The 66456-nt window shown below is 44.5% G+C and overlaps 4 protein-coding genes across 11 annotated transcripts; 1 reads left to right on the top strand and 3 right to left on the bottom strand.

Annotated features, from left to right (window-relative positions):
- The first annotated feature begins 16550 nt into the window (after positions 1 to 16550).
- LOC135507863 (cell growth regulator with EF hand domain protein 1-like) lies at positions 16551 to 31347 on the top strand. 3 transcript variants are annotated; one of them, XM_064927587.1, is made up of 6 exons: positions 16551 to 16919; positions 17375 to 17480; positions 17994 to 18065; positions 29500 to 29570; positions 29646 to 29779; positions 30100 to 31347. In XM_064927587.1, the coding sequence occupies exons 2-6, from the start codon at positions 17401 to 17403 to the stop codon at positions 30502 to 30504; spliced, it is 762 nt and encodes a 253-aa protein (XP_064783659.1). In that variant the 5' UTR covers positions 16551 to 16919; positions 17375 to 17400; the 3' UTR covers positions 30505 to 31347. The 3 variants fall into 3 exon arrangements, with proteins under 3 accessions (XP_064783659.1, XP_064783657.1, XP_064783658.1); XM_064927585.1 differs by having other exon boundaries at positions 16552 to 16896; XM_064927586.1 differs by having other exon boundaries at positions 16563 to 16896; positions 29646 to 29770.
- A 313-nt stretch (positions 31348 to 31660) lies between these two features.
- LOC135507861 (cathepsin B-like) lies at positions 31661 to 37025 on the bottom strand. Its single transcript, XM_064927583.1, has 9 exons — positions 36923 to 37025; positions 34069 to 34280; positions 33687 to 33801; positions 33497 to 33612; positions 33301 to 33386; positions 33050 to 33196; positions 32816 to 32932; positions 32579 to 32707; positions 31661 to 32491 (listed from the first exon to the last, which is right to left on the bottom strand). Exons 2-9 carry the CDS (start codon positions 34272 to 34274, stop codon positions 32418 to 32420), a joined length of 990 nt encoding a protein of 329 aa, XP_064783655.1. The 5' UTR covers positions 34275 to 34280; positions 36923 to 37025; the 3' UTR covers positions 31661 to 32417.
- Positions 37026 to 37858: 833 nt separating this feature from the next.
- Positions 37859 to 53741, bottom strand: LOC135507860 (XK-related protein 5-like). The gene is made up of 9 exons (XM_064927582.1): positions 53543 to 53741; positions 52454 to 52649; positions 42957 to 43123; positions 42677 to 42810; positions 42513 to 42591; positions 42166 to 42335; positions 41980 to 42091; positions 41455 to 41888; positions 37859 to 41151 (listed from the first exon to the last, which is right to left on the bottom strand). The coding sequence occupies exons 1-9, from the start codon at positions 53649 to 53651 to the stop codon at positions 40447 to 40449; spliced, it is 2106 nt and encodes a 701-aa protein (XP_064783654.1). The 5' UTR covers positions 53652 to 53741; the 3' UTR covers positions 37859 to 40446.
- Positions 53742 to 54459: 718 nt separating this feature from the next.
- Positions 54460 to 65268, bottom strand: LOC135507858 (protein eva-1 homolog A-like). Of its 6 annotated transcripts, none has more exons than XM_064927575.1 (6): positions 64653 to 65268; positions 63057 to 63568; positions 58111 to 58161; positions 57582 to 57921; positions 56395 to 56751; positions 54460 to 56276 (listed from the first exon to the last, which is right to left on the bottom strand). In XM_064927575.1, the coding sequence occupies exons 4-6, from the start codon at positions 57688 to 57690 to the stop codon at positions 56164 to 56166; spliced, it is 579 nt and encodes a 192-aa protein (XP_064783647.1). In that variant the 5' UTR covers positions 57691 to 57921; positions 58111 to 58161; positions 63057 to 63568; positions 64653 to 65268; the 3' UTR covers positions 54460 to 56163. The 6 variants fall into 6 exon arrangements, with proteins under 6 accessions (XP_064783647.1, XP_064783646.1, XP_064783651.1 ...); XM_064927574.1 differs by having other exon boundaries at positions 63057 to 63152; XM_064927579.1 differs by having other exon boundaries at positions 57582 to 57781; positions 63057 to 63152.
- Between the last annotated feature and the right edge of the window lie 1188 nt (positions 65269 to 66456).

Here is a 66456-nt window from a genome sequence, read left to right as displayed (position 1 = left end):
AGTCTGCATGGAGCAGCCAGAGCTGCCAGTCTGCATGGAGCAGCCAGAGCTGCCAGTCTGCATGGAGCAGCCAGAGCTGTCAGTCTGCATGGAGCAGCAAGAGCTGTCAGTCTGCATGGAGCAGCCAGAGCTGTCAGTCTGCAAGGAGCTGCCAGTCTGCAAGGAGCAGCCAGAGCTGCCAGTCTGCATGGAGCAGCCAGAGCTGCCAGTCTGCATGGAGCAGCCAGAGCTCTCAGTCTGCATGGAGCAGCCAGAGATGTCAGTCTGCATGGAGCAGCCAGAGCTGTCAGTCTGCATGGAGTAGCCAGAGCTGTCAGTCTGCAAGGAGCTGCCAGTCTGCAAGGAGCAGCCAGAGCTGCCAGTCTGCATGGAGCAGACTCTTCCAGATCTGCCAGTCAGCCAGACTCTTCCAGATCTGCCAGTCAGCCAGACTCTTCCAGATCCGCCAGTCAGCCAGACTCTTCCAGATCCGCCAGTCAGCCAGACTCTTCCAGATCCGCCAGTCAGCCAGGATCTGCCAGAACCGCCAGCCAGCCAGGATCTGCCGGATCCAACTACCTGCCTGAGCTTCCTCTCAGTGCTGGGCTTCCTCTCAGTGCTGGGCTTCCTCTCAGTGCTGAGCTTCCTCTTAGTGCTGAGCTTCCTCTCAGTGCTGAGCTTCCCCTCAGTCCCGAGCTTCCCCTCAGTCCCGAGCTTCCCCTCAGTCCCGAGCTACCCCTCAGTCCCGAGCTACCCCTCAGTCCCGAGCTGCCCCTCAGTCCAGTGGGGTTCTGGGTGAGGACTACTAGGCCATGGTCGGCGGCGAGGTTGGACTATCTTAGGACGCGAGGAGGAGGGACTAAGACATTGATAGAGTGGGGTCCACGTCCCGCGCCGGAGCCGCCACCATGGACAGACGCCCACCCGGACCCTTCCCTATTGTTTTGATGTGCGTCCGGGAGTCCGCACCTTAGGGGGTTGGGGGTTTCCGTCACGCCCTGGTCGAAGTATATTGTGTTTGTCTGCATTTATTTGGTCAGACCAGGGTGTGACATGGGTTTTTTGTGGTGTGTTTTGTCTTGGGGGTGTATAGCATAGTCTATGGTTGCCTGAGGCGATGATTATCGTTGTCTCTGATTGGGAACCATATTTAGGCAACCATATTCTTTGAGTATTTCGTGGGTGATTGTTCCTGTTTCTGTTTGTTGTCACCAGATAGGCTGTATAGGTTTTCGCGTTCCGTTTGTTGTTTTGTATATTTAAGTTATTTCATGTCTAGTTCATTTTCATTAAAGAACATGAGTAACCACCACGCTGCATTTTGGTCCGCTTCTCCTTCAACAGACGAACGCCGTTACATATGCATGTCAATTAGAACGAGATGGCATTTTGGAAGATTTCATATTTTCCATTATAAATGTTTTGGCTCTCAAATGTGTTTTTATTATTTTTATTTTTTACAAACAAGGGCTCATATTGAGTGTATTTACATGTGTACATATGAACCATGCTCATTATATATATTTTAGAACGCTACTTTTTATGACATTTGTATCTAATTGTCGCATGCTATTTGCTAACTGCTCGCTAGCTTACTAATAGGCGGTAGTTAGTCTTCCATTTTGTCCTAACTAGCTATCTTTTTGCTTCTGAATCATAAAACATGGGACAAGATGTTAAAAACTGTCCATTGTGCAGATGAATTGCACTCACATGAGATTTGCCGTGATGTTGACAGAGTGGCATGGGAGGTTTATTTCTTAGACTGGGTTAAGATGTCAATTTTGGGACACATCCTCAGTAGTGTCCCTTCGAATCAGTGGGTGTTTCGGCCTTTAATCACTAAACACCCTCATCAAAGGTGGCCAGCTAAATGGTAATCAAGCCTTAGCTTGTGTCCTATGCCCAATTAAGATTTCCCACGGGACTATGCAAGGCAGGGGCGTCCTCTTCCCTGAGCCAGCGCTACAGCTGACCGCATACCTCATATGCCCTCCTCAAGTTGGAGGGATCTGAATTGGGTTCTCGGGTGGGGGTGGGGGGTCATGAAGTTATAGCCCAGCAAGGGTCCTTCCGTTTGATTCAGATCCACTGGCTGCCTCTTTCAGCTGCTTGAGAAACTGCTCTGACGGTCTGCCGCAGAGCCTGTCCATGGATTCCAAGTTCTTTCAGCAACCTGATGGTGGAAGAAGCCACGAATCCTCTGCATCCCACTTCAACTGGCCAGACTTTTGCATTCCAGCCACGCTGAGTTGTGTCTGCTGCCAACTCTGTGTAACGCAGTTTCTTACGCTCATAGGACTCTTCAACAGAGTTTTCCCACGGGACTGTGAGCTCTATGATGTACACAGCCTTTCGTGAAGGGGACCAGAGTACCATGTCTGGCCTAAGGTTGGTAGAAGCAATCTCAGGTGGAAAAATTAGTTGCTGGCCAATATCAACAAGCATCTTCCAGTCCCGGGCCATGGCTAGGTGTCCAGTTTCTGGTTTCGTAGAAGGATGCTTGGAGCTTTTTTGTCCCTCCCGTATGAATGTTGTTGTTTTGACGGGATTGCTTGTGAGAGGCTGGTCTTGCAACCTGTCATTATATGCCTGAGAGTCGCTGGAGCTGGGCAGAGGGGGCAGGTCGGGTCCTCGCCATACCATTGATGTAGGTTTTTTGGTGATGGAAGCACATCATAGACAGCTCTTATGATGAAGCTGATGTTGCTTGCCTCCATTTGCTAAAGCTCACTCCAGTTGATCTTTCTCCTCTCCAGGCCTTCCCACCGCGTCCATTGCCCTTGTTTAGCAAGAGAGACGGCCTTTGCACTTCTTGCAGTCTCCTCTGCAGACTCGGCCACCACCTGCGTTCAGATGTTGTTGCCTTATGGAATGTTGGTTTGCTTGCTGCCAGGCCAAAGCCTCCTCTTCCATGCTGGATATTCCCCACAATGTCTTGGTGTCTCAGGGCTGATGTTGCTTGCTGCACAGCCTTGTATGATGTCCATTTCCGTCCAGTTTGTAGGGGGGGGGGTGCAGCCTTGCTAATGGTCTGGTCTTTGGAGTCCTTCAATGTCATCTGAAGTCTTACTTTAGAGCACTTGTACTCCTCCGTTAGACTTGTAAGAGGTAGTTCAAGGACCCCTCTGCCATAGAGGCCGATGTTACTCAGGCATCGTGGGACACCCATTTCTTCACATATGAGGTAATGGTTCGCTCCATCTTCTCCACTGTTGTTATTGGGACCTCATAGACGGTGAGTGGCCACATTACCCGGGGGAGAAGTCCAAACTGTAGGCACCAAAGCTTGAGCTTCCCAGGCAGTAGGGTCTTGTTGATGTTCTCAAGACCGTCGCCGATGTCCTGCCTTACTTGCTGCACTTGATCTTTATCCCGGAGGCTTTCGTTGTACCATCTACCCAAGCTCTTGACGGGTTGCTCAGACACCGTTGGTATCGGGTCATCTCCAATGCAGAACCCCACATCTTTAAGCTGTCCCTTGACTATGGAGATGCTTCGAGATTTGCTTGGCTTGATTTTCATCCGGGCCCACTTGATGTTATCCTGCAGTTTTGCAAGTAGCCACCTGGTGCATGCTGCAGTGGTGGTCAGTGTAGTCATGTCATCGATGTATGCTCGGATAGGTGGGAGGCGGAGCCCTTCCTTAGTTCTCTCACCGCCGACCACCCATCTCGATGCCCTGATGATGACTTCCATGGCCATAGTGAAGGCCAGAGGTGAAATTGTACAGCCTGCCATTAAGTCAGGTGTTGTGAAACACAATTGCAAGTTCTTTACCAGTGTAGTGATGGGTTCTGGTATGTGGAAAATGTTGAAGGATTCCCAGAGAAGTTCATGGGGAACTGAGCCAAAGGCATTGGCCAGGTTGAGGAAGATGACATAGAGGTCTCTCTTGTCCTTCTTAGCTGTTTGGATCTGGCGCCAAATCATACTAGTATGTTTCAGGCAACCAGAGAAACCAGGAATGCCTGCTTTCTGTACAGATGTATCAATGTACTTGTTCCTTTACAGGTAAGTGGACAGCCTCTGTGCTATTACACTGAAAAAGATCTTCCCTTCGACGTTGAGAAGGGAGATTGGTCGGAATTGGCTGATGTCTGTCGCATCCTTCTCTTTTGGGATTAGCACACCACCAGCCCTTCACCATGCCTTTGGTATTATTTTCTTCTGCCACATTATCCTCATGAGCCTCCAAAGAAAGCATTTATATTTTAGAATGCTACTTTTTATGACATTTGTATCTAATTGTCACATGCTATTTGCTAACTAGCTTACTAATAGGCGGTAGTTAGCCTTCCATTTTGTCCTAACTAGCTATTGTTTTGCTTCTGTTATTGTTACATTTAATACACAAGCCGAAAAGGAATTTTAATGTATTTGAAAATGTATGAACGTTTGCTATTGGAAAAAATGTGAACAGATACTTTAATTGTATGATCTGAACGTGTAAAAAAACACCCAGAAAACATCAAAAATACATTATCTATAGAGCTAAAAAGTACAATGCCATGTCAAAACAAACTGACATTGATAAAGAAGTATGCTTTATCAATTTACCAGATTTTGCTATCCATTACTTTGAAAAAAATCAAGATGTCAATATTCTTGTAATGCTTTTTATATAACAAAAGATATATATAAAATTACAGCTCAATTTGAGCAGAATGTTGTATATGTGATTAACTAACATTTTTAAACGTTTGTTAATTGAACAGTCAATATTATGAGATTGAGAGAAATGTATAATAGAAAAGAAACCCAGCGTTGACCCTCTTGGTTTAATGGTCAAGACATTGGCTTCTCCCATTGGAGACCCAGATTGGGTACATGGTAGGCCATGAGATGCTACGCGAGCCAGTCCAAGAGGTGGCCTACCATGTACCTATTCAAGGGGTCTCACCTGAGCCTGCCCAAGTGGCTTACTCTGCAATGCCTACAGCACTCCTGACCAACAAGTGGTCCTAACATGGGGAGGCGCCCCACATATGCCAGCTTATCACTGTAAATGCCCACCAGGGTCGCACACCAGAAAGCCACAAAAGGGCCACTTTAGCCATTAGATTAGTCAGTAAAGTAAAGGACTGGATTGAGCTTTTACCAACATTAGGGACGGCTGTACAAAATCCCTCCTAGTGGAGCAGAATACCTCTGAGATGGACTTGATCAAGCAAGTGGATTTCACCTGTTGACTCTCATGCAATCACACACCTGTCACTAAATATCAGGAACGCCCTGATAGGCTCACCTATTAATAGAACAAAGTCTGATGGGCTAGCTCAACTTCAGAGAGAGATGGATGAAAATTAATCTCAATGAGCACATGTGAGGAAAAGAGAGCAGAAGCAAATGGATAATGGAGGAGAGAGGCAAGGGGATAATGGAGGAGAGAGAGCGGTGAGAGACATAGGAGAGCGAGAGGGCTATAGAGTGGTGAGAGAGAAGAGTTAAGCTTCAGTTATGTGGTGATGTCTCTGAATGGAATTCCACTGAATGGCTGAGTTGGTTTAGCTCAGCCTATCCAGTGAGCTGTGTGTGTGTCAAAAAGTGGAAAAGTGACAAGTTATTTTGGATCTGGGTTTAGCAGGCAGAGTGAAGTAGGCTGAGTTTATATCAGCAGCCTAATTCTGATTTTCACCAATCACATCAGATCTTTTTCATAGTGGATCTGATTGGTCAAAAAAAAAAAAGTGGGGAAAAAAGATCAGAACAGAGCTACCTGTCTAAATGCAGCCATTCACAGACATCAAGGACCAGTTTCAAACATTTAATAAATGAAGGCATGGATTACGTAACTGTTGTTCTCAGTCTCAGAATGTGATATGTAATCTTTAGTTTTCTTTTCACACATCAAACCCAACCAATAAACCTTGCATATTAAAGTCTAACCAAAACCAGTCACAGGAGGTGGTGCAGCCCAAGAGGCAAGAGTTTGTTCCTCAAACTCACAAGCCTCCATTACAACATGCCCCCTGGAACAACCATACCTCTGGTGTGCGTCACCTCCCTTGCGCACCTCAAACAGAAACAAAATGGGGTTAAATACAATACAAGTAACACAGTTAGTTAAAGAAATGTCTTGGGGCGTTAAAAAGGAAATTAGTCACACCTGATGTGTGTGTTTATGATGAGTAGAATTTCACCATTGTTCAAGTCTGTGAGGAAACCGTTCCACGAACTTCCCCATCACGCACACACAAACACATGGCAGCTTTCAAAGCACTTCTGTGATAAGGAGCTGAGATACACTTGTGCTTCTTAAGTAGGAGAAGGACACTCCTTTGTTCGCCTACTAAAAAATTGGCACTCTCCTCGACCACTTATCGGTTTCCGGGTCACGAAGCAGAGGAGGACGGAGGAACGAGGAGAGAACAGACTTTTGCCCAATTAGGATTATCCCTAGGAATTAGGCTAACAGCACTCAATTTTGACCCCAATGCAACCTGGGAGCAGGAAATTAGACAAAGATGGTTCTCTCCCCAAGGAGCCATTATGGGGTCAGGAGGTTACGTCTCCACAGAGTAACTGATGAGTCCTAGAGGACCCATCTTTCATAGAGGACCAATCTCTCATAGTAATGTGTGGGTTGACACAACCTGCAGTCCCCATGGTTATATCCGCAGGGTGGGCGGGTTTAGGGCACTGAAATATTGTGTGGGTAAAGAGCAGGTGGTTTGAATAAAGAAAAAACAATGCATTCAAAATCCATAATTGTATCATTCTTGTGCAGTTCATATCTGTAGGCTACATTGAGGTTTGTCTTTTACTATCTGACGTTAGTGTGTAGCCTTAGCTTAATTTTCAGATTTGTCCTGTTTTTCAATTTTTCAGATGTTAAATACATTTTCTAAACTTCATTTTTAAGCCCACATTATATTGTAATTATTTATTAAAAAGATCTGTCAGCTGTGCCCTCCTGAGTAGCGCAGTGGTCTAAGGCACTAGCTGTGCCACTAGAGATTCTAGGTTCGAGTCAAGGCTGTCGCAGCCGCCCGCGACCGGGAGACCCATGGGGCGTCTGGGTTAGGGGAGGGTTTGGCTGGCAGGGATGACCTCGTCCCATCACATACTAGCGACTCCAGTGGTGGGCCGTGTGCAGTGCACGCTGACACTGTCGCCAGGTGTATGGTGTTTCCTCCGACACATTCCTCCTACCAACTGGATACCACAAAATTGGGGAGAAAAAGGGGTAAAACAATAAATAAGAGTGTCCCCCTTATCCTCCCTAAGTGGTTCCTTCCAAGGTGCACCACGGAGCAGATATTCATGCAGACAGTATCATGAGTGGAGGAGGAGAGAGAGTGTTACGATTGACACGGAGCATTTGATTTGATTGTAGCTGCCAGTGATGGCCAGGACTAGCAGGTAGTAAGTTTGTAAATTAATTTCATCAAGCTATGTAGCCTATTGATTCCTTCTTGATGTATAAATACCACATACTGTACATGTTTTGATGTTTCTTTGTAATACTTGCCACCCAGCAATTTTATGAAGTTGGCATTAGCTAGCCAGCTAGATGGAAGAAGTTTGGAACCACCAAGATTCTTCCTAGAGCTGGCCGTCCAGCCAAACTGAGCAATCGAGGGAGAAGGGCCTTGGTTAGGGAGGTGACCAAAAACCTGATGGTCACTCTGACAGAGCTCCAGAGTTCCTCTGTGGAGATAGGAGAACCTTCCAAAGGGACAACCATCTCTGCAGCACTCCACCAATCAGGCCTTTATGGTAGAATAGCTAGGCGGAAGCCACTCCTCAGTAAAATGCACATGACAGCCCACTTGGAGTTTGCCAAAAGGCACCTAAAGGACTCTCAGAGAAAGAAGATTCTCTGGTCTGATGAAACCAACATTGAACTCTTTGGCCTGAATACCAAGCGTCACAGCTGGAGGAAACCTGGTAACAGCATCATGCTGTGGGGAAGTTCTTCAGCGGCAGGGACTGGGAGACTAGGCGGCAGGGTAGCCTAGTGGTTAGAGCGTTAGATTAGTAACCGAAAGGTTGCAAGTTCGAATCCCCAAGCTGACAAGGTACAAATCTGTCGTTCTGTTTCTAAAAGTTCTAAAAGTTTCTGTCGTTCTGCCCCTGAACAGACAGTTAACCCACTGTTCCTAGGCCGTCATTGAAAATAAGAATTTGTTCATAACTGACTTGCCTAGTAAAATAAAGGTAAAATTAAAAAAAGAATTGAGGGAAAGATGAACAGAGCAAAGTACAGAGAGATCCTTGATGAAAACCTCCAGAGCGCTCAGGACCTGTGAAGGGTCACCTTCCAACAGGACAACGACCCTAAGCACACAGCCAAGTCAATGCAGGAGTGGCTTCGGGACAAGTTTCTAAATGTCGTTGAGTGGCCCAGCCAGAGCCCGGACTTGAATCCTTTCGAACATCTCTGGAGAGACCTGTGCAGCAGTGCTACCCATCCAACCTGACAAAGCTTGAGAGGATCTGCAGAGAAGAATGGGAGATACTCCCCAAATACAGGTGTGCCAAGCTTGTAGTGTCATACCCAAGAAGACTCAAGGCTGTAATAGCTGTCAATTGTGCTTCAAAAAAGTACCAAGTAAAGGTTCTGAATACTTATGGAAATGTGATATTTTTTAAATATATTTTTTTAAACAACTGTTTTTGCTTTGTCATTATGGGGTATTGTGTGTAGAATGATGAGAGATTTTTTTTATTTTATAAATCTGTAACGTAACAAAATGTGGAAAAAGTAAAGGGTGCTGAATACTTTCCGAATGCACTGTATACGGTATATTTATAGTTTGGGTATAATTCATATATTTATGTTGTATTGTAATGTGTTAGGAAGCAGGTGTAGTTGGACAGTTTCGTATAAATGAACATGTAAAACAAAAACAAGAGAAGCGTCTGGACATGAGAACATAAACAGAGACAATAACGCATGCCGTGAAATGACAACGGAGTGCTATATTTAGGGGGAGTAATCAGGGAAGTGATAAGGTCCAGGTGTGCCTAATGATGAGGTGCAGGTGTGTGTAATAAAGGGTTGCCAGGTGTGCGTAGTGATGGATTGCCAGGACCGGTGGTTGGTAGACAGGCTACGCCCAGAGCTGGAGAGGGAGGGAGATAGAGAGGGAGGGAGGGGTAGAGGGGGGGAGAGAGGGGTAGAGGGGGGGAGAGAGGGGTAAAGAGAGAGGGGGAGAGGGAGGTGGAGATATTATATTATATATTATATTATATACCTTACTTGCTTTGGCAATGTTAACACATGTTTCCCATGCCAATAAAGCCCCTTGAATTGAATTGAATTGAGAGGGAGAGGGGGAAGAGAGGGGGCAAGTATATGCAGGGCGCATTTTTGAAAGAGACCTACTGTAGGTCCCAGTATGTCTGCCCTGTTAAAATAAAGGTTAATACAGAGACGGTTGTTGTATTTGCAGGAGTACGTGAATATATTAGGTGTGAGTTTACAATACAATTATTTAGCATCAGGCTACATAGATGGGTTGCCAACTGTCCCGTATTCGCCGGGATGTCCCTTATATTGGGGCTAAATTGGTTTGTCCCATACGGGATCTCCCTTGTCCTGTAGACGCTCCAATTCCTGCAAAGTCATTTCTGTTGTTTTTCGGTCGGTTTGGCATATCAAGGAAATATGGATAAACCTGCAAAAAAAGAAAAGACTGCGGCGTACAACAAACAATGGGAAGCAAAAAAAGACATGGGTTAAGCCCGTCAGTAGTGACACGACGAAAGCTTTCTTTCCTTTATGCCGTCGGGGATTCTCAATAGCCATAGAGGGGGAAAATGACCTAACTCGACATGCATCCACGGAAATGCACAAGAAGGCCCCGCTAGCTAAAAGTGCTAGTAATGTCGGTGCATTCTTCGTGGCGTGTCCTGTGGGAAATGATGATCTACCCCCTATGGAAGGTGAGACCGTGTATTTCCCCAGTGATGCCTCAAACAAGGGAAATAGATACGTGTGCGTGATGAAGTGCAGTGCAAGCTACTTTACTTTTATTAAGACGGTGATGAAACTGCAAATAGCATACATCAAGCTCTGATGAAATGTTTGGAAAAGCATGAACTTGATATTAGACACGTCACAGCCTATGCAGCATTAATGCCAATGTCAACTTTGGAAAACACCACTCCGTTTACCGGTTATTGAGCAGTGCCAACAATCGCATTCTGAAAGCTAATTGTCCAGCTCACATAACTCATAATGCCGTTTGCCTTTCCAATTGAATAATAATATGAATATACACTGTATATTCATTCATTCACACAACACCATACCCACACCGCCGTGGCACCGTTCACGCCACCTTTTTGTCCCTTATTTCGTAGTATGTCACGAAAACGATGTGCGCGCTTCCATGGGGCAGAAGTCAGCCTGCTGTGATTTTGGATGGCCAGATTGTGAGCAAGAATGACACTGCCATGTGGGGAATAAGTGGCTTCTTTCAGCATGTTTCATCATGTTATTGATACCGTGGCTCATTTTGAGGTGTTTTGGCTGATTTGGCTATATTTTTTTTATGTCAATGCAAAAATGGTTAAAATTCGCGAGCTGCTAACCAACAACTGTAGTGATGTACAGTACCAGTACTATTTTCTACATTGTAGAATAATAGTGAAGACATCAAAACTATGAAATAACACATATGGAATCATGTAGTAACCAAAAAAAATGGTAAACAAATCTAAATATATTTTAGATTCTTCAAAGTAGCCACTCTTTGCCTTGACAGCTTTGCACACTCTTGGCATTCTCTCAACCAGCTTCACCTGGAATGCTTTTCCAACAGTCTTGAAGGAGTTCCCACATATGCTGAGCACTTTTTGGCTGCTTTTATTTCAGTCTGCAGTCCAACTCATCCCAAACCATCTCAATTGTGTTGAGGTTGGGTGATTGTGGAGGCCAGGTCATCTGATGCAGCACTCCACCCCTCTCCTTCTTGGTCAAATAGCCCTTACACAGCCTGGAGGTGTGTTGGGTCATTGTCCTGTTGAAAAACAAATGATAGTCCCACTAAGCGCAAACCAGATTTGACGGCGTATCACTTCAGAATGATAGCCATGCTGGTTAAGTAGGTGTGTAGGTATGCCCAAACCTTTGACTGGTACTGTATTTGAAACAACAAGTGTGCACTCGTTTATTTTGCTCCATGGTTGCACGCATGTTGATTTTTGTTACTAAAGCGAGAACACAAGTATTGTGGACAGTGAAGGGTAAGACAGTTGAATGTTAATCAGGTTTAAGATTGAGTGAACGGCTAATATCATTAAAGAACAGAAATGATCCCAGATTTGACCTTTAGCTCAATTCAGGTAAGCATTGTGTGTGTGTGTGCGTGTGTGTGTATATTACTTCTCTGTGTGTTTGTCTGTTCAGAATACTCCATATTGCTACGATACTACTGATATTGTGCCATCTCTGTAATAGTATTTGAGATCCAGACTAGTGATGGGCATTCTGGCTCTTTTCAGTGAGTCTGCTCAGCACACCAAAAAGAGCCTGCTACTTTTGGCTCCCACATGACTCATGATTTTTTCAAATCAAACAGTTTGTGATAGTTTGACTATGATTGGTGTTAAAACAATTCTAATTAAATTATTACATGAAATCATACTCTACCTTAACCACAATGCATTGATTTGTTATGAAAAAGAATGCTATTAAACATTTACATTTAAAGTATAACATTTTTTTTTACCCCCTTTTTCTCCCCAATTTCATGGTATCCAATTGTTAGTAGTTACTGTCTTGTCTCATCGCTACAACTCCCGTACGGGCTCAAGAGAGACGAAGGTTGAGAGCCATGCATCCTCCGAAATACAACTCAACCAAGCCGCACTGCTTCTTAACACAGCACGCATCCAACCCAGAAGCCAGCCTCACTAATGTGTCGGAGGAAACACTGTGCACCTGGCGACCTGGTCATCGTGCACTGCGCCCGGCCCGCCACAGGAGTCACAAGTGCGCGATGAGACAAGGATATCCCTACCTTGCCAATTGTGCGTCGCCCCATGGACCTCCCGGTCGCGGCTGGCTGCGACAGAGCCTGGGCTCAAACCCAGAGTCTCTGGTGGCACAGCTAGCACTGCTCCACCCGGGAGGCCCAAAAGTATAACTTTTTAATGTATATAAACAAAGTGCATATAAATGTACCAATTCAAAATGAATAAAATCTTTACAACATAATAATAGAATATTGCACCATATCAAAGAAAAATAAATAACAATGTGAAAAACTGCATCATCCCACTTAAAATATTAAACTGGTCCTTCTTTTCTCCCTCTTCTTTATTGCCATGTTATAACCAGCAGCACAACAGCAATGCTGACCATATTTTTCTTTTATGAGAGATTTGCATTCAGAAACGCAAGCTGCCTCACTTGAGAGGCTGATGTGGTTTCTTCTCTCAGTAATTATCTGTGCCGTATTCGAGAAGACCCTCTGAGGGAACAGATGTGCCCACTATGCAAAGTCTCCTTGTCATGACTTTAGTAAGCCGTGGGTAGACAGAGGCCTTGTTCTTCCACCAGCTCAGAGGATCTGCAGGTCTTTGGAGGAGGGGTTCCTCGAAATAGGATTGGACCTCCATTATGGCATCTACTGAGGGATTCCTTCGTGCTGCATCCCCAGTTGCTCTCTCGTCAAACAGCAGACGTTTGTGGCACTACTGCTGGTGCTTCTGCTCCATCTGAACCCTCTTCTTCCTGTTGTTCTGGTGCCTGAGCCAGCTGACTGCTGGGGCTGTCCCTCCCTGCTGCTGAGGTTATTCTTTGAAGATCCTCATCAATCGCTCTGGCATCACTGAAGGCTAACTTCTTAAACCTGGGGTCGTGCAGCGTTTTCTGATAGCACGTGATTATATTCCATTCTGTGGAACTTAGGGTGTCTGTCACATGTTCTGTGGTTACATTTGAATTTGCTTCTCTCTGGCGGCTGGCTGTGATTCGCTGCAGACCCTTACACAAGAGTATCATTTTTGAGGCTGTCACATAGCTGAAAAGAGAGAACAGTAACTTATTAGTTCAGGTTCATGTTTTGTCTACTGATACTACATTCTCATCTACTGCTCATATACATATATACTTCTGGATTAAATAATGATGTAATAACTACTTACTGTACCTCCACTGATCTCCACAGTGACCTGCTCAAAGGGTTCCAGGACTCTGCACACCTCTTCCACCATCTCTCATTCCTCATGAAACAGAGCATCAACGGGTGCATTGACAATGGCCAGAGTAGAGATGATGGCTTCCTTTGACTCAAGAAACTGCTTTCAACATATAAAATGTTGAATTCCACCTTGTAGTGCAGTCTTGTTTAGGCCTCAGCTCAGGCATCCCCATCTGGCGTTGTGTGGACTTTAGTTTTTCAGCACCTACTGTGCTCCTGTGGAAGTATTCCACAGCTGATTTCACTTTATCCACAGTGGGCTTCATCACCTTCAGAGCATCTCTTACAATCAGGTTGATTGTGTGGGCAAGACATGGATGATGGGTCCATTTTAAAAATGCCATGGCTTTGGTTATGTTAGCTGCATTGTCGCTAACACAACAGACCTCTTTTCCATCTTCTTGCCATTCTCTGGCCACTCAACAGCTCCTCTGCCATGTTCTCTGGGGTGTGTCTGTCGCTGAACTCAAAGCAGTCCAGAAGACATTGAAAAATCGTCAATGAAGTGACATGGAGCCGACATGGTTACCCTTGATGTCTAGTGGTCAGTGATAAGGCAAACTGCAGTAGCTTTTTGGACTCTCTCCCGCACTGAAGCCTGTGTGCTCTCGTACAGTTGTGGAATAAGTGATTTTTAAAGGGTTTTCCTGAATTGTGTAAATTAGATTTAGACTATTGCTATCATTTCTGGAACCTCTGTCCTCAACAATGGAAAATGGCTGGAAATCAGTGGCAATCATTTTAGCCAATGCAATATCAATTTGGCCTTGTTTTTCTACATGCATAGACTTTGACATAAACTGGTCCATAGAAGACTTGACTGAGTGGATACATCTCCACTTGTGGAGGTGCTGGGTCCACCACTATCACTAGCAGGCCCGCTAGATTCTCGAAGCTCCACTACAGCTAGCTTCACATTTGGGTGCACAGTTTGCATATGCCGGTGTAGGTTGTGCGTAGAACCGGCTTTATATGAGATTTTGTTTTTGCAAATTCTACACTGTGCTCTAACATTGTCTACATTATTGAAAATGCATCCAAATGCTACTGTGCTTCCAACTCATTTTCCAGCTGTTGTTTTCAAAGCTGTCCTTTCTCTCCTCGGCTGCTAAGTGTGTGACTGTGAGTGAGTTGGCTCGGCCCTCCCTCATGCAGCTTTGGTTCATTGGTTGACACTGCGTGTCTGATTGACAGGAACAACAGGTGAGGCTGTTAGTCTGTTCAGACAGTCAGAACAAATGTGTGTACGCTTGAGCATTTAGGCCTAAAGTTCCCATCATTGAAGGCAATCATACAGGCCACACTGACCATCCCAGTTAGCAGCTGTGAGAGAGATTTGACTGAAGGGAGGGCCATCCATTTTTATTTCAGAGAGCTACGATTTTCTCCAGGTGTCCAGCATTAAAAATAACATACAGTCCCTTAAAACCAAACAAACTGATGTAATTTGGACATTTTTAGTGGAACATCTTTGGCCTTTTTTGGGGGTTGGCATATTCTCCCGTCCCTAAGCATCTTTTCTGTGCGTGAGAGAGGCATAGATAGAAAAAGCAAAGAGAGAACAAACTTTACCCATGTCAACTCAATTGAAGCATTCATTCGATCGATTTATGACATTACACTAGTGAGCGAGGGTATTTATTCTATCTATATATGACATTTTTCTGGTGAGCAAGGGTTTATTTAGCCTAGGGAAACAAGTAATGACAGAAGAGAAGCTGCATGTAGGCTATCTAATCCTAAAATGTGAACTTTATCACTGTAGCCTATAGTTGGGCGGTTGCGGATGGGTTATTGGAAATAGCCAGCGGGTGCTGAAGAAACAGCTGACCGCGCATCTCAAGCGTGCGCGTGTCTGTGCCCTTGCCTCAGTACATGTGTGTGCGTGTCAGCCTCTCCCCGACAACCAATCTGGCGCTCCAGCACAGGGATCATGCTGAGATTGGCTTCTGTTACCCAATCCTTTCATCTCTCTCCTACTCTCCATCCATCCATCCCTCTCACCATCCTTCCCTTTCTGCCTCACTTTCCCTGATTTGAGGCTGAGGCCCTCTGTTTGTTCTCTCCTTCCCTCTATCACATGTTCTTATTTCCTACCTCCCTCGCCGCCTCCCTCTCTCGTCCTCCTCTGTTTGCATTACCGTCCTTTGGCCCACCACAATTCACAGACGGAAAGAGAGGTCCAAAATAGGGAAAGTGTGTGTCAGACAAACTTTTTATTTCCATATCAAGTGAGAGACAACAGCACTGGGAGGAAATCTGCTAATAAGACAATATTGCCATCTAGTGGTGAAAACAAATCATTACAGTGGAACATTACAATAATGTGGTTAAACACACACGCAAACCTACACTGAGTATATCAAACATTAGGAACACCTTCCTAATATTGAGTCCCCTCACCCCTTTTGCCCTCAGAACAGCATTAATTTGTCGGGGAATGGATTATACAAGGTGTCAAAAGGGTTCCAAAAGGATGTTGACTCCAATGCTTCCCACTGTTGTCAAATTGGCATGATGTCCTTTGGGTGGTGGACCATTCTTGATATACTGTTGAGCATGAAAAACCCAGCAGCGTTGCCGTTTGTGACACAAACCGGTTTTGCTGGCACCTATCACCATACCCCGTTCAAAGGCACTTAAATATTTTGTCTTTCCCATTCACTTTCTGAATGGCACACACACACACAATCCATGTCTCAATGCTTAAATATCCTTATTTAACCCGTCTCCTTCCCTTAATCTACACTGATCGAAGTGGATTTGATGTAATTTTTTAAGTGACGTCAATAAGGGATCATAGCTTTCACCGGGATTCAGTTGGTTCATTCTATGCAATGGAGAGTGCAGGCGTTCTTAATGTTTTGTATACTCTGTATACGTCGCCCTTTGGTCTAATCATTGCTCCAACTCTATAACCAAGCAGCCACACCCTACTCCACCAAGCTTTTCCAATAGAGAGAGAGACAAGTGGACTACATTTTCCAAAACAATCCATTTGTTCCAAGGGGAAATTCGTAGCTGTGTAGTCAAAAGAAACATTATAAATTAAGGTGAATGTTGTCATGTCAGTTATAATGATGAAAATTAGGTATTGGACCAATGTAGTCTGCCAGTGAGAATGTGTGAGTGAGCTATTTTATAGCGGCTGCTGGCTGGCGAGGATGAGCGCCTTGCGGTGCACCATTTGCTCGGTAGCGGGGGACATCCATGCTCACAATTCATATAGAAGAGTGCAGTTCATGGGCTTATACGAGAAAGAGAGGCAGGGGGAAATTACACCACAGAACAGTAGCAGCGCAGCTGCACACACAATCTACCGTCGTTCCCTCCCGGTCTGAGTCGTGCCTAGTCAGCTGCAGCGACGTGGCATCGCCAGTATAGGGCGGAAAGAGAGCCCTTAAATTGAAATTGAGAGACCGCACTGAACATGACACGTCCTCTCCTCGCCCGGGGTTCCACGTGGACCCAGTCATTGACCAAAACAGATCCCGTGGGCCAGTTCGAATACTTTCAAAATACATCCTTCCCCCCGTATATCGTCCACCTCTGCTGTTACGTCAGATCAGTGAACACTTAAAGGAAGAAAAGAAGGATGTATTGTAATGATTCGACGGGTGACTCCTCTCGCCGCTGCGCAGTGCAGATATTACCGGGAGGGCTGAACTGTAGAATCTCCCGCTATGAAATCACAACCTCAATTTACAACACGGCGTTAGCATGCGTTTCTCTGTCTACTCGTCAAACGGGCCATCAGGTAGGATAAGGCAACATTGCAATGTAAGATTGCAACTATTTAAAACGATGCATCATAACTTATTTGACAGACGTTTTGAGTGAGAGATTGCTACGTTACTTTTGTAGCGTCAGATGGATACAATGTTGCAGCATTAGCATCACAGCTATCTATGTAGTAATAATGGAGATGTTTTAAAGCACCAGGCCTACTGTATGTTATGATGATACCGCTTAATAATTCAACGTTGGACACAAATGCCAAATCACTGCAACTGTAAAAATAGCCTACGCTCGTCTGCCCTTCCTACGGATGCAGAACTGATGGGCTGAAAGCATAAATTATTTCTCACAGCCTACGGTTATTGCCTTAGTTACATCTTCCAGAACATCATTCAGAAATGTTTGAATAACAAAATGAACGGCCTAAATGTTACAATATGCCTAAAATGTTTAATGTCGGAGCGGAATGACAGCCCCAGTTATTTTCGTACTTGCAGGTGCATCGTTAGAGACTGGCGCTGACATGTTGGTGACGGGGGTGCTTTCCCTGCTCCTACTCGCGCACCAGTGTGTTTCTGCGCCACAGGTGCCCGGGGACCAAAGGTGGGCCCTGACACACACACACACATCGAAGGTATAGGTTTTAGCCTCCAGTTTTTAATATGAACCTAGATGGATTTTCCAGCAGGTATAGGTTTCCTGTTGGCTTGGGTATATTTTGTCTTCCTTTCTTTTGTTGTTTATTTGGTGAGCCAGTCAGACAACATGATGTGTAGTGCTCCTGACAGCATTCAGCCATCAGCCAGCACTGAGGGACTAGCGTTGTGTAGGAGTGATGACACCTGAAGTAAAAAAAAAAAAAAAAAAATTAACTGAGGAAGTCATATAGGAATAACAGAGACAGGAAGTATGATGTTTAGGGAATTACATCACATCCTGTCCCTGGGTGGTAACAACAGAGGAGAAATAGGGATCAGAGTTCCGAGTGAGCCTGTTTATATAGTTCCTCAGGTAGAGGTCAAAATCTTTCCCTGCACTTAATCCTATTAATAAAACCAACAAAGTATTTGTTATCACAACAGTCTCTCTTTCTCTGTGTGTGTATTTGTCCCACAGAGTAGAGTCAGCAGGAGCCCCTCCCCCTCTCACACTGGCCAATCCCTTTGGCTCTGGAGACGAGGAGCGCAGGTGAGTGGCACCATTTACATTAATTATTACAGCGGTGGGCAACTCTACAAAGTAAAGGGTTTAATCACGCCAAATCTGGCCAACCCTCCCCCAGGAGAGCTGCTATGTATGCAGGGCTTTGCTCCAGCCCTAATTTAACCCTTTAATCTGACAGGGGCATGTATTATGTTAATTCACACCGTCAGCTCTGGACTTTGAGTAGGTGTTATGATGTGTCTCCCAGACAGATAAGATACTGTATGTAGCTATGTTCTAACAGGTTTATGATGCTGTTATAATGTTTGCCTTTGTCAACCTGACTTGTGTTATGCTGCCAGTATGACTGCCTATTTTCACAACAATCTGGTTGAACAAACAAATGACTGAAATAGTTTCTGCCCCATTTACCCCATTTAGTTGTGTTCTGTAAAAGGTCTAAGGTTGTCTAGGTGTGTGATCTGTCCAGGTCTCAATTTATATGCAGCTCACACAACGCCACTGACTAGGCCTACTATGTGATTTAAGACAGGTGAGCACAAGGGCATGCTAACTGTACACTAGGGGTTGAATAGCGTATTTCAGTCAGAACCCACTCCCTTTTCCTGGGATAAATAACTGCGAGAAACCGGTAAATTATAATAAATTCTTTCTATGAACAACATGATGTGAAATGGAACTTTAAAATGATATGCAATTTCTAAATCTGTCTTGTCTACGGTCTTCTCTCTGTGATCTGCATGATCAATCCTCATCACTCAGGGTGGGGGACAGACAGGGCATCTCATTATGAAGCCCAGTTCACAATGCATATGTCATCTCATCATGGTTACTTTTTTTTTCTTGGCTCACCAATGTGCTGCAGCATAGCCAATACTACATTAACAGGCTATAAGTACTGAATCTGCGTCTTATTTACACATCTCCATCTGGCTTGCAGGGGTCAGCTTTTTTTAAATGTAATTTTAGCTGCAGAGTTTTAAAACAGCATATAGCTTGAATATCGTTGCTTTAAGACAGTGCGCTCGCGAGCACTCTCGCAGTCTTTCTCTCTCGCCAAAATAGATAATTATGTTCAAGATTGATACTTTTGTATAAATAGTGTATGTGGACACCTCTTCAAATGAGTGGATTGGGCTATTTCAGCCACACTCGTCAACGTTTCCCTTTACTGTGGCAATAGTGATCAAATCAGCGCAATATTAGCCGCTTTCATTGCAACATACCGAAACAAAACCAACTATGCAAGAGATTTCGGTGTAGGAGTCTATTTCGCACGACCAGACCAGTGCGGCATAACAAATCAGAGCTGCAGTAGGCCTATATGCAAATAGACCATTGTCATATATGGATCTTACTTGAACTGTACTGTGCAGATCAAAGCAAGAGCTCCATGTAGCCATTTGTGCACATTTTGCTCATATCCTTTGCTAGTTAGTGAGATATTAGCCTGGTTATAGATAACTTCTAGTCCGCAATAGGGTCGTGACTGCCTACAAGAGCACAAAATGTGTACATTTCAAGACATCGTTGAAAAGCAAGTCAGGTAAAGAGCTTTTTTTGTCATAAAGGGGCAGTGTTGTATTTTTTGAGGCAGGCTTGAATAAGCTAAGTAGCCAATTGGCAGAGAGCAGCATCATTTGTCTGATTCTCTGTAATAATGATATGGGAATAATAATTGCATTTGATTTTGTAAAATGGTTTCTTGCATCAAACAACACCATTTTCAGTCACCTCCTTGTCTGAAGGACAAGTGGATAAACAGGTTAATGTCAAGCCCTGCATGTTTTTTTAAGTCTCATGGAATGTAGGTCTACTGTACATTGAACACCATACATTGGCTGCTACTGTAGGCTGAATGATAGAACAGCAATTTCCATGTTCATATGTCATGGGATGCATTTTCTTCATTGTTTTTTTATGGTAGGGCACTCTGGTAGGCCTATATTATGATCAAATATCCACAGTAGCCTAGTTGGCCACTGTTACAACTGTAACTTAGTGGGTACAGCCTCAGTGTTCACAGTAAACGCGCACTGGAAGTTGCACAGAATCTTCACAACATTCAAGCTTGCGCTCAGCAGACCTGAAATTTGCTCAGTGACGAAACATTTTGAGGGAACATTGTGTACAGTACATGCCATGCGCACCAGTTTGAGTGTGTCAAAAACTCTGCCGGGGTTTTCATGCTCAATAGTTTCCCACATGTATCAAGAATGGTACACCACCCAAAGGGCATCCAGCCAATGTCAGACCAGTGGTCGAAAACGGGTTATTGATGAAAGAGGACAAAGCTGGTTGTCACAAATTGTGCTGAGCAACAAACAGGCTACAGTTAGTCAACTGACAGTCCGGTACAACATTGGTGCCCAAAGACCCATAAAAGAATGCACAACATGTCATACCTTGACACAAATTGGGTATGGCAGCCGACGACCTTATAGTTCTTTCAGCAAAAAAACAAGAAACTGTAGTTGCAGTGGGCTAAAGAACGAAAACACTGGACACTGGAGAATTGAAACATTGCCTGGTCTGATGAATCCTGGTTCCTGCTGTTTCACACTGATGGGACGACTAGGGTATGGAGAAAACCATGAGTACATCCATCCATCATGCCTCATCTCAACATTGCAAGCTGGTGGTGATGGTGTGGGGGGAGTTTTCATTCCATACATTGGGTCCCTTGATAAAAGTGGAGCAACGTTTGCCACAGGATACAGTGAGGGGCAAAAGTATTTGATCCCCTGCTGATTTTGTATGTTTGCCCACTGATAAAGAAATTATCAGTCTATAATTTTCATGGTAGGTTTATTTGAACAGTGGGAGACAGAATAACAACAACAAAAATCCAGAAAAACGTATGTCAAAAATGTTATAAATTGATTTGCATTTTAATGAGGGAAATAAGTATTTGACCCCTCTGCAAAACATGACTTAATACTTGGTGGCAAAACCCTTGTTGGCAATCACAGGGGTCAGACGTTTCTTGTAGTTGGCCACCAGGTTTGCACACATCTCAGGAGGGATTTTGTCCCACTCCTCTTTGCAGATCTTCTCCAAGTCATTAAGGTTTCGAGGCTGATGTTTGGCAACTCGAACCTTCAGCTCCCTCCACAGATTTTCTATGGGATTAAGGTCTGGAAACTGGCTAGGCCCCTCCAGGACCTTAACTTCTTATGGCTGCAATCCCGTTAACGGGAGCGATATGACAACAGCCAGTGAAAGTGCAGGGCGCCAATTTCAAAACATCAAAAATCTCATAAAATTCCTCAAACATACATGTATCTCATACTATTTTAAAGCTAATCTTGTTCTTAATCCCGCCACAGTGTCCGATTTCAAATATGCTTTACAGCAAAAGCACCACAAACAATTATGTTAGGTCACCACATAGCCACAGAAAAGCACAGACATTTTTCCAGCAAAATAGCCAGTCACAAAAACCACAAATAGAGATAAAATTAATCACTAACCTTTGATCATCTTCATCAGATGACAATCATAGGACTTCATGTTACACAATACATGAAGTTCATATTTATCAAATATGAGTTTACATTGGTGCGTTTACATTCACTAGTTCCAAAAACATCCAGTGATTTTGCATAGCCACATCATTCAACAGAAATAATCATCATAAATGTAGATGATAATACAAGCAATACACATGGAATTCTAGATATACCTCTCCTTAATGCAACCGCTGTGTCAGATTTAAAAAAAAACTTTACGGAAGAAGGAACCCATGCAATAATCTGAGACGGCGCTCAGAAGTAAACGTCACAATAGCCGCAATGATGGTGTCAACATAAACAAGAAATTACATGATAAATATTCCCTTACCTTTGATGATCTACATCAGAAAGCACTCCAAGAATCCCAGGTCCACAATAAATATTTGTTTTGTTCGATAATGTCCGTTATTTATGTCCAAATACCTTTTGTTAGCGCGTTTGGTATACATATCCAAAAGCTCATGCTGGTCAGTGTTACATCGGACAAAATGTTATTAAATCAAATCAAATTTTATTTGTCACATACACATGGTTAGCAGATGTTAATGTGAGTGTAGCGAAATGCTTGTGCATCTAGTTCCGACAATGCAGTAATAACCAACAAGTAATCTAACTAACAATTCCAAAACTACTGTCTTATACACAAGTGTAAGGGGATAAAGAATATGTACATAAAGATATATGAATGAGTGATGGTATAGAGCAGCATAGGCAAGATACAGTAGATGGTATCGAGTACAGTATATACATATGAGATGAGTATGTAACCAAAGTGGCATAGTTAGTGGCTAGTGATTCCTGTATTACATAAAGATGCAGTAGATGATATAGAGTACAGTATATACGTATACATATGAGATTAATAATGTAGGGTATGTAAACATTATATTAGGTAGCATTGTTTAAAGAGGCTAGTGATATATTTTACATTTCCCATCAATTCCCATTATTAAAGTGGCTGGAGTTGAGTCAGTGTGTTGGCAGCAGCCACTCAATGTTAGTGGTGGCTGTTTAACAGTCTGATGGCCTTGAAATAGAAGCTGTTTTTCAGTCTCTCGGTCCCAGCTTTGATGCACCTGTACTGACCTCGCCTTCTGGATGGTAACGGGGTGAACAGGCAGTGGCTCGGGTGGTTGTTGTCCTTGATGATCTTTATGGCCTTCCTGTAACATCGGGTGGTGTAGGTGTCCTGGAGGGCAGGTAGTTTGCCCCCGGTGATGCGTAGTGCAGACCTCACTACCCTCTGGAGATCCTTACGGTTGTGGGCGGAGCAGTTGCCGTACCAGGCGGTGATACAGCCCGCCAGGATGCTCTTGATTGTGCATCTGTAGAAGTTTGAGTGCTTTTGGTGACAAGCCGAATTTCTTCAGCCTCCCGCGGTTGAAGAGGCGCTGCTGCGCCTTCTTCACGATGCTGTCTGTGTGGGTGGACCAATTCAGTTTGTCTGTGATGTGTATGCCGAGGAACTTAAAACGTATTACCCTCTCCACTACTATTCCATCAATGTGGATAGGGGGGGTGTTCCCTCTGCTGTTTCCTGAAGTCCACAATCATCTCCTTAGTTTTGTTGACGTTGAGTGTGAGGTTATTTTCCTGACACCACACTCCGAGGGCCCTCACCTCCTCCCTGTAGGCCGTCTCATCGTTGTTGGTAATCAAGCCTACCACTGTTGTGTCGTCCGCAAACATGATGATTGAGTTGGAGGCGTGCGTGGCCACGAAGTCGTGGGTGAACAGGAAGTACAGGAGAGGGCTCAGAATGCACCCTTGTGGGGCCCCAGTGTTGAGGATCAGCGGGGTGGAGATGTTGTTGCCTACCCTCACCACTTGGGGGCGGCCCGTCAGGAAGTCCAGTACCCAGTTGCACAGGGCGGGGTCGAGACCCAGGGTCTCGAGCTTGATGACGAGCTTGGAGGGTACTATGGTGTTAAATGCCGAGCTGTAGTCGATGAACAGCATTCTCACATAAGTATTCCTCTTATCCAGATGGGTTAGGGCAGTGTGCAGTGTGGTTGAAATTGCATCGTCTGTGGACCTATTTGGGCGGTAAGCAAATTGGAGTGGGTCTAGGGTGTCAGGTAGGGTGGAGGCGATATGGTCCTTGACTAGTCTCTCAAAGCACTTCATGATGACGGAAGTGAGTGCTACGGGGCGGTAGTCGTTTAGCTCAGTTACCTTAGCTTTCTTGGGAACAGGAACAATGGTGGCCCTCTTGAAGCATGTGGGAACAGCAGACTGAGATAGGGATTGATTGAATATGTCCGTAAACACACCAGCCAGCTGGTGTGCGCATGCTCTGAGGACACGGCTGGGGATGCCGTCTGGGCCTGCAGCCTTGCGAGGGTTAGCACGTTTAAATGTTTTACTCACCTCGGCTGCAGTGATGGAGAGTCCGCATGTTTTCGTTGCAGGCCGTGTCAGTGGCACTGTATTGTCCTCAAAGCGGGCAAAAAAGTTAGTCTGCCTGGGAGCAAGACATCCTGGTCCGTGACTGGGCTGGTTTTCTTTTTGTAATCTGTGATTGACTGTAGACCCTGCCACATACCTCGTGTCTGAGCCGTTGAATTGAGATTCTACTTTGTCTCTATACTGACGCTTAGCTTGTTTGATTGCCTTGCGGAGGGAATAGCTGCACTGTTTGTATTCGGTCATGTTTCCAGTCACCTTGTCCTGATTAAAAGCAGTGGTTCACGCTTTCAGTTTCACACGAATGCTTTCATCAATCCACGGTTTCTGGTTTGGGAATGTTTTAATCGTTGCTGTGGGAACGACATCTTCAACGCATGTTCTAATGAACTCGCACACCGAATCAGCGTATTCGTCAATGTTGTTGTCTGACGCAATACGAAACATATCCCAGTCCACGTGATGGAAGCAGTCTTGGAGTGTGGAATCAGATTGGTCGGACCAGCTTTGGACAGACCTCAGCGTGGGAGCTTCTTGTTTTAGTTTCTGTCTGTAGGCAGGGATCAACATAATGGAGTCGTGGTCAGCTTTTCCGAAATGAGGACGGGGCAGGGCCTTATATGCGTCGCGGAAGTTAGAATAACAATGATCCAAGGTTTTGCCAGCCCTGGTTGCGCAATCGATATGCTAATACAATTTAGGGAGTCTTGTTTTCAGATTAGCCTTGTGAATGAATGCAGCCTCAGGATGTATGGATTCCAGTTTGCAAAGAGTCAAATAAAGTTGGTTCAGAGCCATCGATGTGTCTGCTTGGGGGGGAATATATACGGCTGTGATTATAATCGAAGAGAATTCCCTTGGTAGATAATGCGGTCAACATTTGATTGTGAGGAATTCTAAATCAGGTGAACAGAAGGACTTGAGTTCCTGTATGTTTTTGTGACAACACCACGTCTCGTTAGCCATAAGGCATACGCCCCCGCCCTTCTTCTTACCAGAAAGATGTTTGTTTCTGTCGGCGCGATGCGTGGAGAAACCAGCTGGCTGCACCGACTCCGATAGCATCTCTCCAGTGAGCCATGTTTCCGTGAAGCAAAGAACGTTACAGTCTCTGATGTCCCTCTGGAATGCTACCCTTGCTCGGATTTCATCAACCTTGTTGTCAAGAGACTGGACATTGGCGAGAAGAATGCTGTGCACGATGTGCCCATCTCCGGAGTCTGACCAGAAGACCGCCTCGTTTCCCTCTTTTACGAAGTCGTTTTTTGGGTCGCCGGCTGGGATCCATTCCGTTGTCCTGGGTGAAAGGCAGAACACAAGATCCGCTTCGCGAAAATCATATTCTTGGTCGTACTGATGGTGAGTTGACGCTGCTCTTATATTCAGTAGTTCTTCTCGACTGTATGTAATGAAACCTAAGATGACCTGGGGTACTAATGTAAGAAATAACAAGTAAAAAAAAAAAAATTGCATAGTTTCCTCGGAACGCGAAGCGAGGCGGCCATCTCTGTCGGCGCTATTGGTCGACGAAACATTTCAAACTAAGTACAGAATCAATCATTAGGATGTTTGTAACATATAGCTTCAATAAAGTTCCAACCGGAGTATTCCTTCGTGTCTTCATGAGCAATGGAACGCAAGTGGGTACCATGAGGAATAAGCGTGATCAGATAATGGCTGACTGCCAGACACCTGATAGATTCTGCTCTCATTCACTCCCACAACACTGTAGAAGTCTCACTCAAATTTCTATGGATGGTTGACATCTAGTGGAACTCCTAGGCAGTGCAACATCATTAATATCTCAAGGGGATTTCATTGGGGACTCTGGTGAATACATACAAAGCTCAGATTTCTCACTTCCTGTTTTGATTTCTCCTCAGGATTTTTCCTGCCATATGTGTTCTGTTATACTCACATACATCATTCAAACAGTTTTAGGAACATTAGAGTGTTTTATATCCAATACTAATAATACTATGCATATATTAGCAACTGAGACTGAGGAGCAGGCCGTTTACTTTAGCAAACTTATTCATTCAAGCTACTAAATACTGCCCCCCAGCCATAAGAAGTTAATATGCTTCTTCTCGAGTCATTCCTTTGTTGCCTTGGCCGTGTGTTTTGGGTCATTGTCATGCTGGAATACCCATCCACAACCCATTTTCAATGCCCTGGCTGAGGGAAGGAGGTTCTCATCCAAGATTTAACGGTACATGGCCCCATCCATCGTCCCTTTGATGCGGTGAAGTTGTCCTGTCCCCTTAGCAGAAAAACACCCCCAAAGCATAATGTTTCCACCTCCATGTTTGACGGTGGGGATGGTGTTCAGCCACCAGATCTCAATCTAATTGAGCATCTGTGGGATGAGATGGAACGACCTATTTGGAGTAGAGATCCACTACCAGCCAACTTGTCACAACTGTGGGAAGCATTAGAGTCAATATGGGAAAACACATTGTAGAGTCCATGCCCCGGTTTAATTAAGGCTGTATTGAGGGCAAAGGGATGTGCAACTCCATATTCGGAAGGTGTTACGAATCCCTTTTGGCCCGACAGTCTAGGGGGGATGGTAATGAGACCCGTAACATAACTCATGCAAATTATTATTGTGACAAAGGAAAAGTGTGAACGAAATAACCACGACAACAGAAATCTACCGTCAAACTCTAGGTTTATTTATAAACACACGGTAATGGGGGGAGCAGGAAAAGGGGCTGAGCTGGACCCAAGGAAAGAAACAATAAGTATTCAAAAACACCCCTAAGCTAGACTAGCCTACTTTAACCACAGCTAACTAACTAACCAAAAATACAGTGGGTGGTCCGCCCAGTTCTAACTAGTGTATTTAACAAAGTTCACCTACGGGTAGTGTATGCCCATGGGCGACTTGTCTTGGTTTCCCCCTTTTCCCACCAGCAATCAAACACAAACACCATAACAAAAAACAATACTCACAGGTGATGACAAAGTCCTATGAGGTGCTTAAACAAAAGAGAGGTTAAGACACAAAGCGAGAGTGAAACACAGAGACCTACAGACATGACATTTACAGAGAGATTGAGCTCTAGAACAAACAAATGATGGGGTTTTTAAACCATGGGGAAGGAACTGTGATAGGTCAGGAAATAGGAGGAGGTGTGTCTTCTGATTGATGATTGATTGTTGACTGATTGGGGAGTGATGATTTTCACCTGAGAGCGGAGAAGGAGAGAAAAGAAACACACACAGGATACACACACTCACAGGATAACTGTATCCGTAACAGAAGGCTTTACTAAAGTTTTGTACACTCAGTACACTGTGTGCATATATAGATGTCCTAGCATACTCCGTTCCAGGTAATACATTCAACGCAGTATTAGTCTTAAATTTAGCTAATGAATGATGGGTTATTGTCACGTCCTGACCGTAGTTCCTTTTTTATGTCTCTGTTTTAGTTTGGTCAGGGCGTGAGTTGGGGTGGGCATTCAATGTTTTTGTTCTAGGTTTTGTATTTCTGCTTTTGGCCTGGTATGGTTCCCAATCAGAGGCAGCTGTCAATCATTGTCTCTGAATGAGAACCATACTTAGGTAGCCTGTGTTCCCACTATGATTTGTGGGTAGTTTTCTGTATTCACCTGACAGAACTGTTTCGTTTCTTACTTTCACTTTGTTTCGTGTGTTCAGTCTAATAAATAATTAACATGGACACTTACCACGCTGCATATTGGTCCGATCCTTCCTACTCCTCCTCAGACGACGAAGAGATTTATTACAGTTATGCATAAGCTTCTAACTTATAGCTTCTGTCTCTTGCACAATGCGCACCTTCACTCCGCTGGCTCCTTAGCTCTTGGAGTCCCAGGAAAAGCTAGACTATAGCTGGCTGGATTTTACATTTTTTAAATTGTATACTAATAAGAGTGTTAGAAAACAGACGCAAGCTCTTTTTGGCTGACTGTTAACTACAGCAGCCAGTAGAACTCACGGTGAGTGAAAGAGTAGAGAACTCGGGATGGCGGTAGGCTACAGCAGTTATTTGTTCAGGCCCATAACCATTCGATCTTTAAGAGAAGTCAAAGCCGTCTGCATCTTATTCTAGTCCTATATTATTCAAGCATGTCATCACAATGATGAAGATAAGGACAGCGAAATGTATTTCCTTTAACTGTTGAAAGTCGAGGAAGGAATGACGCGACAATGGAGAGAGCAAGAGGAGGTAGGGTAATACGCATGCCGCACAACATTAGGGGAAATATGATGAATGGTATATATGCTTCAGCCTGCTAATTATAAACATGTAAAATAGGCCCTATTATATTTTAAAATGAAATTCGCCAGCCTATAATTGTAACTTTGTACTAGTTACGGTGTTGTATTATATGGACTGGAATTACGCAACTCGTTCAATCCATGAAGCTGGGGGGAGAGCATGCAATGCTGGTGGAGGGCATGCGGCCGACAGTCCACACAAAGATTTTAGCCTACTGGAATTGTTTCATTCATTTACCCAAGACAGTATAGGCAGGCCTACATCTATGAGCTTTTATGTCTGTCTGTCGTACATAATGTGCGGTAGCCTATATATCATAGGCTATGTATTGGATAACGACAAAATAATTTGGGCTTAAGGATCTTTAATGTCTTTTTAATGTATGGCTCATCAGGCTCAGGTAGCATCCGGCTTGGATTTTCATGCACTAATCAGATCCTGACATATTTCTATGCTTTATACACTGAGTGTACAAAACAGTAAGAACACCTGCTCATTCCATAGACTGACCAGGTGAATCCAGGTGAAAACGGATCCTTTATTGATGTCTCTTGTTAAATCCACTTCAATCACTGTAGATTAATGAGAGGAGACTTAAAGAATGATTTTTAAGGCTTGAGACAATTGAGACATGGATTGTGTATGTGTGCCATTCAGGGGGTGAATGGGCACGACAAAAGATTTAAGTGCCTTTGAACGGGGTATGGTAGTAGGTACCAGGCACACCGGTTTTGAGTGTGTCAATAACCACAATGCTGCTGGGTTTTTTCATGCTTAACCGTTTCCCATGTGACAACTGGTGGAAGCATTTTAGTCAACATGGGCCAGCATCCCTGTGGAATGCTTTTGACACCTCGTAGAGTCCATGCACTGATGATTTGATGCTGTTCTGAGGGCAAGGGGGGGGGGGGGGGGTGCAGCTCAATATTAGGAAGGTGTTCGTAATATTTTAACATGACACTTCCGGTTTGGGTGGGGAAATATCTGCTTACACGGGAGAAAAGTGATTTATTCTCAGGATTGTTTGAACATTTGAAAAATACAGGGAAGATATTTAACCCTACTGTACACAGAACACACCAGGGAGGGAACAGAGAGCTTGTTTGTAAAACCTTGAGACATGTTGAGACTAGATTACACTTTCTGTACAGTGAAGTAATGTGCTACCCAGTCAGGTGGGCCTGAGGTTGAACCTTCTATCCCGAGACCTAACCTCTGTGAACCGTAACTGCTGGCCTCTAACCTCTGTGTGTGTGTGTGTGTGTGTGTGTGTGTGTGTTAGGTTGCTGCAGAGCTACATCAAGGCCAACCTGAAGGAGGGACAGGGAGGACCAGATAGCACCTGGGAACAAGGTAAACACATCACACACACACACAATCATTGACATAAATAATGAATAAAACATCTTCCTATTTCCTGCTGGTCAGAGGTGTTTTTCCTGTTTAGTCTCCATGACTATGACCGCAGCGGTGACATGGATGGCCTGGAGATGATGAGGCTGCTCTCTGAATACAACTCCCACAATAGGCCTGGAGAACAGTCAGCTGAGCCGGTGAGAGAGGTGTGTGTGTGTGTGTGTGTGTGTGTGTATATATATATATATATATATATATATATCTATCTTCATTGTTATGGTTAGGACATACTTTGTCTTGATCTTAGTCAGTTTGGCCTACTAGCTAGCAGGACATAATATAAGGGTTGTGTATCAGGATTCAAATAGATAATGTAGCCTGTACTGTTGTCAGCATGAAGATGTTACTGTTGGACTCACTTTAGCTGTAAGTAAATCTCCACTAACGTTGAAGTTGACCATACAGTGTTTCAGTTAGTGAATATGTACACTAAGCCAATGTTTTTTGTCGTGTGTGTGCATCCCAGGTGGTGGACATGGTAGACTTTCTCCTGCAGACTCAAGATCTAAACATGGATGGTCTAATAGCACCCCCTGAGCTACTCTCTCCCCCCAAACTACAACAACCAGACTCTTACTCCCAGGGTGCACCTGAACAGGGAGGAAGTGTGGTCCAGGAGCAGGTAAAGGTCCAAGTGGAAGTCAAAGTTGTTGAGGAACCAAAACTAGAAAACGCAGCACAGAAAGAGAGGGATGTAGAGGAACAGCCCAAGGAAGAAGAGTCAAAGCCAAGAGTTGTGGGACAGGAAGTTAAGACCAATGAACATCCTATACAGGCAGAGGAGAATGGACTGCATATCCCAGAGGCCCCTGCTGCTGATCATGAGCAAAATAGGCCTGCTCCTGTACATCAGGGGCAGCCTGAAATGTAAACACACAACACACAGACAGCACTCCAACACTTCCGTCCAGACAATAGCAGGGGCCCTTTGACAGCAGAGTTAGCAAATCACAGACCCTCATCTACCTTGGGGGGGGGGGGGGGCTTGTTTTTCACATTGAGGGATTTTTCTTTGGTACTGAATTATAAACAGATGTCAGTCATTGTTTAAGCTGCTGTTATTTCACATTGCACTTCTGATCAAGTGAGAATCCAGTATTAGATATATTTTGCCAAAAGATACCTTACACTGCTAAATAGTTAAGTGTATTGATTTTGGGGTAAATAGTTGCCATGAAAATGAAGCCATATATTGGAATGGACAATCTGAAGAAAAGTTAATGGACTGCATGTATGAACTTGTCAAACGCAATGCCTTTAAATGATACTTGGAGAAAGTATTCCCCTCCAGTGCAATATTAAAAAATGTTCACTCCCCCTCATGGATGCAAAAGGAGTAGTTTGGTTTAAGAAATTCAGTGGGAAAAGCCCTTTAATTCATGGAATTGGGCTCAGTCACAGCAGCTGTTGACTAGATTCTCCCTTTTCCAGATCAAAAACCCCAGGCCTTCTCACTTAGTGAAAAACCTATAAACTGAAGCGCCATCTGATTTTCAGATGATTTATTTTGCGGCCTGCTCACAGTAAACTGGAGCCCAATTTAGTCTCACTTCTAGAAGTGTGCACTTGTTCCTTTAAAATCCATGAGGGGAGTAAACACTTGTGTTGTAATCAATAATTTATGAACATGGGATAAATATTTGGTTTGCTGTACATTTCCTGAATTGGAAGGTTTGTATATTTGACAACAAAAAAAAAGCCAACATGACTGCCACCTTTAGTTTGTGGTCACTAATTGCACCTTGTTTAAAAAAAAAAAAAAAAAGGAATGTCCACTCACGGATTGCTATGCCGAAGCACTTGGAGAGCCAAGAGGATTTGACAGCTGTACGCAATATGGTAATATTCACCACCTTGCCATCTAAGCTACCAGTATGTGGAAGTCTCACCATGTTGCTTACTCTATTAAAACCCACAAGTGCATACCTACAAATGACAATTCAGTCACCAGATGGGTCAAAGTAAAACAATGCCTAGGCATGCGGGGGGGGGAAATCCACTGAAGGACATGACGGTTTGAGGCCAAGTCAAACATGTCAACTTTTATTTCATCATATTTCATCATTCAGCATAACTCAAACAAGCATCTCAGAACACTTTTGATCAGAGTAAGGAGAGAACCATTAGAAAAATCATTGAAATCACAACCCATCAGTACAAAAAAAATTCATCCATTTCTCAATGATCCAAGTTAACAAAATGTGCACAACTGATCACGTCGAATGAAAAATATATATTTTTTTTAAAGGGGTTTTAACACTTTAAAAGCATAATTAAATAAATGCATACTGGGACATAAGTATTTTAGCATAGCTAGTGACCTTGCCATCACTGGCAACATCCTACTCACTCACTGGGGACGGTCTCAATGGTCTGTGTTGTCAGATACAAGAGGAAGCCACTAGAGACACCCGGTGTGACATTGACCCAGAGCCACCCCGAGACAGCTGGTCATACATGTAACATTAGCCATAGGTAACACTGTACCACAGACATTAGTAGTGTTCTGGACTGTAGTTCAAAAAAAGTGAAACATTGAACTAAAAATAGACTAAGCCATGGTCCAAATAGAACCCTAGCCACTACTCTTACACTCTACTTAGATCTGAAGCAAATCAGAATAGGACAGGTATGAGCAATATGGTAGTAGCTCCATCTTTCCCTCTGATAGGGTGGAGTTTCCTTCTCTTAAATTATTTGGGAACTACAGAGTTGCCGGGTCTCCGTCTAGTGGACAGGAAACCGGCGCATCTGCAGCCGCCTCATCACATCCCGTTAACATGGTTACAAAGGGATGCCAGCCACCATCTCGGACTCGATGCCACAGTGGTCCTCACCTCGCACGATCTTGAAGAAACCTGACACAGGAGAGAAAATACACACATTAGACACCAGAAAAAGCCATTTCTCAACAGGTGAGGTCTTACTTGACCAGAGTGTCTCACCATTATCTCCCCAGTCAGTGTTCCAGGAGTTAGCAGCCAGCCAGTAAGGAGTTCCCCCCTCCTCTCCCCAGCCTAGGACCTTAATGGCATGGCCTCCTACTGCACTACCAGAGACATGCCGGTACACACCTATAGAGAGAAGTGTTAGGGTGTGAGAAATAGGAAAAATGTTTGATAGAGTGAAAAGTGAGTGGGTAAATGAAAGCAAAAGAGTGGAAAATAAGTGCGTGACCTCACCAGACTTGTAGAGCAGGAAGTCTTCATAGACAGTGAAAGCACCCTCTACAGGCCCATTCTTGTAGAGCTCCTTCATGATCTCCTTCTCGTCAGAGGGCACACTATACGAACGCTTACCTAGAGGACAGGACATAGGGCATGTGCATCTCCATGGGCCAGAGCCTTGCTTGAATACACTAACAGTACAGATTAAATCACTCATTTTCAAGGTAATACATAATGCATGCGTCTTACCGAAGTGCTTGTCCTGCTTGTAGCCAGGTGTGTATCCCGGCTCACACTGGTTGGTACATTGTGGGGTGTCACCCTCCTCTCCTTTACAGGGGGGTCGTGTGCCGTTGACATGGTGCTCACAGGGAGGGATGGAGTAGGGCCTGCAACCTGAGAGGAGACCAAACAGAGAATAAGTGTGTTTCACATGATGCTCAGAGGATGGAGTAGGAACGACTGTGGGGAAACAGTGAGAAAGTGTGCTCACTACTCACCAATGTTAGAGTCATAGAGTCCTCCAGAGACCAGCCCCTCTTTAGTCCAGAAGTCCCACGCAGCAGAAGGGTAACCACCATTACATCTAAGAAGACAGACCGTTAACAATGCAAGCGCACAAATCCCACCAACCTCCGATTTCTTGCGCAACCCCAGGGCACAGAGCAGGTGAACGAGAAACATTTATGCACATACCCCATGCCACAACTTTCACAACAGCTGAGCAGGTCTTCAGAGGAGATCTCCACGCTGACTTTGGCGTTGCTGTGGATACACACGCGGTCTGAGATGGCCTCCGCAGCACCAAATGCCTTCAGAGGAACAAGCATGTCAAACACTCAACTTCACAGATCAGTCACAGGAATATCCGTGTGTGTGTTCTTACCCAGCAGCTGCCACAGGAGCCCTGGTCCCTGACCTCCTTCAGAGTGGGGCAGTTGGGCCACTGCAGTCTGGGGTCAAAGTTTTTAGGCAGCTCCATGTCCGCTGTATACTGCACGCTACAGAGGAGAGAACAAGGCGGTCATTAACCCTACATGCTACAACCTACCTTACACATTAACCCTCCAGAGAGACAGCCATGGAGAAAGAGGGGAGAGAATAACAGGAGAGGACCAAGACTGAACATGTTTACTGTTACTGTGTAGTGTTGGTGGAATCAACCTGAAGTTGAGCCCCTTTTCACTTCCTTCTTGCAGTCTCTCGATTCAGCACCAACACACTAGCTAGTACATTCCCTCAATACAACCCACACAGCTGACACTCACATGGTGGAGAGTTTGGGTCCTTTGAGCAGGGTGCCACACAGCTTCATGACATAGCTGTAGTCCACATTATGAAAGTTGTGGCCAGCCTTCCATGTAGTGTTGGCCTCGTTGATGTAGTTTACCATCTCATGGGAGAGCGGAGGTAGGCGGGGCCGGGCCGAGCTGATTGACAGCAGCCCAGATACCAGCAACAGCACACACCACATCACTTCCTGTAAGGACATGAAGGCATCATGGGAACTGGAGTGCAAACTAAAGAAGAGTAAGGCAATGTAGATTTGGACATTTGCGTGCCCAGACGAAGTCAACCCCATATCTAGACACCCATTGGTGGAAATTAGACTTAACTAAATGTGGCACATTTACCGAGATGTCAACTGACGATGGGAATTCTTCCACCAACTGTTGAAAGAGACTAGTCTCTCTGTAACAGTATAACTTTAGACCGTCCCCTTACCCATACCCGGGCGCGAACCAGGGACCCTCTGCACACATAAACAGTCACCCACGAAGCATCGTTACCCATCGCTCCACAAAAGCCGCGGCCCTTGCAGAGCAAGGGGAACTACTTCAAGGTCTCAGAGCAAGTGACGTCACCGATTGAAACGCTATTTAGCGCGTACCACCGCTAACTAAGCTAGCCGTTTCATCTCCACTCCATGTGATCCTTGTAAAGGTGAAGGCTAGGCCCTAATCAACAAGTTTGGTACATAATCACCTAGTTAATAACAAAGCTAATACCACATGCAGACCTACCACCTGCAGACTGGCGTCAGGTAGTCACGTGAGCATGCAGGGACACAAACACGTGAGCTGAACTAAAGCAGCTCTTAAGAGCTAGGCCACAGAACAGACCACTCAGCACAATCAGATCAAGAGGACAGAAAGAAGAGGTCTTCCGTTTAACTGGAGGGGGGGGGGGGGACTTGGCTCAAACCCACAGATCAATACCAGGGCAGAGAGGGTGTGGTGTATGCATGGTTCAGATACTGCAGTCATTCTTGGTAAGGGGGGGGGGGGGTGCAATAGTGAAGTCACATGGCAGGCATAAGTCAGCAGCAAAATCTAGAAAGGGGCAAGTAGTTCAACATGAAATTCCCCTCAAACATGACTGCCTAGGACTCCTCTCAACTCAGCATTGACAATATTCAGCCAGGCAGGCAGCCAAGTACTAATTCCCTAATAGGCAGGGCCAGTAGCAATAACTTCTCTAAAGCACAGGACCACTGGTCATATGGTAGAGGAACATGACTCACCAAGACTTTCAGATTTCATTTTTTGACTTGATTAAAGTTATGGGTATTTCTACATGCCTAAGACATTTTTTTCCATCCTGTCTTGAGACTGGTGCAACAAGCTATCCCATTGGCAATTGATAAAGCAGCACCATGTCTTCCATCAGTAGGTCAAGGTTAGGGTAACTCCAACCACGTCTAAACTAGTCTCAAAAGGAGATAAACAGGGCAACGTTTAGTAAGGGGAAAATACCTGAACTTCTGTCAGAACAGGCATTCATAAAGGGTGGAACGTTCCAAAAGGAATCTGTTCCAAAAACTTCGTGATGTACAAGGATGCCAACAAAGGCATACAAAGTAAAATGGATCAATTCACCTAGCTAACTAGCTGCCGAATAGGCATCTACTCACCACGTAGCTTATTCTTAATGTTTGTCCATAGGCTACCAGTGTGAGGACATAACTTGTTTATTCCCGAGAAAAAAAATGAGTGAAAACGTGATTAAATAGCCATCTTATTCTGCCGCTATACAACTTTGTATGCGTTTGTTACCAACATTGTTATCTACGAAGTTTCGTTAGATTCCTGTTGGAACGCACCACAAATTGTACCCACCCACACATAAACCCACAGAGGAAATGGAAAGAGTATTTCACAGCAGTGACTCTTATTGTTCTGCTTTGACATGATTCTCTAGCCTCATCACATGGGAAATTAACTGACAAACGTTGGTTGGTCGGTCTGCAAGCACCCGCATATAACGGTCTAGATAGCGAAATCCTGTCCGTACAGGTTCTCTGGCTAAACACCACTCACGATTGAGCCAGCTACTCAATCAAATGACCATCAAGACATTAAGTTCGTTGGTTGAATTAAGTATTTGGCTAGTAGACTTGGACAAAATGCCTGTACACAGGGTGACCAGGACAGGAGTGAAGAACACTGCATATGAAAGGGTGGGTGGCCCAGGCACTTCAGATCACTTGACTTCAGACACCACAAGAGTCACTTTGAGATCCAATTACTAAGGGAGTGTCTGTCTTTCAATTTCTTATCCAGTGTTATCAGACTTGTTTACATTGAAACCAGGATTTCCGTTACATACCAGTCCAGACATGTTGCTTACATAGGGTAGGGAATTTATCCGAACCCTTTCAGAAAATGCCTTCGAGAAAAGGTATTGAGAGTTCTAGTCATTGCAGATTGTCATCGCACAACTCATAGCGCGCACACGCGTATAGCGAAAACAAGTTGAGACGAGAATAGCATCAGGTTGCCATAAACCCATTTCAGAACTGGCACTCTGAAAGTAACGTAGCTGGCAGACAGAGACACCGCCCAAAACAACACCGCCGCGTTTCAAACCGCATAACGGTAAGTCGTTCTAAGTAACATTAATATCGATGTGTGTCACACCAAAATGTACATCAGGAAATAAATAACTAGCTAACGTTATCTATCCATTGTTGTCTTATCCAAGAGGACAATCTTGCTAGCTTGCGAATTAACGTTAGTGTAGCTATTGTTGCCTACAGTAGTTAACGTAAACTAGCTAACGATGTTGCCAGTTCCTGTAGCTACATTAACATTCCCCAAATTGTGAATTCAGATACGTTACCTGTTGTCCAGTGTACCAAATAACAATTACACTACACGTGCACCTTTCTTAAACTGCTTTCGCCTTCCCGAGTCTGACGTTTAAATCCGGTGAATCACGTGACTTGTCACGAGCCTCTGGCGTATCCCTCGTGATTCTTGCAGATGCACGTCAGATTTGGTAACGAGTAAATTGATACAATAGGCCCGTGATTTAACCACTATAGGCCTATTTATTTATAACAACTATGATGAGTAGGGGATATATTCAGGCGAGATGAAATGTGCACAATGTCAGACAGTTCTAGCACAATAATGTTTGGACCATGTTTTGGGGTGCTAACATGTTGGCTGTTGCCATGTTGTTGCTACCATACTATGTTGTTGTTTTAGGTCTCTTTATGTTATGTTGTGTTGTCTCTCTTGTCGTGATGTGTGTTTTGCCCTATATTTTAATTACATTTATTTTTATTTTCAGCCACGGTCCCTGCAAGAGGCCTTTTGGTAGGCCGTCCCCATAGGAGGCCTTTTGCTTTTTGGTAGGCTGTCATTTTATAAGAATAAGAATGTGTTCTTTAACTGACTTGCCTAGTTAAATAAAGGTAAAATACAAATAAATACATTCCTCCTGAACAGGCCCCTCGATGCAGGTAAAGCAGAAACGTAGGCCTCACTTTCTACACAAAAGACTGCGTTTCAAGAACAACTTGTGACTGCAAAACAAGCCAAGTCATCATATAAAATAAAGCATCAGAGGGCAAAAGACATAAACCACAGCAAAGCTATTGTGTAATTAATGAATGATCAGTCTTCTTTCTGTTCCTCTGTTCGTTTAACTCAGCTGACAAACAACTTATTAGATAATCATGAAGAAACAGAATAAAGAAGGTGTGACAGATTGGCCTTGAACCCTGGTCGTCTGCATGACTAGATAAACAACAGCAACAGCATCCTTCCATCGTGGTAACGCTAGTGTTTATTCAGGTGTACTTTATACAATTATGAATAGCCATTATATTATTTGAATAACGACATTAGATGAAGCAATCAGATGCATCACGTTCACCTGGTGTAACAATAATAACAACAACAACAACAAGATCTTATTAATACATTGTCAAGTACAGATACAAAACTTTACGAGTCAAAACACAGTGAATCACACTACTGTACAACACTACTGTACACATTTCATACAGTAAATGTGGGCAAAAAAAAGATGTATACAATACAGGAAGCTGGAAATTGAAGTGCACCATTCCATTCATTGTGACGAGCATATAGCATATAAGGCAATGAGACTGACAGCCATTGCAGCTGATGCTGTCGTTTCTACAAGGCAAGCGCTGATTATTTAATTATCAAGCCAGGCATTGAGATAGCATTCTAAAGCGTGTTTGTGCACCAAGATACATTTAAAAGTCCATACTGATATTAGTAGGCTATATTAGCTAGTATATTAACTTTGCATAGACATACATTCTAAAAGCTGGTTAATGCAATGTGTGTGTAAGTGATTTCTCTTTTCACATCTATCATTAGATACAGTACACTGTCTTTGACAGGCTGTGTAAAAATAAGGACGAGCATGCAGTAGTACCATTTTCCTCAGCTCTAGGTAGCTCACACATTCCCTTTATATCAACAGAGATAAAACAATAGTTCTGAACTGATCTCGTCCCGAGCTGTCTCTCTCTCTCTCTCTCTTGAGCCTGGGGACAAAGTTAGTTCTGAATTCACTATAAATACAATGAAACAAAAAATAAACGACAGTAAAAAACAATGTAAAAAACACAACATTCTGATAACACTGACCTCCAAACATCCATAGCAGCACATGACCTATAACCTCTAGATTGGCCTAGCTCTATTTCTGTCCCTAGCCCCTTCTAGGAACAAAGGGCCCGCTTAGGGACTAAGGTAAGGATAGGGATAGGAATAGGACCAGGGTGTAGAGGATCCGGAAGCTCATCAATACTACTAGCAGCTTGTTTCAGGCACTTCCACACTGATAGATACAGTCTGCTTTGATGCCACGTGAATAGATACGATTAGTTGGATCTTTCTCCTGTCTCACAGAAATAGAAATGATTTCTTCCAACAATGGTTCACAAAGATCTTATATCTTTGCCATTTGAGGTAAATTCGAGACTTAGAAATAGCACCTATACTGACCGAAATGAATTGAACACTGAACACATTTAAATAATTTTGTATATATTTAAATACTAGTACCTATCAGACTTAAAGGTCTGCTTGACATGTCGGGACTAGCTGTAAACAAATTGTAAATAAGAGAAAGAATATCGGTTCAAATTTCACATAATGAAAGTATTTACGTACATTACCTATTATTGTTAGGTTACCTTTAGATTAAATATCACATTTGAATACTATAATAGTGAATGTATATACAGTAGCCTATAATAGTAGAGTAAAACCTAACATGTGATCAGAGCGTCTCCATTGACTAACAATTAGCACCCCTTCAATTATCCCAATCATATCATAATACCTCGGAAAAGTGCAAACTGCCTCAAATTATTGCAGTTATATACAAGAAAGAAAGAAGCAAAGACAAACATATAAACTCTCTTCTCTGTCAAACCTTAATAAACCCCAACTTAAGCTATCATAGCCTAATGATGAATCATAACGCTTTATGATGGCACTAATTCAACCCATAGCATAAAGTAAACCACACTGAGGGTTCACTCACAATTTCTATGTCATAGAAATATAATCTAGTTTTAGATTCTATTTCTATGGTATATCCTCTAGCAGAGGCGTTAACCATGTTACATCTGACACACCACACACGCCACTACTCTCACGGACATTATCATTCAATGTCAACATGAAACCGCATCTGTTAATAAAATAATACTGCATGGACATTCTGAGCATACTCACAGTGCAGTTTTCTTAATCTGTGATTGATTAAATTGGGGCCTAAGAGCAAAAGGACAGCCCTCTGTTCCTTAACTAAATACTACTTCCAGTGCAGTTTCTCTGTTAGTGTGTCTGTGTGTGATAGATACATGTGGATTCACAACCTCACACCGGCTAATTAAAATGGATACTCAAGACAAGCTATTGTTATTTAGTGTGAAACACGTCTGGCTAACCTGGGTGCCGAGCTGGTTCTAATTTAGTCAACAAGCCCTTGGCTAGTAATAGACCAGTTGTCTGGCATGACAACAATTTTGTAATAGCACTGTTGAATACAGAACCAGCCTGACACTCAGGCTAACATCATATATCTTGTAACATATTCTCTATATTTTGTGTTCTTTATCATCTCTAGACCTGGGTCAAATACAATAATGTTAAATACTTTTAAATACTTTAGGCACACTTGATTTAGCTTGGAATGGAATGTAACAGTGGTACAATGGAACCAATTAAATAGTCCCGAAAGTGTAAACCTCACCCACCCAGCTCCACCCTGGTCAAGCTAAATCAAATACACCTTAATAAGTATTTGAGAGTATTTTACATGTATTTGACCAGGTCTGATCATCTCACTCCACCCATTGTCCTCCTTTAGATCAATTTTTCTCTATGGTCTACAAACTGGACCAGTTGTTTTCTAGCATGCGTGGTGGTGGCGGTGGTAGAGGGGCTAGGACCTGGTTCCTCTGGAACAGCACGAGGCTCCTGTCTGGGGGTGGAGGTAAAGAGGGGCTCCCTGATGCGGTAGGGTCTCCGGTAGGTGGAGATGGGCGACAGCTCAGAGCCCCAGCCCAGGTAACTTCCACTGGATGGGGAGACTGCGTCAGTGCTGAAGTACAAGGCGGTGCCAGACTCCGTGGGGTTAAAGTTCCGCTGGGGGCTTCCCATGCCCAACAGCAGGGACGGTGATCTCTCTGGAGACGAATCACGTCTGGCATCCAGTGACCCCGCAGAAGATGACCCTTCGGTGTTCGAGGTGACCACGTTGCTGTCGATGTGGCGGTAGTCAGGGTACTTGGGTGAAGAGGGTGTGGGGGAGCAGTAGGTTGCGCTCTGGAAGTCTTCCTCATCTCGTTCTTCAGAGGGAGGGGGACTGGAATGAGGGGGGCTGGAGTCGTCTTGCGGGTTGGAGGGCTCAGAGAGGTGACCTCTGACCTCCTCAACTAGGACCTCCACCAGCGGCGGGTTGACTTCTTGGATGGGAGAGGGTGAGGGCAGCACATGTCTCACCTCCCCCTGTCTCACTGCCTGTCTCACCTCACTGATGATGTCTCTGGCTGGGGCTGCCTTTATAACCTAGGAAGAAGAAGGACAGCTATGGTGAATGATATTCTTTAATAATAATAATTTGGTTGGTGCTTATATTTGTCCTGTTTTCACATCCAGGAAATAGATAACTTATCAGAGAACATCCAACAGTAGTAGAGAATAGCAAATAAATCTGCACCCATTCAAAAGCAGATACCAGAGTGCGGGTTTATTTGGAAAAGATCGGCATTTGAACATCTAAACATGACACAGAAACTTGACCAAAACAATAACCTGTCAAGGATACACTTCAAGGAGAAGGGGGAAAATGGAATTGGGTGCTCATCTCACCTCCTCCACCTGTCTGACCTCGTCAACCTGGGGAACGATGGGAGAAGATTGTGGAACGATGGGGGAATCTTGTGGAACGTTGAGAGAACGTTGCGGAATGTCTGGGGACCTTGGCAGATTCTCTTCCTCTAGTCCCAGCAGCCTGACCAATCCCCCTTCACCATAGGCATGGCTTATTCTAGCCACATCACCTGTCTTCATGGCTAGGCGAATCAGCAACCAGTGGTGGTGCTTCCAGCCCTGCCATTGGCTAGGGAGCTCCAGCAGATTCCCGCCACCCACAAGTTGACTGTGGCGATGGCTCTTCTCTTCCAATGAGAGAGAAGAGCCCCGGACTGCACAAGCTCCGCCCATTCCATGGTGACGTATGCTCTGGAAGATCTCAAAGGACTTAGGGTGGAGGAACCGGTAGTACAGGACTAAAGCTATCACTCCTGTAATAACAAAGACCGATATATGAGTGTGTGAGTGTGTGTGCGTGTGTGCGCGCACGCGTACGTGTGTATGTGTGTGCGCGTGTCTCACCAATGAGGAAACTACAGAACACGGCGGCTGGGATACCCATGCTATCCCATGATGCAACACTGAAGAAGTCGGAACCTGCCAGCAGAAGAAGAGCATTCTCGATAAACATGGCCTGCAGGAGAGAATAGAGAGAGTTACACACACACACACACACATACACACACACACACACACACACACACACACCAAGTAGAAGCTGGCCATGCGGCATCTGGAGGCTCCGTCTTTGACGTTGAGGAAGAGGAAGATGTGAACAGCTCCCAGAACCAGGTTGAACAGGCGCCAGCGCGATGGCGTTTTAATGATGTCACTCTGCTGCGACACCAACCAGAACGTAGCACCCAACCAGTGAAGACCTGAGACACACAGGAGCAGGACAAACATTACTGAATGTCACACACACACACACACACACACACACACACACACACACACACACACACACACACACACACACACACACACACACCTATCTACAAACGCACACTAAAAGAGACACACACACACACACACATAAATATACACACACTCACCAATAACACCAAGTACCCACTGGCGGAACAGGCGTGTGAAGAGAGTGAGGGTGGCGAGACGTGCTCCCAACATACTGACCTAAACACAATACAATACGTCTGTTACTATCACACACACACTTCCACACACACTTCCACACACCCAGCCAAGCCAGCCCTCCTACCCGCCAGAGCAGTCTACAGGCAATAGCAGCAGGGGTCATGGGGAGATGTCCAGGTCTGATGAGGGAACAGGCTCTGGCATACAACACTAAGGCCCAGGCCAGGGACAGCAGGCACACCGCAAAACACACTGACACTGGAGAGAGAGTGAGAGAGAGAGAAAGAGGTTGGGGAGAGAGGGAAGGGAAGGGGGAGAGAGGTAGAGGGATAGATAATACGAATACTCTGTAGGGTGATTGTATCAAACACAGACACACACACACACACACAGACAAGTAGTACCTGGTGAAGAGAGTCCTACATCGGTACAGATGAGGACATATGTCTGCAAGACAGTCTGTGGCAGAGTTACCACCAGTGCCTCCAACAGGCGGAGAGCTGAAACATCAGCCTGCTGCATTATCTCACTACACCGATCCTCTCCAGTGGATGTCATAGTCTCCCATAACCTGGAACACACACACACACACACAAAACAGAGTTAGAGGGAGTGAGACACTTGTTTTTGTTTCATCGCTGACCTCTCACCTCTGACCCCTAACCCTAAAGAGGTACTACAGTAGCACACAGAAAAATTTGCAGTGTTAATTCAACACTTAAATAGTTCATTTTAACACTATCTCTGAGTGTAAAAAGTGCTCTGATTATAGTGTTAATGTAACACTCTGTAGTGTAGAAAATGTAAACTGCATATATATACATTTTAGTGTTAAACAAAAACACTGTTACGGTAAGTCATTTTGAGTGTTGTTTTAACACTTTATGGCAGGGACTAGATTCAGCCGTGGCCCAATTTTTTCTTGAGTGGATGATCAGGGGGACGGAATATAATTAAAATAATTTGTAGACCGCAAAAAGCCCAAACAGATATAATATTTGACTAAAACATAATCATTACAAACCTTGCTTACACTTTAATACAATCACATATATCTCTATTATTTGTAGGAATACTTTAGAACAGATTTCCAAATTAAAATTACTGAGCCTGCTGCCATTCATTCCTTTTTTTTTTTTTTTGGTTGTTGAATTTTTACCCCTTTTTTCTCCCCAATTTCGTGGTATCCAATTGTTTTTTAGTAGCTACTATCTTGTCTCATCGCTACAACTCCCGTACGGGCTCGGGAGAGATGAAGGTTGAAAGTTATGCGTCCTCCGATACACAACCCGACCAAGCCGCACTGCTTCTTAACACAGCACCATCCAACCTGGAAGCCAGCCGCACCAATGTGTCGGAGGAAACACCATGCACCTGGCAACCTTGGTTAGCGCGCACTGTGCCCGGCCCGCCACAGGAGTGGGCCGGGCGCAGTGCGATGAGACAAGGATTTCCCTACCGGCCAAACCCTCCCTAAACCGGACGAAGCTAAGCCAATTGTGTGTCGCCCCACGGACCTTATGTTAGCACAGCTGAAAACTGTCGTACTGATTAAAGAAGCAATAAAACTGGCCTTCTTTAGACTAGTTGAGTATCTGGAGCATCAGCATTTGTGGGTTCGATTACAGGCTCAAAATGGCCAGAAACAAAGCACTTTCTTCTGAAACTCGTCAGTCTATTGTTGTTCTGAGAAATGATGACTATTCCATGCGAGAAATTGCCAAGAAACTGAAGATCTCGTACAACGCTGTGTACTACTCAACTACTTCACAGAACAGAGCAAACAGGCTCTAACCAGAATAGAAAGAGGAGTGGGAGGCCCCGGTGCACAACTGAGCAAGAGGACATGTACATCAGAGTGTCTAGTTTGAGAAACAGACGCCTCACAAGTCCTCAACTGGCAGCTTCATTAAATAGTACCTGCAAAACACCAGTCCTAACGACAACAGTGAAGAGGTGACTCCGAGATGCTGGTCTCAGACTTTCTAATAAAAAGAAAAGATTAAGATGGGCAAAAGAACACAGACACTGGACAGAGGAACCGTGCCTAGAAGGCCAGCATCCCGGAGTCGCCACCAGTTGAGACTGGTCTTTTGCGGGTACTATTTAATGAAGCTGCCAGTTGAGGACTTGAGGCATCTGTTTCTCAAACTAGACACTCCAATGTACTTGTCCCCTTTCTCAGTTGTGCACCGGGGCCTCCCACTCCTATTTCTACTCTGGTTAGCGCCAGTTTGTACTGTTCTGTGAACGGAGTAGTACACAGCGTTGTACAAGATCTTCAGTTTCTTCTTTTTGCAGAGGAAAGCTTAGTTGTGTAATTGTACATCTAACTAGGATGTTTGGTGCAGTTGTAGAAAAGGCCCATGGAGTTGGTGGAATAATCCTTTAATTCATTGCCATTTACTCAGCTGGGCCAGGGGCGCTTTAATTAGGTCAGGTGGAAATGTCCGACAGATCTCAACTCCATAAATTGCCATCGCCTGATCTCGCTGCTTTCTCTTCCTTAACTCCATCTGATCCAGAAGTTCTGTGCGTCCATGAATCCACGTAAGTCCACCGACTCTGTTACCTTTCATCTGAACTATCTGTTGCTGTCACGTTCTGACCTTTATTTCCTTTGTTTTGTATTTATTTAGTATGGTCAGGGCGTGAGTTGGGTGGCAGTCTATGTTTGATTTTCTATGATTTGGGATTTCTATGTTTCGGCCTAGTATGGTTCTCAATCAGAGGCAGGTGTCATTAGTTGTCTCTGATTGAGAATCATACTTAGGTAGCCTGGGTTGCACTGTTTTTTTGTGGGTGATTGTCTATGTTAGTGGCTTGTGTCAGCACAGGTCTCATTTGTAGCTTCACTGTCGTATTTAGTTGATTGTTTTTTGTTACTCTTTTGTATAGTGTTCAGTGTTCTCTTTATTAAAATTCACTATGAACACATACCACGCCGCATATTGGTCCTCTGATCCTTCTCGCCTCTCCTCTTCAGATGATCCGGAGATGGGCCATCAGTTATTGTTAATAGTTATTACCACGGAGCGCGGCTTGAAGAGCAGCTTCAAACATATTGTGTAATGTGAATTGTCAATGATCACGGCCCTACGGCTCCTCATAGGCCAATTATGCAATCGATATGGTTCATGTGTATTGAAATTAATTATATGGACACATGAAGACAATTGAAAGAGTGAAATGAGAAACGTCATTGTTTGCTAACTGATTGACTTTGATAATGGGGATTATAGATTGTATTGTATTCACTGTTTGTATTCTTTCATGATTTATGATAAATAGTTACGAGCCTAAATGTCTCACGGATGATTACTATTGACTTCTTAATGAATTGGACTGTTGAATTCCCTAAATTATGTTAATAATGAATGACATGATTTTGTTATGCACTTGAGTGAAGACCCAAAAGCGGTTTAACAGAAACAGAGTTCTTTTAATGAAAAAAACAGGAATGGCATAGATCCTCTTCCGACGTTGTCAATGGCACAATAGACTACCCGCAGAGAGGGCGACAAATGAAACATAAAGTCCCTCTGATGAATAGCTGGGTAGCGGCGACAGGCTGCAGGTCGCTCTGGGTCGGTGCGGGTCACAGAGGAACAGTGGTACCTGATCACACGTAGCATATGATGAACTGGACACAGTGCAAACAAAAGATAGTGAGAAGTGTACAGGATGCAACTGCCAGGCAGACTCCGACAGGATAGGACTAGGAGGAAGCAAACAAGACGATAGCTTGCTTCTGGCATGAGAAACACAAACGAGAATCTGACACCGAAAGTAGCAGGAACAGAGAGAGAAATAGAGACCTAATCAGAGGGAAAAAAGGGAACAGGTGGGGAAAGGGTGAACGAGCTAGTTAGGGGAGATGAGGAACAGCTGGAGAAGGAGAGAAAGAGAAGGTAACCTAATAAGACCAGCAGAGAGAGACAGAGTGAAGAGAAAGGACAGGAACAGACATAATAAGACATAACAGTACCCCCCCCCACTCACGAGCGCCTCCTGGCGCACTCGTGGAGGAAACCTGGCGGCAACGGAGGAAATCATCGATCAGCGAACGGTCCAGCACGTCCCGAGAGGGAACCCAACTCCTCTCCTCAGGACCGTACCCCTCCCAATCCACTAGGTACTGATGACCACGGCCCCGAGGACGCATGTCCAAAATCTTACGAACCCTGTAGATAGGTGCGCCCTCGACAAGGATGGGGGGGGGGAGGGACGAGCGGGGGCGCGAAGAACGGGCTTAACACAGGAGACATGGAAGACCGGGTGAACGCGACGAAGATATCGCGGGAGAAGAAGTCGCACTGCGACAGGATTAATGACTTGAGAAATACGGAACGGACCAATGAACCGCGGGGTCAACTTGCGAGAAGCTGTCTTAAGGGGAAGGTTCTGAGTGGAGAGCCATACTCTCTGACCGCAACAATATCTAGGACTCTTGGTTCTACGCTTATTAGCGGCCCTCACAGTCTGCGCCCTATAGCGGCAAAGTGCCGACCTGACCCCCTTCCAGGTGCGCTCGCAACGCTGGACAAAAGCCTGAGCGGAGGGGACGCAGGACTCGGCGAGCTGAGATGAGAACAGCGGAGGTTGGTACCCGAGGCTACTCTGAAAAGGAGATAGACCGGTCGCAGACGAAGGAAGCGAGTTGTGGGCGTACTCTGCCCAGGGGAGCTGTTCTGACCAAGACGCAGGGTTACGAAAAGAAAGACTGCGTAAGATGCGACCAACAGTCTGATTGGCCCGTTCGGCTTGACCATTAGACTGGGGATGGAAGCCGGACGAGAGACTGACGGAAGCCCCAATCAAACGGCAAAACTCCCTCCAAAATTGAGACGTGAACTGCGGGCCTCTGTCCGAAACGACGTCTGACGGAAGGCCATGAATTCGGAAAACATTCTCGATAATGATCTGAGCCGTCTCCTTAGCAGAAGGGAGCTTAGCGAGAGGAATAAAATGAGCCGCCTTAGAGAATCTATCGACAACCGTAAGAATAACTGTCTTCCCCGCTGACGAAGGCAGTCCGGTGATAAAATCTAAGGCGATGTGAGACCACGGTCGAGAGGGAATGGGAAGCGGTCTGAGACGGCCGGCAGGGGAGAGTTCCCGGATTTAGTCTGCGCGCAGACCGAACAAGCAGCGACAAATCGACGCGTGTCACGTTCCCGAGTGGGCCACCAGAAACGCTGGCGAATGGAAGCGAGCGTACCCCGAACGCCGGGGTGGCCGGCTAACTTGGCAGAGTGGGCCCACTGAAGAACGGCCAGACGAGTAGGAACGGGAACGAACAGAAGGTTCCTAGGACAAGCTCGCGGCGACGGAGTGTGAGTGAGTGCTTGCTTTACCTGCCTCTCAATTCCCCAGACAGTCAACCCGACAACACGCCCCTCAGGGAGAATCCCCTCGGGGTCGGTGGAGACCTCAGAAGAACTGAAGAGACGAGATAAAGCATAAGGCTTAGTGTTCTTTGAGCCCGGACGATAAGAAATAACGAACTCGAAACGAGCGAAAAACAGAGCCCAACGAGCCTGACGCGCATTAAGTCGTTTGGCTGAACGGATGTACTCAAGGTTCCTATGGTCAGTCCAAACGACAAAAGGAACGGTCGCCCCCTCCAACCACTGTCGCCATTCGCCTAGGGCTAAGCGGATGGCGAGCAGTTCGCGATTACCAACATCATAGTTACGTTCCGACGGCGATAAGCGATGAGAAAAAAACGCGCAAGGATGGACCTTGCCGTCAGAGAGGGAGCACTGAGAAAGAATGGCTCCCACGCCCACCTCTGACGCGTCAACCTCAACAACGAACTGTCTAGAGATGTCAGGTGTAACAAGAATAGGTGCGGATGTAAAACGATTCTTGAGAAGATCAAAAGCTCCCTGGGCGGAAACGGACCACTTAAAGCACGTCTTAACAGAAGTAAGGGCTGTGAGGGGAGCTGCCACCTGACCGAAATTACGGATGAAACGACGATAGAAATTCGCGAAGCCAAGAAAGCGCTGCAGCTCGACGCGTGACTTAGGAACGGGCCAATCAATGACAGCCTGGACCTTAGCGGGATCCATCTTAATGCCCTCAGCGGAAATAACGGAACCGAGAAAAGGGACAGAGGAGGCATGAAAAGTGCACTTCTCAGCCTTCACATAAAGACAGTTCTCTAAAAGGCGCTGGAGGACGCGTCGAACGTGCTGAACATGAATCGGGAGAGACGGTGAAAAAAATCAGGATATCGTCCATGTAAACGAAAACAAAAATGTTCAGCATGTCTCTCAGGACGTCGTTAACTAGTGCCTGAAAGACAGCTGGAGCGTTAACGAGGCCGAAAGGAAGAACCCGGTATTCAAAGTGCCCTAACGGAGTGTTAAACGCCGTCTTCCACTCGTCCCCCTCCCTGATGCGCACGAGATGGTAGGCGTTACGAAGGTCCAATTTGGTGAAAAACCTGGCTCCCTGCAGGATCTCGAAGGCTGAAGACATAAGAGGAAGCGGATAACGATTCTTAACTGTTATGTCATTCAGCCCTCGATAATCCACGCATGGGCGCAGGGACCCGTCCTTCTTCTGAACAAAAAAAACCCCCGCTCCGGCGGGAGAGGAGGAGGAGGAGACTATGGTACCGGCGTCGAGCGATACAGACAAATAATCCTCGAGAGCCTTACGTTCGGGAGCCGACAGAGAGTATAATCTACCCCGGGGGGGAGTAGTTCCCGGAAGGAGATCAATACTACAGTCATACGACCGGTGTGGAGGGAGAGAAGTGGCCTTGGAACGACTGAACACCGTGCGCAGATCGTGATACTCCTCCGGCACCCCTGTCAAATCACCAGGCTCCTCCTGTGAAGAAGAGACAGAGGAAACAGGAGGGATAGCAGACATTAAACAGGTCACATGACAAGAGACATTCCAGGATAGGATAGTATTACTAGACCAATTAATAGAAGGGTTATGGCGAACTAGCCAGGGATGACCCAAAACAACAGGTGTAAAAGGTGAACGAAAAATTAAAAAAGAAATGGTTTCGCTATGATTACCAGAGACAGTGAGGGTTAAAGGCAGCGTTTCACGCTGAATCTTGGGGAGAGAACTACCATCTAAAGCGAACAAGGCCGTGGGATCCCTTAACTGTCTGAGAGGAATGTCATGTTCCCGAGCCCAGGTCTCGTCCATAAAACAGCCCTCCGCCCCAGAGTCTATCAAGGCACTGCAGGAAGCAGATGGACCGGTCCAGCGGAGATGGACCGGAAAGGTAGTGCAGGATCTTGAAGGAGAGACCTGAGTAGTTGCGCTCACCAGTAGCCCTCCTCTTACTGATGAGCTCTGGCTTTTACTGGGCATGAGGTGACAAAATGACCAGCGGAGCCGCAGTAGAGACAGAGGCGGTTGGTGATTCTCCGTTCCTTCTCTTTGGCCGAGATGCGGATACCCCCCAGCTGCATAGGCTCAGAACCCGAGCCGGCGGAGGAGGGTGGCAGTGATGCGGCAGGTGGCAGTGATGCGGAGAGGGGGGCAACGGAGAACGCGAGCTCCTTTCCACGAGCTCGGCGACGAAGATCAAACCGTCGCTCTATGCGAATAGCGAGAGCTATTAAGGAGTCCAGGCTGGAAGGAACCTCCCGGGAGAGAATCTCATCCTTAACCTCGGCGAGGAGACCCTCCAGAAAACGAGCGAGCAAAGCCGGCTCGTTCCAGTCACTAGAGGCAGTGAGAGTGCGAAACTCAATAGAATAATCCGTTATGGATCGATTCCCCTGACATAGGGAAGACAGGACCCTGGAAGCCTCTTCCCCAAAAACAGAACGGTCAAAAACCCGTATCATCTCCTCCTTAAAGTCCTGATACTGGTTAATACACTCAGCCCTCGCCTCCCAGATTGCCTTGCCCCACTCACGCGCCCGTCCGGTAAGGAGAGAAATGACGTAGGCGATGCGAGCTGTGCTCCTGGAGTAAGTGTTGGGCTGGAGAGAAAACACCACATCACACTGAGTGAGGAATGAGCGGCACTCAGTGGGCTCCCCAGAGTAACACGGCGGGTTATTGATCCTGGGCTCCGGAGACTCGGAAACCCTGGAAGTGGGCGGTGGATCGAGGTGGAGTTGGTGAACCTGTCTTGTGAGGTCGGAGACTTGGGCGGCCAGGGTCTCAACGGCATGTCGAGCAGCAGACAATTCCTCCTCGTGTCTGCCTAGCATCGCTCCCTGGATCTCGACGGCGGAGTGAAAAGGGTCCGGAGCCGCTGGGTCCATTCTTGGTCAGATTCTTCTGTTATGCACTTGAGTGAAGACCCAAAAGCGGTTTAACAGAAACAGAGTTCTTTTAATGAAAAAAACAGGAATGGCATAGATCCTCTTCCGACGTTGTCAATGGCACAATAGACTACCCGCAGAGAGGGCGACAAATGAAACATAAAGTCCCTCTGATGAATAGCTGGGTAGCGGCGACAGGCTGCAGGTCGCTCTGGGTCGGTGCGGGTCACAGAGGAACGGTGGTACCTGATCACACGTAGCATATGATGAACTGGACACAGTGCAAACAAAAGATAGTGAGAAGTGTACAGGATGCACCTGCCAGGCAGACTCCGACAGGATAGGACTAGGAGGAAGCAAACAAGACGATAGCTTGCTTCTGGCATGAGAAACACAAACGAGAATCTGACACCGAAAGTAGCAGGAACAGAGAGAGAAATAGAGACCTAATCAGAGGGAAAAAAGGGAACAGGTGGGGAAAGGGTGAACGAGCTAGTTAGGGGAGATGAGGAACAGCTGGAGAAGGAGAGAAAGAGAAGGTAACCTAATAAGACCAGCAGAGAGAGACAGAGTGAAGAGAAAGGACAGGAACAGACATAATAAGACATGACAGATTTGATCTTTGATTATGAATTTGATTGGATACATGTTATTTGTTTCCTTTGTGATGCAGCACAGACTACTCAGTAAATATACCACTTTATGTTTAAAGGAATTCCTGCCTCACTCATCCATTCCTCTGTCACCTGACACGTGACCACCTGTTCACCTTCACTGTCAGTCATCCTACCTGTCCAGCTACCCACACAGATTCCACTAATCTTTCATCAGTATTTCTCAAGTTAAAAAAATTCATGAAAACGAGTCGTCTATCATTGAATGACAACAAACTCTTTATTGAAGCATCCCTACTGTTGACCAATCACCGTCAAATCGGCGTAGACTTCGGCTTCTGATCTTCGGCGTTGCTTCGAGATTTTTTTTGTCTTCACAAACACTTGCCGAAGGCCAAAACTAACAAAAACGTCACAAAATATCATAATATATGCACAAACTGTTTCAAACTGTTTCAGAGGGGAAGGATGCGAACGCCTTAACACAGTAGTGTTAGGAAACTCCAGGACTACAGGCCACATCAGGCCTGCAAGTCACATTATGCTGGCTTGCAAAGTGATGTGTAATTCCTATTGAAATCCAGAGTTAGGATATCCAACAGTTTTTATTCACCCGCAAACTGCATTCAGAATGGCTGTCAGGGTTAGAAAAATTGATAAAAAAGATGACCTAAAGACGTAAACCATTTAAATCAGTAACGGGTGCAGTAAATCTAACTAACTGGTTGGATTTGTTTTGAAAAATGTATGTTATTTATCTTAGTGTATACGATGAATCGATGTACATGCATATACAGATATTAAAACAATCCTAAAGATTCTACCTACAGTAGAGCATGCTGGGAAATATAATGATGTGTATGGGACTGTTTTACTCTCCACAGTGTAAAACAATAACTCTGTTGATTAACACCAACACTGGGGGCTCTTTTATGCCACTGAGTGTTAAGTTCACACTTGCAGCGTGAATTTAACACTTGAAATGTTACACTGAAAAATCAACACAGCTCAATTTGCTATGTAGTACATTACCTTCTAAAGATGCCCAGGTGCAGGATGTGAGTCCATTTGAGATCTTTGCTGCATATACGTCCATCTGCCTTGTACCACAGCCAACTTAGCAACTGGGGGCCCCATCCAGGGAGGAGAAACAAGGCTGTAAGCCCCGCCCAGTGGCCATAGCAATAGTTATGCCCCACCCACAGGTAGTACACGAAACAGTAGATCACTGTGGAGACACACGCACTGGTAAGTACATCTACACAAATGTACACTTTTGTTTGTAATCTACTTGCTGATGGTGTTTATGTACAAATGTGAACAGGCAAAAATGTCATCAATATGTAATTAACATCGAAATAATGTGTAATTAATATCCTAATTAACATCTGTTCTGACTCGAGACCACAAACGTACTAAGCATTTGAACAAGTGCAGTTTCAGCATAGTATGTGTGTGTGCGACCTCCATCACGACTATAGGCTGAGGCCAGTGTAGGGTCTGGGAGATTCTGCGCTGTTTCCGTATCCCTAATTGGCTACAAAATGCACGCTCCTCATGTCTGGGAGAACCACTGAACGAACGATGCAGTGCTCTCTCCCTTCAGATCTGCATTTTCTTTCTCCTCCCCTACCCTCCCTCTTTCTCCCTCTCCTGTCTCGGCAATATGAACCATTTGCCGGACCAGATGAGCGGTATAGGAGAGAGGGTATATTCGGGTCCCTCCAATCCGCTATCCATTCATGGCACCCAGAAAAAGGCGCTCGAATATGACAAAAATGCGCCACTTTTTTTATTAGCATAACTAAAGCTACAGCTGCAATGTGTTCGCGGCTGTGCTGCTGCATGTTTTCATAACCATCTGGGTAAATATAGAAAAACAACACCAATGATGCACGCACCTATAAATATTCGAATGTATCTGAAAATGCAAATTAACATTTTTATACTTTAGGAAATATGAATTAATTAAACCTTTTTGCATGCAGCCTTTCGTGCTATAACCCTGTACTGATATGATTTGACGTGGAGCCTAGGTGTGGTGAGATAGGCCTGTTATATATCTCCATCGCCGGAGAGGTGTGTTTCGGTCGTTCTCGGTAACGGCAGTGCTAAACTTACGCGCAGTCCGCTCAGCCACAATGAGAAATGCAGTAAACGCGAAAACGCAAACTTGGCAGCAGGCCACGCAGGAGCCTCCCCTGTCCCGGGAAGTGGTGTATTGTCTCATCACGGATATGTAGAATCTTTAACTGTTGTGTTGTTGTTGTGATGAGTCCCATGCAGCATAATCCGGTACAAGGTAGGGCGGGTACCCTGTTCTCTGCTCGGATGCGTAGTCCTTTGAAGATGGCTTCTGACGTCATGGCCCGTCATGGGCCATTAAAAAGTCAATCTGCAGTTGCTACTTCTGTTTTTGGACGTATAAATTAATGATATGTACCCATTGATTCTTGAAGAATATACCTTGTAAATATCTCATGAGCTTAGTACAGCTGTCTTTCCCGCATCAGAATCCAAAATATTCGCTTTTTTTTTCATTCCAATGTTTGGAAACAAACATTATATAGCCTCAACATGGTTACAACATGTTCATATCATGGATGGTCAGTCCTTGTATTCATAGCTCTGTCTATGAATTTGAGAGTGGTTATACTTATCCAGTCCCATCCCTCAGCTTTTTACCGAAAGGGGAGGGTGTGGCTTTGCTAATTGTTTCAACTACCGATTGCCCCTTTAAAAGGCAAAATCTCAGATTTTTTTTCATTTCAACTAATGAATAACATTGGTAAAAAGCATGACTTTCATAATAAATAGTTAATACAGTATTTAGTGTCCTGTATTAGATAGTTAATACAATATTTGTCTCGTGATTGCATTTGTTACCAAATAACTAAGAATTTGACCAAATATTTGTAAAGGAAGCCCCTTCATCCATTCCATCTCGTTTTGGAGGGATTGAACAAGCGGTGTAGTACATTACAGTTAACATCAGATGGTAGTATAATCCCACAGGACAGACCGAAACAGGCAGACCATTTGTTTCCAAAGGGTTTTATTATTCAATAAAAGGTCCATGTGTTAGTCTCAGTCATTCACTGTCCCTGTTTGAGCACTAAATTAAAGTATCCTTCAATGCAATGTTTAATTCCCGTCTTTTCTCCCTTGAGGAAATCACTGATCTGTATGGACTGGATACGTGAGAACGAGACTGTTTTCACCTAGACACCTCTCTCAGACCTGCAATTCCCTCAAGGAAGAGCGGAAGGAAGGATGCATACAGAACCTCTCTCTCAGACAGACTTTTCACTTCACAGACAGCTTTTCTAATATAGACGACAAGCTAGGGGAAACACCCAGAAACACTGCAGAGATAATAACACTGTTGTGTTGCGCCATTTACCCGATTAAAAACATCATAGTGTTCCACCACCCAGCTTCACTCCAAAAGCAACACATATAGTAGAGACTCTAGCTACCTCTTCAGTGTTTCACATCTGAAGGGAAAAGATAGGTGTTAGCAATATGGTGGTGGCTTCTTTTAGGGCTGTACGGAGACTGTATTGCACTTGTTGTCTGAAGGGCACTGTTCAGGAGCTGACTGAATTGGAGCAGTACCTCTGTCTGTCGTGATTACATTTAAGGCACACAGCCATGCTAGTTACCTAACGAATGCACACTCCTGCTGACAAACCAAACGGACGCAGTTTTATAGTCAGTCTCTCTAAGGAAGGATTGTTGCATCATCTTCAAAATACAAACATTTCCCCAACGACAACCCTTCAAAGCATCCCTGAGACAAACTAAGAAAGTGTTGCTATTTTATAAAAAGGAATGAATCCACAAAGTACAACAGTGAATCAATTAAATACACATTAAGATTGAGTGAAGGCAAAAAATGTCATTCCAGTTGACAGGTTTTCTCTGTGGTCCTTGTAGTGAACTGTGCCGTGTAAGTCAGTTCCAGTCTGGAACAAAGGACAAAAACCAGAACGTTCAGCCAGGAAAACAGAGATTTCCATAGATGTGAATTGTGGGCCGCTGTCAGGAAGGTCACAGTTTACACAGGTTGATGACAACATCCACCTCAGGTCTCGGGCGGGGGCTGACTCCAGAGGAACCACCCTGAGCAACGATTAGGCTGCTGCATTCTCATGACCTACTTCTTTCCTCTAGTGTGAAGTGTGCACTTTCTCCCTCCCCATCACAGCTCCCAAAAGCCTTAGATTGGCGTAAGCCTGGTGTCATGTCAGACCAGTGGTGTAGTGGAGGGTAAAATGCACATAAAAGCTGTTTACACACCTTTTTTATTTTTGCGCAATTTTTGTGGAAAATGCATTGAAAGTATAAGGAACTTTACTTTACTCACCGCCGAAGGCAATCAAGCGTGTACCCACCTATTTCTTTACCACTACATCACTGCGCCAGACACACCCTAAACCTCATGGTTCTGTGCCCAGTGTCAGAGGGACTGGATGGAGGTCATTGTCCTCTCCCTCATCCATTCCCATTTGTCTCAATCCACAACTACTGAACACAAGCATTTCGCTACACCCGCAATAACATCTGCTAAATATGTCTATGGGTCCAATAATATTTGATTTGATTTGTAGGCTTCACGCACCCAATGCGACATTGTCTAAAATTGCATCATTTCCCTATCCTTTCTTTTTCTCTTCTTCCATCCGTATGTGTATCCATCACTCTCTTTGTCTCTCTCTTCCTCTCTTTCTCCATTCCTGTTAGTAGTATCTGTTGAGGCTGCGTGTGACAGTGTTGACATCAGGCTGTCCATTCATCCAGATCTCTCGCATGATCCTCTCTCGCTCCTCAACCCTCTGAGCTCGCTCCAACTCTACAGAACAAAACAAAACACAACCATCTTTATTTCAACTGCTTCCAGAACATTTTAATAATAAACTGTACACTTAAAAACAAAAAAGCTCTTAAAATGTTTCCACAGTGTGTGTTACCTTCTGCGGAGGTGAAAACGCTGGTTTGCAGCAGCGTTCTCTCAAATCGCCTTCGTCGTCGAGCCGTAAGGTCAGAGTTCCTGTCGTCCCAGTCCTCTGAGTCGCTGTCTTCACTCGTCTCAGTGGTTACGCCAGGGTTGCCTGTGTTAGGGTTGCCAGGTTGGTGGTGGTGGTGACAGTGATGGTCCCCATGGTGATGGTGGTGAGTCCTGTTTCTATGCTGATGGTGATGTCGCCGTCGGTTACTGTAGTGACAGTCGGTGCGACAGTGTATCTGCACCACCAGGGCACAGAGGGTGAGAAGGAGACCCACACACACACCACTAACAAACACAAGAGCTGCTCGCTCCGGCTGGTCTGAGACAAGAGAGAGAGGGAGAGGGAGAGAGAAAGAGAGACAAACAAAGAGCATGAGAGCAGAAAATATATTTTTTAAATGTTACCTTTATTTAACGAGGCAAGTCAGTTCAGAACAAATCCTTATTTACAATGAAGGCCTACCAGGGAACAGTGGGTTAACTGCCTTGTTCAGGGGCAGAACAACAGATTATTACCTTGTCAGCCTGGGGATTCAATCCAGCAACCTTTCGGTTACTAGTCCAACTCTCTAACCACTAGGCTACCTGCCGAGATTAATAAGAGTAATCTTCTTTATATATGCAAGTAAGACTGACAGACACCTGTCGAGCTCCCGAGTGGCGCTGCGGTCTAAGGCACTGCATCTCAGTGCTAGAGGCATCACTACAGAACCTGGTTAGATTCCAAGTTGTATCACAACCGGCCGTGACAGGGAGTCCCATAGGGCGGCTCACAGTTGTCCAGGTTAGGGTTTGGCCGGGATAGACCATCATTGTAAATAAGAATTTGTTGTTGTTCTTAACTGACTTGTCTAGTTAAATAAAGGTAAAAAAGTATATGTTTTTCAATCATCATTTGTAATAAAAATATATTCCAAACAATAGCAATAACACCTGAACAATCCAGGCAGCTGGAGGCCCCTTAACTGGGGAGGATGTGCTCATAGTAATGGCTGGAACGGAATCAATGGAACGGTATCGAACACGTCAAACATGTGGTTTCCATGTGTTTGATACCATTCCATTCACTCAATTCCAGCCATTGTTTTGAGCCTTCCCCCACTCAGCACCCTCCTGTGCTGTACAACTGTTGTATCAGTCAATATTTACCTGCTATGAAGGTGTAGGCCGCCAGGGCGTTGCTAAACAACGCCATATCCTGGGAGACCACCTTCACCTCCATATTTGGGCTGGGACTTCCTGTGGGCGGGGCATTCATGATGATGTCACTAACGGTGTCTTTGGCCTCTCTGGTCTAGGCTAGTATCTTCTGTCTATAAGTCAGACTCGGCTGACTCTGGTCTTTAATCCTATATGGTTTTATGGAAACAAAATTTGAACCCTTAGGGCATCATCAGGGCTTCTGGCTACCCCCTTCCATAAAGTTTGAACTGAATTCTCTCCTTTCCTCAGCTGAGAACAGCACAGCAGTCTTCTCTGTCACTGTAGGCTTCAAATATGGGGTGAGAGAGAGAGGAAGGGAAGGAGAGTAGTGAGTGACAAAGTAAGATCATTTGAATTGATCTCATAATTATTGCATGATTTACAAGAAAGTCTGAGAAATGTCCCTATCCTGGTATCTCCTCGTTAGCCACATGTTAAATAAAAGTGTCACAAAAACATTGAGCAAGCGACGAACCCCGTCTCAAACTCTGATGGTTCTGGATGATTGTAGGTCTGTCTGACGAGTCTAGAGAAAATGACAAGAGCCCGAGACAATCATTGGTTTCCACTTTTCCCCCTTGTAAACATGCCATTGCAGTTATGTAGTCAATAAAGCAATACAAAATGCTCTAATTTACCCCAGACATACCACTTAGATGTTATCCAAACACAGTGGCCTTCCACCCAATCAGGAGAGGACGCAAAGGTGAAGGGAAAGAAATTGTAAACACTGTAAACTTAGAAAGGCAGCGCTGCTTTTCGTGGTTTGGCAAGCCTCGTTGTGATAAATAAAAATATATACCAATGTAATTTAACGACCAAAAAATGGACAGCTGTGCCATATAAATTGCAAAATTGTTGGGAAGAGATTTTCGATGTACCGACTCCATGGCACGTGGTTAATGAATTGACACGCAAAATGACGCCGGATTCAAAACCACATTTTTCTGTTTAAAATATTATACAAAAATCTTGCAACCAATAAAATGTTATATATATATATATTCAACTATCCCAGCTCTGCAGATTTTGCTGTGAGGAGGCAGAGTCATTAGATCATTTATTTTGGTATTGTTCATATGTAGCTCATTTGTGGTCACAGGTCCAGGAATGGCTGAGAATTGCAACATTTACCTAGAACTAACGCTGCAGATAGCAATACTGGGTGATTTGAAAAGTCAAAGTCAATCGAAAAAAATAATTATTTTAGCAAAATGTTTCTCTTTTAATTTACAATCTGTAGAAGCTAGAATAATAGAAAGGTTCAGGATTTTTGGGAAGCTTCACAGCACAGTTGAAAAATATATGGCAAATAGAAATCCAAAATGGATGGTGTTAAGCAATAAATGGGAGTGGTTGAATGGAGCTGAGGGGTGGGACTACTAACAACAAGATAACCAACGTAAAACACAAGGGGTTTGTAAAATATATATAGGTTCAGAAATGTTGTGAAATTGCACAGTTACAAATAGAAATCAAACTGGATGGACATCAGAAATAGAGGAAGGACTAAAAACAAACAAAATATAACTATTGTGTCTGTAAAGTGTGTAACTGATGATATGTATAAACTGAAGGTAGAAGCCTAAGTGTTATTGTTTATTAGTTTACTCCAATTGGGGGAAGGGTGGTATTATTTATTTAAATTTTTACCTTTATTTTACTAGGCAAGTCAGTTAAGAACAAATGCTTATTTTCAATGACAGCCTATGAACAGTGGGTTAACTTCCTGGTCAGGGGCAGAACGACAGATTTGTACCTTGTCGGCTCAGGGATTTGAACTTGCAACCTTCCGGTTACTAGTCCAATGCTCTAACCACTAGGCTACCCTGCCGTCCCTGTGGTAGGGTTTGTGGGTAATAATAAAGGTACAGTTGAAGTCGAAAGTTTACATACACTGAGGTTGGAGTCATTAAATATCATTTTTCAACCAATCCACAAATGTATTGTTAACAAACTATAGTTTTGACAAGTCGGTTAGGACATCTACTTTGTGCATGACACAAGTCATTTTTTTAAAATATTTTTTTCAATTTTAATTATGACTTATCCCACTGTATCACAAATCCAGTGGGTCAGAAGTTTACATACACTAAGTTGACTGTGCCTTTAAACAGCTTGGAAAATTCCAGAAAATGATGTCATGGCTTTAGAAGCTTCTGTTAGGCTAATTGGCTAATTGACATAATTTGAGTCAATTGGAGTTGTTGCCTACCTTCAAACTCAATGCCTCTTTGCTTGACATCATGGGAAAATCAAAAGAAATCAGTCAAGACCTCAGAAAGAAAATTGTAGACCTCCACAAGTCTGGTTCATCCTTGGGAGCAATTTCCAAACCCCTGAAGGTACCACATTCATCTGTACAAACAACAGTACGCAAGTGTAAACAGCATGGGACCCCGCAGCCGTCATACCGCTCAGGAAGGAGACGCGTTCTGTCTCCTCGAGGTGAACGTACTTGGTGCGAAAATTGCAAATCAATCCCAGAACAACAGCAAATGACCTTTTGAAGATGCTGGAGGAAACAGGTACAGTGCCTTGCGAAAGTATTCGGCCCCCTTGAACTTTGCCACATTTCAGGCTTCAAACATAAAGATATAAAACTGTATTTTTTGTGAAGAATCAACAACAAGTGGGACACAATCATGAAGTGGAACGACATTTATTGGATATTTCAAACTTTTTTAACAAATCAAAAACTGAAAAATTGGGCGTGCAAAATTATTCAGCCCCCTTAAGTTAATACTTTGTAGCGCCACCCAAACGACTTACAGCTGTAATCGCAGCAAAAGGTGGCGCTACAAGGGGGCCGAATACTTTCGCAAGGCACTGTATCTATTTCCACAGTGAAACAAGTCCTATATTGACATAACCTGAAAGGCCGCACAGCAAGGAAGAAGCCACTGCTCCAAAACCACCATAAAAAGCCAGACTACGGTTTGCAACTGCACATGGGGACAAAAATCATACTTTTTGGAGAAATGTCCTCTGGTCTGATGAAACAAAAATAGAACTGTTTGGCCATAATGACCATAGTTATGTTTGGAGGAAAAAGGGGGAGGCTTGCAAGCCGAAGAATACCATCCCAGCCGTGAAGCATGGGGGTGGCAGCATCATGTTGTGGGGGTGCTTTGCTGCAGGAGGGACTGGTGCACTTCACATAATAGATGACATCATGAGGGAGGAAAATGATGTGGATATATTGAAGCAACATCTCAAGACATCAGTCAGGAAGATAAAGCTTGCGTCTTCCAAATGAACCAAGACCCTAAACTTTCTTCCAAAGTTGTGGCAAAATGGCTTAAGGACAACAAAGTCAAGGTATTGCAGTGGCCATCACAAAGCCCCGACCTCAATCCTATAGAATATTTGTGGGCAGAACTGAAAAGGCGTGTGCGAGCAAGGAGACCTACAAACCTGACTCAGTTACACCAGCTCTGTCAGGAGGAATGGGCCAAAATTCACCCAATTTATTGTGGGAAGCTTGTGGAAGCCTTCCCGAAATGTTTGACACAAGTTAAACAATTTAAAGGCAATGCTACCAAATACTAATTGAATGTATGTAAACTTCTGACCCACTGGAAAAGTGATGAAAGAAATGAAAGCTGAAATAAACCATTCTCTCTACTATTATTCTGACATTTCACATTCTTAAAATAAAGTGGTGATCCTAACTGAACTAAAACAGGGAATTTTTACTAGGATTAAATGTCAGGAATTGTGAAAAACTGAGTTTAAATGTATTTGGCTATGGTGTATGTAAACTTCTGACTTCCACTGTATATGTATATGGGTATGTGTATGTATGTATTTAGATATATTTACCCAAAAAATGTATAGGGGATTGGAAATTATGCAGACAATTACATCGATGGAAGCAACAATCTATCCACAATATTAAAGCTGATACACCCCCTAAAAAAAACAACATTTTTTATTTTTTATTAAGCCTTGTTCCTTGGGTTACGGTTTTCCAAGGAGAGGGAGAGAGAGAGAGGAGAGAAAGAAAAAGAGCGAAGGAGAGAGAGAAGAGGGAGAGAGTGAAGGTGTGGGAATATAGGTTCCATGAGTCATTGTCTGATCAGAATAGCAGACCGGCAACCCTGAAGAAAACACCCCTCTCTTCCATTTCCCCTCCTACCCACTTTCTCCTTGTCTCTCTTTCCTCTGCTCCCCCTCTCATTCTCTTCCCTCCTACACACATAGGACTCATATTCCAGACAGAAAATAAAGTTCCATGGGTATGTCTTCTCTCCTTTTCTCACATAAACTCATGCAATCGTCCAGGCAGGCACAAGCACACACACTCAACAGAAAGAAGGAAAGAAATAACTTAAATAAGGGAGAAAGCCATGTGTAAATTTGTGACAGGTACATATTCATCTATCTTCCGTGGAGATGATTTGGACAGTACTGAAAATGAGGAACAGGGAACTGTAGACTACACAGTTTCAGCGCTGGTTGTGTGTGTGTGCGCAATAATGTGTGTTTGCGTGTGAACTTAGCAGAGGTGTGGACTCGAGTCACATGACTTGGACTCGAGTCAGACTCGAGTCACAAATATGATGACTTGCAACTCGACTTTGACTTTAACACCAATGTCTCGAGACTTGACTTGATACCCTCCCCAAGCCCAAAGAGTAAAAATTATGCTATTAAAAAAAGTGTGCAGCGCATCAACTCTTTAATTTAACAGATTACAGTTTGAATCGGACAGCAGCCAATAAACTGTGCCTGCTGAGAAAAAGATGTGCGTGGCAGTGCAGAGGAACGTCGGCGGGTGAATTCAGATGGAGCCCTTGGAAAGATGATACCCAAAATTATTATTTTTGGATATAAAGACAACGCTGTATCAACAAAAAACGGATTGCAACTTGCAAAACACGCGGGAAGAAAATTACAGATGGAGGCACAACATTTTCCAACTTTGTTCGACATTTGAAGCTGCACAAAGAACGTTAAAAATCGTGGCTAATATAGTCGACAGCTATATATTTTATTACTTTACTGGTGTATCATGTAGGCAAACGTAATGTTACATCAATGAGCCTCCACACAGTCAGTCAGTGCGGGAACGTGATCATTGCACCCAAGATTGAGCTACAACTGGCTAGGCAGTTGGTAGCCTAAATCCTGCCTGATGTTACTGCTGTTCCTAAAACCATTGACATACGTTAGCCTACTGTAACCACACAGAGAGTGTGTGTGTGTTGGACGATTGTGTACAAGCCTACATCGTCCGATTGTGCCCCATAGCGATCCTGGATAGTCGATCACTATTGGGGGGGGGTCTTTGTCATGGCTACCCATGTATTTCCATGGAAATATATAACATTTATTTGGAAAGTAATATATAGATATTTTTAAAAGCATTCATGATTTGCATAAATGTGAACTTGAGTGCCAAGACTTGAGACTTACTTGTGACTTGTAAAACAATGTCTTGGTTGGTCCCTCCTCTGGTACGCAGACTGAGTTTAGTTGACTGTCAGTGAAACAATCCATGAAGGCTGCTTTCTGATGGACGGGGAGAGAGAAACAAAGAGAATAAGAGGGGAACAGACCAGGTCAGCTAAAGGTGAAATTAAATCTATTATCCAGGCGTGGTTTGTCGGATGCCCTTATCAAACAGACTGAGCTGATAATGAAAGGTGAGTTTTATAAGAGTCAGACTTGGCTCACACACAGCTCGTTAAAACTGGTCACAGCTCGTTAGACCTCATTAGAACACTCAACTCAACGGATTACAGTCTAATACAGTTAGAATGACTCGACTAAACACAGTTCATGAACTCTCCTTCTTTTTTAGCCTCTCCTTTCCTCTCTCCTTCTCCCCTCTTCCTCCTTTCCATTCGTGTCTCCTTCTTCTCTCCTTTTTTCTTCTTCTTCTACTCTGTTTCTGTGAGACTGCACGTGCAGACGAAAACCTATTGCTTGGTAATTGACACAGACATGTACAGACAGAGACAGACAGACAGTCTTACAGCACAATAGTTCATTGTAGTGCAGAGTCCCTGTGCTGTTTTAAACTGGGCTCCTATTTCTCTCCTATAATGCTAAACTCCTACCCCACTTTGTCGTGACTCTGATCCGTGTGTGCAGAATTCTGACAAAAATAAGCCCCCCCCCCCCTCACACACACACACACACACACACACACACACACACACACACAGCCCTGACCATTAATATTCTAGAGAAGCCATGCCTCCAGCTTTCAGACCAAATTTAGCCAAAAAAGCGTGCATGTGCATGTGTTTTTACTCCGAGACGATTGCAGGGTGACACTGGACTGTCTGCTTTTAACATAGAACATCTCACTAACCTGCTTAAAGAGTGAATGGAAATACAAAGAAAAAGAGACAGACAGACAGACAGACAGACAGACAGACAGACAGACAGACAGACAGACAGACAGACAGACAGACAGACAAAGACCTATAGAAACAGAGAGGATATTGTAGTTAGAGCATGCTACAGTCCAAACACAACAATACTACAGGCCACCAGTTTTTTCAAAGCAAATGTAGATCACATCTTTTGAGTGAACGAGAAGGCGAGACAGTTGGAGAGCGAGAGGGAGAGCAAGAAAGAGAAAGGGTCTGCACCCCCCCTCCCCTCACAACCACACTGTAGGAGCCCCCTATTCATAAATCAACTCAACAACTCTCTGCTGGTGTGTGTGTGTGTGTGTGTGTGTGTGTGTGTGTGTGTGTGTGTGTGTGTGTGTGTGTGTGTGTGTGTGTGTGTGTGTGTGTGTGTGTGTGTGTGTGTGTGTGTGTGTGTGTGTGTGTGTTCCCTACACATATACAATCATGCGCATCCTGTAGCCAAACCCACAGACCAGCAGTGGAGTCACAATGTGACAGACTAGATTATTATGCTTCTCTAAATGCCACACATTATCCAACGCACAACTTCATACACACACAAAGACACATACTATATGTCCCACTCATCCACCAGAAACGTTAAGGGAACATTAACGTCAACAAATAGGCTACGGTTCATTCTTACACATCCATGATCCAGATTATTAATCCATTCCAGTGAAACATTTTTTACATTTCATGTTCTCCTTTCTTCATCTGCCCTCTTCTTTTTTCTCCTTCTGTCCTGTTTTTGAGCCGTGGTAAGTGTGGCACCAGTGAAACCAATATCCAAAGCCCAGAGACCCAGCAGCAGAAACAGAGGAAGTGGAGAGTAGAGAGAATCCCTCCTTCAACAGATTAGTATTTTCCGAGCGAGACCAGCAACAGCTCAAAGTCACAGAGAGATACAGGTTTACAGAGGTTTTACAATCACAGTTTTCCAAGAATGATTTTTCAAAGTTTTCCAGGTCCGTCTCCCGGTAGACAGGGGTCGATCCCTGGAAGCTGGAATGTGACACGCGAGCAGCTCACCCCCACGGACACTCACTCACACACACACAAACACACTACCCTCACTCACATATACACACACTCTCTTGCCCCACACTCGTCTTCCTATAATCCCCTCACACACTTCTTCCTAAAAAACCCTCACACTCTCATCTCCCACACTCAGTAAGACCCTCAGTCTCTGCCATGCATTCCCCCTCCTACCCCTCAACCTGATGACTATACTGAACAGAGAGAGAGCAACACTGGGGCACAAAGAAAGACGGAGAGAAACAGAGAGAGAGAGAGAGAAGCCAGGGGAGAGGGGGGAGAGAGAGAGCGAGAGAGCGAGAGGGAGGGAGGAGTGAGTATGACATGGGAATTTCATTCAGCTTTGACTGGGAATTTGCCTGCTGAATTTTCCAGACAACATTCCCTGGGGGCGTCAGATGCTATAACACACACACACACATACATACACACACAAACATAAACTAATCTAGTTGACAAAACAGTTATTCCAGATGTCTTGCCCATGTCTGCTTGAAACCCTAAGTTATCTGTTGTTGTCACCTGATCCAGTGGGCCGAACACCCACCCCCACTGCCCCGACCACACACACCTGGGAGCAGACCTACTTTGACCTCCAACCCTTGTGAACCTTTTTAATATGTTGTGAAAAATCCTCAGTATGAGATACCTGTGTGTGTGTGTGTGTGTGTGTGTGTGTGTGTGTGTGTGTGTGTGTGTGTGTGTGTGTGTGTGTGTGTGTGTGTGTGTGTGTGTGTGTGTGTGTGTGTGTGTGTGTGTGTGTGTGTGTGTGTGTGTGTGTGAGCTGCAACAATGATTGAAGAATCTGTAAGAGCCAATCAAGTGCAATCAGTGTTAGATGATAAGGAAACATGACATCTGTCTTTCGCTCTGTTGACTGCATCATTTATTCTACCAGACCTTAGTAATGCACAACAAACCAATGCAACTTTTCCCCCTAGGGAACAACAATATACACAACTTTGACCAATAACGCACGATCGCTCACAACTCTCACACAACCTTTTAGAGAACAACACAACCACCATACAACCTACACACAACTCCCTTTCACCTACCTATTGACCGGCCAACAGGGCAGTCATTCAGTCCTCTGTGTGAGAACAGCTATTGTGTGCCTCTTTGATTGTCCTCTCCCTTTCTCTCTCTCTCTGTGTGTGTGTGTGTGTGTGTGTCAACTTTATATATACTGTATATATTATAAATATTTATATATTTCTTAATTCCATTATTTTACTTTGAGATGTGTGTGTAATGTTGTGAATTGTTAGATACTACTGCACTGTTGGAGCTAGGAACACAATTCTGGATATTGTTTGCTTACAACTAGGAAATGTAGATGGCCCGTGTCTACCGGTGAGATGCAGAAATGCTCCTTTTAAATGGCACATATTACATGTTAATAACAT

The sequence above is a fragment of the Oncorhynchus masou genome, chromosome 21 (assembly GCF_036934945.1).
Source record: "Oncorhynchus masou masou isolate Uvic2021 chromosome 21, UVic_Omas_1.1, whole genome shotgun sequence".
Classification (NCBI taxonomy): domain Eukaryota; kingdom Metazoa; phylum Chordata; class Actinopteri; order Salmoniformes; family Salmonidae; genus Oncorhynchus; species Oncorhynchus masou.
The sequence above is the reverse complement of the archived record's forward strand: the minus strand, read 5'-3'. Positions and strand labels throughout refer to the sequence as shown.

Coding starts and splice junctions, on each gene's coding strand:
- LOC135507861 (XM_064927583.1), bottom strand. CDS start 34,274: ATGTGGTGTGTGCTGTTGCTGGTATCTGGGCTGCTGTCAATCAGCTCG. Junction 33,802..34,068: donor GGACCCAAACTCTCCACCAT/GTGAGTGTCAGC, acceptor TCTCCTCTGTAG/CGTGCAGTATACAGCGGACA. Junction 33,387..33,496: donor TGTGAAAGTTGTGGCATGGG/GTATGTGCATAA, acceptor CTGTCTTCTTAG/ATGTAATGGTGGTTACCCTT.
- LOC135507858 (XM_064927575.1), bottom strand. CDS start 57,690: ATGAATGCCCCGCCCACAGGAAGTCCCAGCCCAAATATGGAGGTGAAG. Junction 56,752..57,581: donor GGCCTACACCTTCATAGCAG/GTAAATATTGAC, acceptor CTCTTGTCTCAG/ACCAGCCGGAGCGAGCAGCT. Junction 56,277..56,394: donor CGTTTTCACCTCCGCAGAAG/GTAACACACACT, acceptor TTTGTTCTGTAG/AGTTGGAGCGAGCTCAGAGG.
- LOC135507860 (XM_064927582.1), bottom strand. CDS start 53,651: ATGAGACAATACACCACTTCCCGGGACAGGGGAGGCTCCTGCGTGGCC. Junction 42,592..42,676: donor CCTGTAGACTGCTCTGGCGG/GTAGGAGGGCTG, acceptor TATTGTGTTTAG/GTCAGTATGTTGGGAGCACG. Junction 41,152..41,454: donor AGGTCAGACAGGTGGAGGAG/GTGAGATGAGCA, acceptor TCTTCTTCCTAG/GTTATAAAGGCAGCCCCAGC.
- LOC135507863 (XM_064927585.1), top strand. CDS start 16,860: ATGCGTTTCTCTGTCTACTCGTCAAACGGGCCATCAG. Junction 16,897..17,374: donor CTCGTCAAACGGGCCATCAG/GTAGGATAAGGC, acceptor TCGTACTTGCAG/GTGCATCGTTAGAGACTGGC. Junction 17,481..17,993: donor CAGGTGCCCGGGGACCAAAG/GTGGGCCCTGAC, acceptor TTTGTCCCACAG/AGTAGAGTCAGCAGGAGCCC.